This window comes from Lithobates pipiens, unplaced genomic scaffold (genome assembly GCF_037356315.1).
Source record: "Lithobates pipiens isolate NorthernLeopardFrog02 unplaced genomic scaffold, aLitPip1_a1.2 Scaffold_16, whole genome shotgun sequence".
Taxonomy (NCBI): Eukaryota; Metazoa; Chordata; class Amphibia; order Anura; family Ranidae; genus Lithobates; species Lithobates pipiens.
This window is the reverse complement of record NW_027507748.1, coordinates 123,592,679-123,664,767: the sequence shown is the minus strand read 5'-3', so window position 1 is coordinate 123,664,767 and position 72,089 is coordinate 123,592,679. Positions and strand designations below refer to the sequence as shown.

Below are 72,089 nucleotides of genomic sequence, written 5' to 3'. Positions count from 1 at the left end.
TATGCATTGCACACTTCTGTTCCCTGCATTCTGTACATTACATATTCCTGACCCCTGCATTCTGTGCATTATGTATTCCGGGACCCTGCTCTATGTGTGTCATGTACTCCTAAACCCAGCACTGAATACAACCCTCTGTGTGTTACATACTCCCGATTCTTGAACACTTTGCATTACACAACCTTGACCCCTGCACTCTGCGTTATCTATTCTAAACCCAACACTGACTGCAGCACTCATTGCTGTGGACATCTCTGACCCCCGTGCTCTGCTTTTCACACTCCTGTACTATATATAGTACACAATACTGTACATTATATACTTCTCATCAAAGTCTTCATTGTCTCAACAGTTGCTGGTTGCTATGCAGTCCCTGACTATTTTAATGAAGTTCTTCTTTAAGGGAAGCTCAGACAAAATAATTAAAGCATATTTTTTAGGTACAAGGAAACACAAGGGTTTTGTTTAACCACATCCCTTAAGCCCCTCCCACTGCTGGGGAGCCGCAGGTGGCACAGGTACACCATAATACAAAAGTGCATTGGTGTTTACACGACTACAAGTGCATATAGCCATTTACTTCTATGGACAGGGGTAGGCACCACCTGCAGCTTCCAAGGCATATAATACTGCCAGGAGTTTTATGCCGGAGACCTCATGCGCCTTTCACCATTCATATGCATGTACTCAAAAAGAATCTTTTCCTTCAATCATCTGTATCCAAAAGGGACTAGTACAACACTATGACATATAACTGGCCTAATGGTTTTACTAAAGGTTCTCTATCCTCTAGATCAGCCTTTCTCAACCTTTTCAACACAGAGGAACCCTTGAAATAGTTCTCTGGTCTCAAGGAACCCCTGCTAAAAATGAAAAATCTACAACTCATGATGTATTAATGTGATGGTCAGTGGGAAGAATGGTCCTGACGCTTGTGGTCATTGGGAAGAATTACCATCTTACAGATAGCTAAAAAGATCAATGATGCCAGTGGGAACTTATTTGAGTAGCAGAAATTGCCCAATGCTGAAGGAACCCCTAGAAAACTCTGGAGGAGCACTAGGGTTCCACGGAACCCTGGCTGAGAATCACTGGTCTAGATTCAAGCTTTGGGATGGATTTGTGGATGCAGCATATTTAGAGGTGTGTTTACGGAAAGGCCAGCCAAACGTTGGCAGCTGCATTTCTTGGGTGGCAGGCTGGCTTTTGTGTAAGCCATGTATACATGCACTACTATATGCTATATTCACAAAGCATGTACACAATGTATTTATAAAATAAATAAGTTCATGTACAAACAAGCCCTAAGTGTTACCAAATGTTCTCATGTTATATTCTGGAAGCGAGTAGAACAGAAACAAAATACGTCCTCAGGCAGCCTATCACATTTCATATGTATGAGACTGTGCGACGATGGGAAAACATTCTTTCCTGTAGAGGAAATGCGGCATTCGAGCTGTTATTTTGTTTTACTGATGGAAATACAAAGCTGGTATTAAAGAGAATCCCCCGTAAATCTATTAAAGGGACAGCCCACCCAAAAATGATATTTAAACTTTTGGTGGATGGTGACAATTTTCTAAATCTCTTGGTTTGCTAAAAAATATTTTTTTGAGTTTTCAATTATGGATTGTCCATGATCTAAAAAATAATAAAAATAATAATGGACTTTATAGGCACATTTGTGTACAATTATCAAATTTATTGATCTACATTAAAATAAATTTGTATACAATATAACAATTGAAAAAAGAGATTCTTTCTTCTAAAACTATATTTGTTCACGGACTAAATGTAAATCTCCTAGAGAATAATATAGCAGAAGCCTTGTGCATAGAAAATATACACCAAAATTCACATATTCTCCAGATATTAGGGTTTCACTTGTGCTCGATAGACCTCCTGAGTTCCGCTCTATATGTTTTGCGACCTGGTCACTTCTTCAGGAGCTTTAACAATATACAATGTATATACAAATACAGCACCCTTCTCTGGCATCTGGTCTTCTCCTTGCCTCATGGTCTCTCCCCTTGTGTAAGTAAAGGTTTCACCTGCTGGTGGTGCTGTCAGTTCTTTGGATCGCAGTACCGGTATCTGCCAGCGGGTGTCTCCTAGCAGTCTGAAGCTCTCAAAGGTTTCACCTGCTGGTGGAACTGTTAGATCTTTGGGCCGCAGTACTGGTGTCCACCAGCGGGTGTCTCCTGGCAGTGTGGAGCCGACATCATCTCCTGTGATCAGGCGTCTCCTGAGGCTAATTGCAGGAGATGTGTACTCATACCCGGCAAACACTCACACACTTGCCTTGGCATTATCCTTGAGCCCTGACCTGTACCTGTGATCCTCTGAACCTGAACTTGTTCCTGTCCCTGTCCTTCCTGTGATCATGTTATCCTGAACCCCTGCCCTGCAGCCTGATCCCATCCACCTTCTCCCTGTTCTGTCTTGCTCCTTGCCCCATCTGCTGGATCACCTGTGTATGACCCTGGCCTGGCTATGTTTACGATTTGGGTATTCATTATCTGCTGTAAATATATTTAGTCTATTCCGTTTGTGGGTCATTGTTTGTCATTGCAGTCCACACAGTTCTGGTCACACCCATTCATGGCACCTTGCTCCCAGGCAGCCTTGTGGTGATAGATTCCTTCTCTTCTGTGTGGGCATGCCGGGGTGTGTAGTCTGCCCCCAGGAGATTAAAATGGGACTGCTGGAGTTGGGAACTACATGTCATAAGATTCTTTGCCACTGTAATTCCTCCAGATGTTTGGCTCTCCTCCTGTCAATGAGGAAGGAGAGGCAGCAGAGTGGTCGGCTGCCTGTGCGAGCGACGCTCGCATGTTGTATAGTGAAGAGGAGAGGGAAGAATTCCCTCGCAGCTGCTGACAGTCTCTGCGTTCCTCAGAGCCTGTTAGTGTTAGTGTGTCTCTCTGTGGTGGCCGGTGGGAGATGCAGGGCCACAGGCAGGCTGAGTGGCATTTAGTACATTTATTATTTTTGATTTGATGCATGCTGTAACGAAACGTCCCACACTCCACTTGAATGTTTTTGTCATATACCGCTTCCTCCAGTCGGAATATAGATATCAGATGTTCCAAACCATTGACAACCAGTAACTAGACAGCACTAGTTTTGGCTGCTGAACATCAAAGATCTCTATTCTTGGCTGCAAGGAATAGTTGTCATCAGTAGGTGTGGGGCAGAGGTCGTTGACTATCTGTCTGGCTGCCAGCACTTCAGCTGGGTGGTTTCTAACATTCCAGTCTGCTGCTGGTAAGAGGGGCCATTTGCCCCAGCTCCCTGTAGCTGTAGAGACACTGTAGCGGCTGGGCAGAGGCCAGCTGCACTCTGTCCTGCTGTGAGCGGTTCAGCTGGGAGTGTAAGCTTCACTACATCAGCTTGTCGTTGGGCAGGAAGGCCGACAGCCCTGGCTCCCTGGAACTCCGCAGTTGTTGCCGGTGCTGGGCAGAGGTTGGTAGCACTCTGCCCTGCTAGCACTTCTGCTGGGTTGCTGTTAGTGGAGACCGCAGGCCCATCCACCAATACCAGCTCAAGCGGCAGTTGTGAGGTGCCGATTGCATTCGCCCCCTGGAAACCTGATATGCTGCTCGACAGTGATTGCCACCTCCTCACCCTGGGCCTTCAGAACTGCCGAAACGTGTGGGGCAGAGGTCTTGGACCCTCTTTTCGGTTGCCATCGCTTCAGCTGGAGAAGTTTCTTGTAACTCCACAGATGCTGCTGGCAGGAAATCCCATATCACTGTTGTGGGAGAAAAGCCAGCTGCCTCTTCTCCCAGGAAGCCTGAAGCTGCTGTTGGTGCTGGGCAGAGCTCAGTAATGTTCTGCCCTGATGCCAGCTATTTGACTGGGAAGTGAACTGAAAAGTTGGTGGCCTTGCACAACTTCTCCAGAGTCACCAAATGTTTGTAGGCAGAGGTCAGTAGTGCTATGCCTGGATGATTCATTGTGTTGTTCCTGCTCAGCAGACAAGTCTACTAAATCCCCAGTCTTTGGAATTGGTGTCTGAGGATAGAAGTTCACCATCTCCTGTCCCTGAAACCCAGGAGATGTTACTGGTGCTGGGCAGAAGTTAGCAGAGCTCAGCCCTGTTGTTAGCACTTCAGTTTTGGGGATGGCCATCTCCGGAGTTTCCCATGCCGATTCTCTGGCATGCTGCTGAATCTGTTTTAGCAGTTCCCCGTATACCCTTTCCAGATGTTGTTCCTTCCTTAGCAAATATTCCAGGTCGGGTTTAGGCTCTGAGATCCCTACAGGACTGAGCATAGCCTCTCTTTATTCTCGCAGGTCCTCAAGGGTAGGTCCCCCTTTATGACCAAACACAAAGACATTCATAAGGCTTTCCCACAGCAATCCAGGGCCACCAAAGTATTCTCCCTCTGGAGAGCATTCTGTTGTCTCCCCTAAATATCCCTGCTCTGCGTGCCTCTCCAGAAGCCCCTACCTTGGGTAGGTCTGTCACAAATGCAATTACCTGTCAAAACATTCACAATACCAAAAAAAAATCACCTGCAACCATCTAAAAATATTAGCTACAGGACAGCACCCTGTTAGAAAGCTATGTACTGCATGCGCTTTTAGGCGCATCAAGAAGTGGTGTATTTTGGTTTTGTGCTGCCCTAGGCAAGACTAAGATGGGACACCCCACCCTCCTTCCATCAGACGCCCCCCTCATCTAGTTTTGTCCCACCACTTCCTTTCACATGAGCAGTCCAATTGGATCTGCCTGTCTGTTTTTCACACGGACCCAATTGGACCCTCTGTTTTTCTGCCCTTCAGCTCTTCTCCTGAATGGACACATAGCCTGTAAAATCACCTCTATGTTATCCTGAGAAAAAAAACAAACGCAGTGTGCATGAGGCCTTACTGTGCCGGAAAGAATGTCTGTTGTAAATCTGCTCCTGTATGACCAGTAAATAACTTAACGATCAACTGTATATGAAATTGTACAAATGGCACTTAATGGTCATAACATTTATATTGCGATTGATTATTTGGATAGTTTAGCAATATTGAAACGCTCCTATCACATAATTAGACTGAAATGGGGGAGATAAACGCTCAGCTATAACTACATCTTTGCTTCAAGATACTCATCGTTCTCCACTTGCTATTCTTGTAAATATGATTTCTTGAAAGAATAATTCCGGTCATTTGTTTTCCCCTTTTGGTTGGGAATGGTGGGGGAAAAGTTAGGCAACATTTAGACTGTGGACATCAAAGTGGTATATCACTTTTCAGAGGGTGGCTAAAAGGTAGGCAACGTCTCCCAAATTCCTATTTTTTAAAATCTGTTTGCTGAATGGTGATTTAAAATGGAATTAATGAGCTGTCACTGAGGTTGCAGTAAGACTATTGACTTTCCTTTCGTTTCCATTCTTGGTGACCATTGCCACTGGGACCAGAAGTGAGAGATCTCCCCCAACAAGTTTACCAGGTAGAAATGAAAACCAAAACACACAAGAAAAGGGGAACCCCCTAAAACAATTATTTGCACCACAAGACTTTAGATGAAGAATGAAAACACAACTTGAATGGAAACGTGCCATTTGCCCAATTTTTATTTATTTTATTTTTTTGTGAGATTTTTCTGCTCAAATGAAAACATTTTTTAAATAAATTGCAATAATATACACAAAAAACTAAAAATCATCATAAATAATAAATAAATACATAAATAATAATTAACCCCTAACCCTAAGAAAATATATTAAATTATTTTTGTAATAATAGTAATAATAAACAAACACCCAAACAAAAAAGAATAGTATTAATAATAATTTGTTATTGTTGTTAGTTATAATAATAAATATTTTTTTTTAAAGTTATCTATTATTATTTTTTTTTTAGGGGTTAGGAGTTAATCATTTTTTATTATTACATACTATTCATTTATTGTATTTATTTTTTATGATTATTTATATTTGTGTATTTATTTTACATTTATTTATTCATTTTTTATTATTATTATTATTCTTACTAGAAGAAGTAGTACCCTGTTTCCCCGAAAATAAGACAGTGTCTTATATTAATTTTTGCTCCCGAATATGCGCTGGGTCTTATTTTCAGGGGATGTCTTATTTTTCCATGAAGAAGAATACGGTACACATTTATTGTTGAACAAAAAAAAAGGAAATGTATTACTTGTATACGGTACGGTAGTATTTGTCATCACAAACCAGCATAACCAGACAAACTGTGAATCTTACGGTATCAAGAATTTCTTGTTACTACGTTTACCAGACTTCCTCTCACCCCTTTATCAGACATTCCCCTCCCACAGTCACCCCGGTGTGTCTGTGCCCGGCCAGATTCCACACAATGTGCCCGACTCCTGCCCTGCGCGACTCACTCACTGTCTAATTGTGAGTCAGCCAAACTCCGTCAGGGCAGAGTGAGCAGCAGGTGGCAGAAGGCGGCAGTTTGTCCTGGCGGCAGTGTGGGCTCTCTGATTTAAAGAGACCTCGCACTTCCTGAACAGCTCTGGCTGCGCTGTGGCCAATCAGTAAACTGTGTGGCGGCGCCCGCCGCTACGGTCCAGAGGAGTCGGACACTTTACGGTAGCTTTGGGGGCCTTATATTCTGGGTGGCCTTATTATTGGGGAGGCCTTATATTACAGCAAGAGGCAAAACTGGAAGTAGGTCTTATTTTCGGGAGATGTCTTACTTTCGAGGAAAAACGGTAGTAGTATTAACACCCTATCCCTAACAATTTTTTTTAAATAAATAATAATTAACCCTAACCCCTAATCCTAATCCTAATCCTAACCCTAACCTAAATAATAATTAACCCTAACCCCTAATCCTAACCCCTTACCCTAACAAAAAATAAATAAATAAAATAATGAATAATAATAATAATAAAATAAATAAAAGCTGATGGAAAAGCTAAAAAAAAAAATAGCAACAAACAATGCAACAGATGATAGTTTTCTCTATTGGCTAATAAAAAAAGGGCAAATTTAAAAAAAACACTGCATAAAGATGCACCAAAGTAACACATAAAATATGCAAAAAACAAAAAAACGCCAGAAAAAAAACCTTCAAAGACACTATGCTTAGGCTCCTTTCACATGTAGCGGATTGGCTCAGTGGGAGATCTGTCCGTTGATCTCCGCTGAGCCAGCAGATGACAGGTCCGTCTCTGCTCACTGAGTGGGGAGGGACCTGTCAGAGCCCTGCTGATCTCTATGAGAACGGACGAAAACGGACAGCCTGTCCGTTTTCATCAGATCTCACCTGATCCACCAAGACGCCATACATCTGTCTTGAGCATATTGGATGGCAGAAGGGCGTCAGCGGCCACATCTCTGCTAACATCCGTCTGCCCATAGGAGTCAATGGATGACCCACTTGGATCTGCCTGAAAAACGGACAGGCAGATCTGAGCGGGCTCATCATGTAATGAGGGAACCGGTTGTAGCAAATCTTAGAAAAAAAATTCAGATTTTTTCAAAACAAGGGCTAGATTTAAAAATAATAAACTATATATTACTAATATTTATAAGAAATGACAGAAGAATTGTGATCGGCTTGCCTTTGGGGAATAAGGAATTACTTTTTTATTTTTTTATTTCAACGTTTATTTATTTTCAAATAACGGGTAAATATTATGATTAAAATATATCATAACAGATAAAGTTATACATAAAAAGATAACATAAATACCAGTCATCCCTCGTTCACACCAGTGCAATTTGTCATGCGATTTGACAGTTTCATTGCAACCTGCATAGACTTCTGTTAAATGAAGTCGCAAGCCGCAATGAAATCGGAGGTGCAAATCACAATGCTCTGTAGCTTTGAATCGCGCTGAAGTAGCTCTGTGAACCTGGGCTTACCGTAATTCCAATATGAGAGGCAGCACAACCTTGCTGTAATGTGTTTTTATGCAGAATACTCAACAGTTATAAAAATGCAGTATTCTTCTGCCCAAAGGAGGCCTGCACTGCAGGCATGACAAAACCACATAGCAGAAGCTATATATAACCCCTGTCTAATAGATGGCAATCCACTGGTGCCACATTTGGCATGCCCCTAAATAGAACAAAAGGAAACCCCTGCAAAATGATTCAAATTAACTGCTTGCCGACCGCCTGCTGTCGGTGGCAGAATGGCTTCCCTGCGCAAATCGCCGCATGGCTTCCGCGCGCGCTGCCGCGGTATTGAGGAACCGCTGCATGTGCCAGGCGAACCATCCTGACAGAGCAAGAAAGAGGATCCGTGTATGAAGACACACAAATCCGCATCCTGACAGAACCAGAAAGAGAATCCGTGTATGAAGACACACAAATCCGCATTCTGGCAGGGAAGAGACAGATCGTTTTTTCCTACTATATAGGAACACCGATCAGTCTCCTCCCCCAGACAGTCCCATCCCCCTTACAGTTAGAACACACTGAGGGAACACATTTAACCCCGTCATCGCCCCCTAGTGTTAACCCCATTCCCTGCCAGTGATATTTATACAGTAATCAGTGGCTACTTTTAGCTCTGATCACAGTATAAATGTCACTGGTCCCAAAAAAGCATCAAAAGTGCTCGATCTGTCTGCCGCAACGTTGCAGTTCCAATAAAAATAGCAGATCCCCACTATTACTAGTAAAAAAAAATAATAATAATAATAAAAATACCATAAATCTATCCCCAATTTTGTAGCCGCTATAACTTTTGCACAAACCAATCAATATATGCTTATTGCAATTTTTTTATTTTTTATTTTTACCAATATTATGTAGACTAATATATTTTTTCCTAAACTAAGGAAGAATTTTTTAAATTTGAGGATATTTATTATAGCAAAAAGTAAAAAATAGCGTGTTTTTTTTTCAAAATCGTCACTCTTTTTTGTTCATAGTGCAAAAAATAAAAACTGCAGAGGTGATCAAATACCACCAAAAGAAATCTCTATTTGTGGCAAAAAAAGGACGTCAATTTTGTTTGGGTACAGCGCCGCACGACTGCGTAATTGTCAGTTAAAGCGATGCAGTGCCTTATCGCAAAAAATGGCCAGGTCAGGAAGGGGGTAAATCCTTCCGTGGCTGAAGTGGTTAAGGAACTAAGGACAGTGGGGGCATCTAGTGGTGAACAGGGAGAACTAATGCCCTGTTATATACTCAGACTTCACTGCCTACAATGAGCATCTCACATACAGTTAGACAGAAACTGTATAAAGCGCTCCCAAAACACCCTGCCCATTGAAAAGCACTTCGGAAGCGCCCAATCTTACTTAACCCATTCTTGAAAGTGCCGCTAAAACAAGCAACACTTTTGCACTAACGCACAGCGGCCCCAGTGTGAAAGTATTACAATACAATTCAATACAGGAGAAATCAGAAGGCCCTGCTCATTAGAGCTTACAATCTAAGAGGGAGAGTCAGGTGTTACAAAAGGTAATAACTGTGGGAGATGAGCTGATGGAGAAAATCAAAGTACAGTTGTTAGGTGGGGGCAGAATAGACTTAACTGAAGAGGAGGATTTTCAGGGATTGTTTAAAGGGCTAGTTTACACCACATGCAGTCCCAGTTTTTGTGCATTAAAAACGCATGGAAAGCAGATTATATGGTTTCCAATGGAATCATTTACAGCAGTGCAGTCAGTTCCAGGGCGTTTCCATTCCAGAAAAAAAAAAAAAATAGACCATGCTTCATTTTTCCTGCACCAGACTGTACTGGAACACGGTAAAACGCATCAAAAACACACCGGAAAAATAAAATAAAAATAAAAATATTCTCCCTGCAAGGTAATGTCGTAATGTGCTAGCATGCACCGCATACTAATGCCTCATGCACATGATCGGACATTCCGACAACAAAATCCTTGGGACACACACAATGTTGTCGGAAATTCTGAATGTCAAGAACGTGGTGACGTACGACGAGCTGAGAAAATTGAAGTTCAGTAGCCAGTGCGGCTCTTCTGGTTGATTCCCGGGCATGCGTAGAACTTTGTGCGTCAGAATGGTGTACACACGATCGGAATTTCCGACAACGGTTTTTGTTATGGGAAAATTTTGTGTGTCGGAAATTCCGATGGAAAATGTCCGATGGAGCCTACACACGGTAAGAATTTCCGTCAAAAGGCTCCCATCGAACATTTTCCGTCAGAAAATCTGACCGCGTGTACGCGGCATAAGGCATTGTGAAAGACTTGCCTTGAAACTAAGCCCTCCAGCGGCGCTCTGTCACCACTGACAGGGCTTCCATCTTCACCTGGTCTTCCTTCCAGGTTCGCGAGCTCTGGCCGTTTGAATGGCCAAGCCATGATGACGTCACTCCTGTTAATGCGTGCGGGAGTGTCAGCCACAGCACATAGCTCAAAGATAACGGCATGGGTATGCCGTTCCTTCAGAGCGCATGCGCTGGGGATGTCACCGGCCGCAGAGACACTGAATATCTTCTGAACAGTGGACGTTTAGGAGATATTTCTTGTTCTCCTTTATATTCGTTGGGCAGAATCACGTACCTGCACTATTGGTTTCATATTTGTATTTGTTCGATGTCTGGACATTGTGCACAGCTGCTGTTACTGTCTATTATTTGTTTTCACTTTTGTGCAGATTTATATATGTTTTTAAGAATCCTGTACCTGTAAGTGATTCTGTATTTCCTGGGCAGGGACTGCGCATGTGAGCCACCAGCGACCCGCTCCCACTGTGGGACACAGCGGGAGCCAATCAGTGGGTTTGGTGGAAACAATGTTCACTGGGACCTGCCGGTAATTTTTGAGACAGGCAGAACGGCGATCTGCCTATGTAAACAAGGCAGATCGCTGTTCTGTGAGAAGGGGAGGTAGAGATCCTGTGTCTCTGCTAAGCAGAAACATCGATCTCTGCCTTCCCACAGTACAAACCCCTCCCACACAGTTAGTAATCACTAGCTAGGCACACAGTTAACCCTTTGATTGCCGCTGATGTTAACCTCTTCCCTGCCAGTGTCATTAGTACAGTGATGGTGCATATTTTTTAGCACTGATCGCTGTATTAGTGTCCCCAAAAAGTGTCAAAAGTGTCAGTTAGGTGTCAGATTTGTCCGCTGCTATAACTTTAGCTCAAACCAATCAATATACACTTATTGGGATTTTATTTACCAAAAATATGCACAGAATACAGAATGCAAAAAAACAAAAAACAAAAAAAAAAACACAGAGGTGATCATATATCACCAACAGAAAACTCTATTTGTGGGAAAAAAAGGACATCAATTATATTTGGGTACAGCGTCACATGGCTGTGCAATTGTCAGTTAAAGTAACACAGTGCCGTATCGCAAAAAATAGCCTGGTCAGGAAGGGGGGAGGGGGTAAGCCCCACAGCAATGATTTTTCTTACATTAGAGAGAAGTCAGCTGTGGGTTATACATTTTTTTTTATAAGGACATTTTTTTTCTTAATTCTAGGCAGCAGAGCTTGCACTCCCAGAATGGTGCAGATCTGCCTGTGATGATCCTATCGATCCGAGTGAAATTCTCCTCCTATGGATCCAGGTGACATTCTCCTCCTATGGATCCAGGTGACATTCTCCTCCTATGGATCCAGGTGACATTCTCCTGCTATAGATCCGGGTGACATTCTCCTCCTATACATCAGGGTGACATTCTCCTCCTATGGATCCAGGTGACACTCTCCTCCTATGGATCCAGGTGACATTCTCCTCCTATAGATCCAGGTGACATTCTCCTCCTATAGTGACATTCTCCTCCTATAGATCCGGGTGACATTCACCTCCTATAGTGACATTCTCCTCCTATAGATCCAGGTGACATTCTCCTCCTATAGTGACATTCTCCTCCTATAGATCCGGGTGACATTCTCCTCCTGTGGATCAGGGTGACATTCTCCTCCTATAGATCCGGGTGACATTCTCCTCCTATAGTGACATTCTCCTCCTATAGATCCAGGTGACATTCTCCTCCTATAGTGACATTCTCCTCCTATAGATCAGGGTGACATTCTCCTCCTATAGATCAGGGTGACATTCTCCTCCTATAGATCCAGGTGACATTCTCCTCCTATAGTGACATTCTCCTCCTATAGATCAGGGTGACATTCTCCTCCTATAGATCAGGGTGACATTCTCCTCCTATGGATCAGGGTGACATTCTCCTCCTATAGATCAGGATGACATTCTCCTCCTATAGTGACATTCTCCTCCTATAGATCAGGGTGACATTCTCCCCCTATAGTGACATTCTCCTATGGTGACATTCTCCTCCTATAGATCCGGGTGACATTCTCCTCCTATAGTGACATTCTCCTCCTGTAATGACATTCTCCTCCTGTAGTGACATTCTCCTTCTATGGTGACATTCTCCTCCTATAGTGACATTCTCCTCCTATAGATCCGGGTGACATTCTCCTCCTATAGATCCAGGTGACATTTTCCTCCTATAATGACATTCTCCTCCTGTAGTGACATTCTCCTTCTATGGTGATATTTTCCTCCTATAATGACATTCTCCTCCTGTAGTGACATTCTCCTTCTATGGTGACATTCTCCTCCTATAAATCCGGGTGAGATTCTCCTTCTGTAATGACATTCTCCTCCTGTAGTGACATTCTCCTCCTATAGATCCAGGTGACATTCTCCTCCTGTAATGACATTCTCCTCCTGTAGTGACATTCTCCTTCTATGGTGACATTCTCCTCCTATAGTGACATTCTCCTCCTATAGATCCAGGTGATATTCTCCTCCTATAATGACATTCTCCTCCTATAGATCCAGGTGATATTCTCCTCCTATAATGACATTCTCCTCGTATAGATCCGGGTGACAGTTTCCTCCTATAATGACATTCTCCTCCTGTAGTGACATTTTCCTCCTATAGTGACATTCTCCTCCTGTAGTGACATTCTCCTTCTAGAATGACATTCTCCTCCTATAGTGACATTCTCCTCCTATAATGACATTCTCCTCCTATAGATCCGGGTGACATTCTCCTCCTATAGTGACATTCTCCTCCTGTAATGACATTCTCCTCCTGTAGTGACATTCTCCTTCTATGGTGACATTCTCCTCCTATAGTGACATTCTCCTCCTATAGATCCGGGTGACATTCTCCTCCTATAGATCCAGGTGACATTTTCCTCCTATAATGACATTCTCCTCCTGTAGTGACATTCTCCTTCTATGGTGATATTTTCCTCCTATAATGACATTCTCCTCCTGTAGTGACATTCTCCTTCTATGGTGACATTCTCCTCCTATAGTGACATTCTCCTCCTATAGATCCGGGTGACATTCTCCTCCTATAGATCCAGGTGACATTTTCCTCCTATAATGACATTCTCCTCCTGTAGTGACATTCTCCTTCTATGGTGATATTTTCCTCCTATAATGACATTCTCCTCCTGTAGTGACATTCTCCTTCTATGGTGACATTCTCCTCCTATAAATCCGGGTGAGATTCTCCTCCTATAATGACATTCTCCTCCTGTAGTGACATTCTCCTTCTATGGTGATATTTTCCTCCTATAATGACATTCTCCTCCTGTAGTGACATTCTCCTTCTATGGTGACATTCTCCTCCTATAGTGACATTCTCCTCCTATAGATCCGGGTGACATTCTCCTCCTATAGATCCAGGTGACATTTTCCTCCTATAATGACATTCTCCTCCTGTAGTGACATTCTCCTTCTATGGTGATATTTTCCTCCTATAATGACATTCTCCTCCTGTAGTGACATTCTCCTTCTATGGTGACATTCTCCTCCTATAAATCCGGGTGAGATTCTCCTCCTATAATGACATTCTCCTCCTGTAGTGACATTCCCCTTCTATGGTGATATTCTCCTCCTATAATGACATTCTCCTCCTGTAGTGACATTCTCCTTCTATGGTGACATTCTCCTCCTATAAATCCGGGTGAGATTCTCCTCCTGTAATGACATTCTCCTCCTGTAGTGGCATTCTCCTCCTATAGATCCAGGTGACATTCTCCTCCTGTAGTGACATTCTCCTTCTATGGTGGCATTCTCCTCCTATATGTCCAGGTGAAATTCTCCTCCTTTAATGACATTCTCCTCCTGTAGTGACATTCTCCTTCTATGGTGACATTCTCCTCCTATAGATCCAGGTGGCATTCTCCTCCTATAATGACATTCTCCTCCTGTAGTGACATTCTCCTTCTATGGTGACATTCTCCTCCTATAGATCCAGGTGGCATTCTCCTCCTATAATGACATTCTCCTCCTGTAGTGACATTCTCCTTCTATGGTGACATTCTCCTCCTATAGGTCCAGGTGAAATTCTCCTCCTTTAATGACATTCTCCTCCTGTAGTGACATTCCTCCCCCGTGTCAGTCCCCTCCATTGTGCTGTCTCCTGTCTGTGTTGTAGGTACACATGTCGGAGGAGGGCGGCGCTGTTGCGGTTCTCTCCTCCCCGGCTGTACATAGGAGGGGCTCAGGCAGTCTCATCTACCTTGCTGGCGGAGCAGACAGATCCAGTGTCCGCACAGACAGGCGGCGGTGAGCGGAGTGAGTGCCGGGATCTGTCCCCGCTGTGTCCTGTGTATGATCCGGGGAGCCGGCCTCCTCCCCATACATGTCCCTGGATTGCGGTGACATAGGCGACCTTGGCCGTACCGTGCGATCCCCTCCCAGACACCATGCCGGGCTATGACTACAAGTTCCTGGAGAAGCTCCGCCGCAAGTTCCAGTGTCCGCTGTGCGGGAAGGCGATGAGGGAGCCGGTCCAGGTCTCCACCTGTGGCCACCGCTTCTGTGACACCTGTCTACAAGAGTTCCTCAGGTAAGAGCAGCCTAGGGGGGACAGGTCCTCCTCATTGGACCCCCTGGACACTGCCTGTACACTGCCATCTCACCAGCTTTTCTTAAAGAGGCACCCAACCACTTCCAAGCCACCATCTTTAAATATCACGCGTGTGCGCAGTTTTCGAGTCATGTCTGCACATATATGGGGGATATTCCGCTGGTTTGGGGCATGTAAGCTCCTATAGAGACCAGCATCATTTGCGCACATGCGTGAAATCGCATGGCCAGACTTGCCGCAGGTCCCTAATTCTTGGCCAGTGCCAGGTCCACTCAGGAGCCTATCACACTGGAGGTCTGATATGACTATCCCAGATAAGGCATTGGTCCTTTACATCATTCTCACCTAGGCAAGGAAGCATTGAGCTGCATGAACAGGTACAGGGAGGTCCGAAAACAAAGAACGGAGAGGGGAATGTTCTTCCAGTGGGTGGAGGTCCACTTTAAAATGATATCTCTAAGGGCCCAGGGGTCTCAAACTGGTGGCCCTCCAGCTGTTGCAAAACTACAAGTCCAATGAGGCATTGCAAGGCTGACAGCTACAAGTATGACTCCCACAGGCAAAGGCATGCTGGGACTTGTAGTTTTGCAACAGCTGAAGGGGCACCAGTTTGAGACCCCTGAAACCCAAGGGGAAAAAAAATGTAATCTATTGCAGCTTACCCGTCCACAGATGTGCTGGTTATATTCGTTTTATTTTTTTTTCCAGGCTGGGTTCACACATATGTGAATTAGATGTGGCTTTCCCAGCATCGGATTCACATGACAGGTGAATGTGACCGGCTCTCAATAGAGATGGTTCACACACAGCTTCGGGGCAGCCACGGTCTGCATTCAAAAAGGGTCCTGTGCGTCTTTGGGTCCAATTTCAGATGCAACTTCAGGCAAAAATTTGTATCTGAACCAGTGAACAGGGACACATCAGACCTCAGGCACATTTGTGTGAATCCAGTCTCAGACTTTGTTCCTCCTTTTTTATTTTTCACCTGCTGATCCTGCCAGTAACACACTTCCTGTCCTCAGGTGACAAAGCTAACTCCACCACACTGAACCCATGGAGCGTTGTCACCCTAGGCTGCTCCCTTGACCTCCAAACATCTCCCTGTCTACTTATTTCCAGGACTTGGAGGGGAGGTGTTCTGTCACCACCAATACAAAACCAGGGGGAGCATTGAGATTTGAGTTCAATGCATGGGAAGGCTGATGAGTTCTGGCAGGATCTAAATGTGCTTGCAGAAAATATTTTGGCCATGTAAAAAAAAAAAAAAAATATGCAACCGCCAATTCTAAGGACCTGTAAACTGCGTTTTTTTGGTATTGGATGTAGATATCGGTTAATCAGAATGTCTTTTGCAACTGATTTGTGGACTCAAAACAAACCTGGAGGGTTTCCTCAATGCTGCTACTGGCTTTAAATGTTGTGTATAGTGAATGTAAATATTGTGTACAGTGAATGCAAATGTAGCATCTATTGGATGTAAATAGTGTGTGTATAGAGAATGTAAATGTGGAAGCCTTTCTGTGCTCCCTCCTTCCTCCCCTGGAGCTCTCTCGGCTCCCGAAGCTGCTCTACTGGTTGTGGTTGAATGTCACCTCCAGTACAAGGAAGAGATGTGAATGGAGTGGACGCTCTCATTGTTTTGCATTGTTGTTGGTTGTCAACAAACAGAAGGCAGAAAAGTGAACGTGAAGCAGAGGAGACTGTGCATTAGGTGGGGGGGATAGGTGTGATGAAGCTGTTAGAGGAATCATGTCTACAACAAGGGGCTGTGTATGTCCTTCAACTTAATCCTTTGTTCAGATCCCTTCTGCCTCTTCCAGTCTGGAGGATTTGCAGTGTCCTCAGCTTGTAAAACTGCCAAAAACCTCATCTGGGTTGCTAGGACCGATTTCCCCAACGTATACCGGCTCTGTCTGACATCAACACGCAGCCTAGATGGCAGTCTGCGGGGATTTGCTCTGCTTGGCTGTGTGAAGCTCTTGTGCTTTCAGTGTATTCCATGGAAACGTTGTTCATGATCCTTTAATTTGGGAAACGGGAACAAATGTTTCTTTATGTGGAAGGTGCTACATGTAGCGATAATGAATATCTTGTGCAAAAAAGTGCTTTGCTGTCAGATTCCAGTATACCAAATGATGAAATGTTCATTGCTGTTGGTAACTTGCTGGTGCTCTGTGTCTTAAGTGAACCCAGTAAGGCCCCATACACACTGGCATTGACAAACCTGTGTTTACTAAATAAAAAAAAAAAATAATAATAATAATAATAATAATAATAAAATATATATATATATTATAATATATATTTTCTGTGCATGTCTAAACGCATGTTTGAGTACGTACATATAAACACAGGAGAACTTGATCTAGGAAACATTAGGGATCATGCACACAGCCATGAAAAAGCAGACCTTCTTAATATTGCGCTCTTCATTTATAAAAAAAATTTTTTTTGTGTGTGTTCTTTACAGATCTGAACGCAGTTCTGTTTTCTATATGTAAAGATGTATAAACTTGATTCAGATGTGGTCAGTAGTTTACACATGTAGGGCTCATTCACACGGGCAAATGCATATTTTCTGCATTCCAGATGAGTTTCTCCATTTGGGTTTTGTGATGTAATTTGGATGCAATCCAGTGCTTTTTTTTTATTTATTACTTTTTTTTTCTTTTTTTTTTTTTTTTCTTTTAAATTGAGGAAATACAATTCTTCTAGAGGCTTTATGCATGTATGCGGATACGTCTTTCCACGTGGAATATCTGCAGATATGTATGGCTCTAGGCACAGCTGTGTCCTACTTTTTTTTTTTTTTTTTTTTTTTTTTTTTTTTTTTTGTGCACTTTCTAAATGCTGTGCACATTTTAATTTTTAGACACAGCTTGTGTATGTGTGTGTCACCTTTTGATTCCTATAGTGCTGAGTTTAGAACTGTACAAAACTACACTGGGTTTTAGACACCTGTGTGAATAAGCCCTTAAACCCATGTACATGCATATGCACACTCTAAGGCCATTCACGCATCAATACACAAGCACTTTACATACTATTTAGTGTGTGTCTTTACTGTGGATCTTTCTGCCATGTGACCGGTACTTTCATTACGGACTAGTACGTGCAAAGTTTGTTCATACATCCCAGATAATTTCTCCCATGTTTTTAAATAACCTAAGTGCAGGGAGTACAGTGTGAATGTAGGTGCTACAGGTAGTGGTGACTGGCATTCAATTTTAGTTTGGCTGCTCTGGGTAACTTGCTACTGCTCTGTACCTTACATGAACCCAGTAACATGCTCTGAGATGGGAAATGCCATCTCCAGCATGAAGCGGTATGCAAAGACATGTGGTGTTCTCAACAACTGAAATGAAATTACAACGATGTATCCTGTGCATAATGCATGGTCTGTCTCATGGGGTTTGGTTATCTGAATAGCAATCAAGTGTCATATATTTAGTACATTTGGCAAAGGGTCCTTCTACAACAGCGGCCTCCAAACTGTGGCCTGGATCTAGCCATTGGCTTGCTTTTTATTACTTGGGGCAATATTTCATCGTCTGACACCGGCGATGGGGCACAGTTCCTGCCCGTGACACTGGTGATGGGGGCATAGTTGGTACATTTGGCAAAAGGTCCTTCTACAACAGTGGTCTCCAAACTGCAGCCCAGGGTCCGGATGTAGCCTTATGCTTGCTTTGATCCAGCCCTTGGGGCAATATTTCATCCTCTGACAACAGCACAGTTCCTCCCAGTGACACCAGCAACGGGGCACGGTTACTCCCCAGTGAAGGGGCATGGTTACTCCCAATGATGCCAGCAATGGGGCATTGTTTACTCCCACCGATGCAGGGACATTTTTTATTTCCAATGGCCACAGTCTGCCCCCCCCCCCCCCCCCTTCATTCTCAAAGACAGTAAACTGGCCCTTTGTTTACAAAGTTTGGAGACCCCTGTACTACAACACCAAACCCTTCATGGAAAAGTGAAGTAGCCAGTCAGATGTCCCTTTTTTATTGGCTGTATTTGGTTGTACGTTCAGTATCATGATTGCAGTTTGTCACTCTCGTTCAGTGTTTTCCACCGACTCTTTCTCTAAGACACACCTTGTTTTATTGAGATGTTATCGAAACGCCTTCCAGCGACGTATGATCTTTCTATTTTTAGAAGGCTATGTGCAGTCACATACCTGCGCAAGTTTGTGACTTATTATTTATTTATTTTAAAAGAAAAGAATAAAGCATACCTGTTTATTATCAGTAAAGGAGTCTGTCGTTTGCAGGTCAGAAAGTAGCAGAGCTCGTAGCTCCCCGTGAATGGATTTGCTAAGTAGCCGCTACATCCAGCGTGTACAGGTGAAGGGTCAATTTGATTTACAAGTTTATTTGCCACTGAAAGTAAACAGCTAAATACACACAATAGGCAATTAGTAGAATTGTTGCCTGAGCAGGAGGTAGTGCCTGGGGGATGGAAGGCCTCACTTTTCTTTGGAGTTTTATCTGAGGACTCATGGTTGGATTTAAAGGTTTGTTTGTGTGTGTGTGTGTGTATATACAGTAAGGGCTGATGATTCCTCACATCACAGAGCTTCTGAAGTTGATGCTGTGTTCTGGGTTGTTTTAATGTTATTCCAAATTTTTTTTTCTAGGCTGTCATATAGTGGAACCACCCTTGCACAATCTCCTCATGGAAATTAGGGAGGAGTGCACATGTTTCTGCTTGCATGGTTGCTGTTACAATCGCTGACAGGCTTAAATATGTGGTGGCTGGACTCTGATCCAAGTGGCCTAAGGCCATGTCCCAATTGCAGGAGTTCCAGGTTTAGAGCAAAAGTACCTGAATGCATATAGCTCTAAATACGAGTATCGCTCACAACAGCATACAAGTGAATAATTTCTCAGGAGTACCCCTGAGGAAGTCGCGTGACACTGTGACAACACGCATAGGTCGGAGCCAGGATGTAGGAACAGGAAACAGGAGGGTTTATATGTAGCAATTCTACTGTAGTGCACCAGACTCATGCACAAACAAATCTGAGTTTTATATCTTTGTTGTAATAAATAGTTATTAGATTTAAAGCGACATGTAGTTTTAGTTTTTTACGCTATGGTACCTTTTTTACATTCTATCTTTAATGGGTTACCATGGTGGAGAGGCGGTTGTATACCTAAAAAGATTTCCTGTCCCATCTCTATTTATATCCAAGCAAGTCCAAAGACCCACAAACCAACCTTGTCTGACCTTTTTAACTAAAGGGGTCCTATCCTTCTGGTGAGTAGGAAATCTTAATTGGACACTTTGGGTGTAATCTGCCTTATGTTGATGTTGTTATGATTTGGCAATAGATCACTGAAGAGTTTATGGACTTTTGAAGGACTGTTCTTATTCTATTGTATTCACAATTTACTGAGCACGGTGCACTTTGAAAATGTTTATTAAGTTGAACATTTTCTTCTTTTCACATTTGTTGATTGTTTACAGTTTGTTTTATAGCACTTTATCACTAGTGCCCCCTACCACTGTGTGCAATCACTCAAGATTGTGCTGTCTATACTTCAAGAGGAGCAGCTGTAATGTATTCTTTTGCACACTTAGTATATAGTGTGAGGTTTTCATACATTATTGTAAGTATATGCCAGTCCTTGGGCAAAAACCAGTATAGTGTATGGGCATTTTGTAAGATACAAAATTCTATCTTTTTGTTTACATTTGCACAATGCCACCGACCTACTGTATACCAGCCCCTTATGTCTATGGGGGGGCTGTATGCAGCACCTGGGCTCTCCGGGTGGGGGGAATGCACTGGAATTTATAATGTCCGGGTGCCTGTGTGCAAGAGGCCCTATTCACAATGTGCATTTACCTACATTTAGGCACACTCGGTGTAGCTATATTTAAAGGAAAGTGAAATCTGATCACAGGAGAACTTTGATCTGGGAAGTGTAAAGTGTGTTGTGCATTTATATAAAACCAAGCACAGGAGGTGTGTGTGTGAATGTAGCCTAAGTGTGTGGAAATATAATAAACATTTCTATTGAGGAAATGATCTGCAGTAGCTGGGAACAGTTCAGGTTCCTCCATGCGGTGTGCCAGTCTGTCCTATTATCGTTTTCTTTGCTGAACACTCATTGCAGCCACCAGAGGGAACTTGGGAAACTTGTCAGCGTTCAAGGTGATATCACACAGCGATAATTCTTACAGGCTGTCAATTGTGTGTTGTTTAGATTTGATGGAAAATACTTGTTTGATGCAAAGACTATTTCAACTAGAAGGGAGTCTTAGGAGCCGTGTACTCGAGAGGTTGGCGATAGGACTCTGCTGTGCAGTGCACTCGCTCTCATGTCAAGTGGTCAGCACAATCAGCTGTTGCTGACTTTTTAAATATCCCTCACAGGGATATATTTTTTTTTTTTTTTTTTTTGTAAGAACTGCATTAGGTAGTAACTTAAGGCTGAAACAGACCAGTCCTGCAGGTTCGGCCTATTCTTTAAAAACACCTGAATGTAAATGAAAGAGGAAGTTGCAGCTGCTTTTCTTTGTATCTTTTGTATTGCTTTCTGTGACCCTAATCCAGGACTGGACAAATGAACCAGGCGGTCGATCCACCTACAACATCATACTGATCTCTTTAGCATGACTTCCCATTCTGTATATGCTGTCCTGGAACATGTAGGCAGAAAAGAAGTCTGACTTGCCTGATCTGCATACTATTGTCAGAGACCCAAGAAGCAAATGGCTAGATTTATCCCCCGTGGAAGGTCAGCGATGACAGCTTCCATATATTTACTTACGCTGGCCATACATGATACAATTTGTTTTTTTTGGTAAAGATGAACTATGTAGATGAGGGATGTCTGTAGATATGATGCCCGTTGACCAAAGTTGAATAATGCTCTTGCTGGAGGTGTAGGCCATTTACAAACCTCATGAACAGCAACAACGCTATTCTCCTGTGCACTGGTGTGATGGTGCAGATCAGTAAAGAACTTTAGAATCACAGGTGGATATTACTGCAAAGTCGTGCTGCCCTCCTGGGAGTAGTAGGTTGCTGGTTGTCAGAATGCAATGGGGGGATTTACTAAAATTGGAGCACTCAGAATAATGGTAGCCAATTGGCTTCTCACTTCAGCTTGTTCAATAAAACTTGGAAGCTGATTGTTTTCGGTGCAGAGCTGCACCTGATTTTGCACACTTTAGTTTTAGTCCCCCCAACTCTATATCAAGCCAAGAATAATAGTACAGTCTTTGGCCAGATTTATAAAAAATAATGTCCCAAGTCTGTTTGTATTTTTTTTATTGCTTTCTGTGTCCTTTGTTGAGATTTCCCATCACTTCCTACCTCAACAATGGAGTTGACCTGGACAGGAAGCCATGGGAGCTTTCCCTAACAAACCGAAATGCAATTTTTAAAGCCGGACATAGATGGCTCGCAATCAATCTGTGGTTGGCCCTACAATTGCCACCTAGCTCAACAAGTCATTTTAAAACTTGACTGGCCTTGTGGAAAATTGACCAGACAGCGATTACATTTGATCATGCAGTCACTGTATTCAGGCAGCCATAGGTGCTGCAGCTGCTCAATACTACAGCCGGAAATGGATATTCCATGTTCCTTAAAGAGGGAGTCCACTGGAAAAAAAATTCTTAAAAGCCAGCAGCTATAAATACTACAGCTGCTGACTTTTAATAAATGGACACTTACCTGTCCCAGGGTCCAGCAATGTTGGCAGCCGAGGCCGAGCGATCGCTCGGCTGCTGCTGCCGCCGCCATTCTCGATGAGGGAATTGGGAAGTGAAGCTTTGCGGCTTCACTTCCCTGTTCCCTACTGCTCATGCGCGAGTCACGCAGTGCAATGGGAATGGTCCGCGCTGTCTCTGGGACCCGTGTGTGTCCCAGCAGACAGCGCGCCGGGACAGGAAGAAGCATAGACTCCCGTGGCAGTCTATGCCCGGAAGTGGGTGCAAATACCTGTCTTAGATGGGTATCTGCACCCCCCTCCCCCCTGAAAGGTGCCAAATGTGACAGCAGAGGGGGGGAGGGTTCTGATGAGCGGAAGTTCCACTTTAGGGTGGAGCCCCGCTTTAAGTTAAACTTCAAAGTTCCCTCTGAATAATTGGCTAGATCAGACAACAATCCTGTACCGTGTATAGATTCTTCTAATGGATCATCAAAATTAACATTAAGCCTTTACCAATGTAATGTGAAATGTTCAGTAGTTTGTGATGATATCATTTATTACAACACACGTGAGTGATTTAAAATCCCAGTTTTGCTGGAGGGGGAGCTTTACATTCTTGACTCTGCATGAGATTATTAATAAAGCTGAGCGGAGAGATTATGAATGTTTAATGCATTGTGCAGCTCATATGTGGTTTTCCGAGTTTGGCTCTTACTGTACTTGCAGAAGGTTCTTGTTATTACGGCTTGTTCTGCTCAAGTTATGCGAAACAGTTCAACCTGAGCAAATATTTACACATTTTAACAGCCTTTTTTTTTTCATCCCAGAGCGTCCTTCTCCGTGTGCTTCGTGTAAGCAGATCCCCTGTATCTAGGCAGCCTGGAAACTTTCGGATGACTTTTGATGCCTAATTAACACCATTTTGTCGCAAGCAAATTTTTGAAGGCAGACCTTCAAATGGAAGATGTGTAGTAGCTTGACCGCAGTAGCATGTTCTGGGGATCTTGCGTTGTCCCTTCTGATCAAATTCCACATCACCTTTCACAATTTTTAGATTAGACATGTTTCAATTTGATTATGCAATCTATGTCACTATGGAGAGTAAAGGCCCAAGGCCCAGGGCCCTGCTGGGTACCGAACCATGAAAGCTGTGCTGGCCAAGAACCGAAACAGGACTGAGCATGCATTGGTATAGACAAGTGGTCTCCAAACTGCAACCCTTTGCCTAGCTTTATCCGTTCAAAGTGAAGTTATACATTTATTTTATATGGGCCTGTGTACAGTGCAGCAGTATGCATTATGTGATTAACTACCGTTGCATTAAGACATCCCATTGAAATCAGTGGGCTTCCAGGACACCAACATGTTCCAAAAAATCAGACATGATTGCACTATAAAAACCGCTCATGTTGCTTCTGATATTACCACATCTACCTCAATGGAGTATTTGTGTAGGTCAGGGATCCTCAAACTACGGCCCTGCAGCTGTTTCGAAACTACACATCCCATGAGGCATTGTAAAACTCTGACATTCATAGACATGACTGGGCATGATGGGAATTGTAGTTCCTGAACAACTGGCGGGCCGTAGTTTGAAGACCCATGGTGTAGGTCCTTTGATGAGCACACTGGCCACATCTCTAAAATCTATAATTTACTGACTTCCAAGTCCAGAAAAACTGTTTTTATGTGACGAAGTTAGAAGAAGACATAGGCGAAACGTTTGAAATAGCTGGTCCAAAATGTCAGTGTGTGTCGAAATCGTACATGAATGTCTCATTGATCAAAGCTAACTATAAGGTATTGATGAGATGGTGAATGGTTTCTGCAAGAATAGCCACATATGTCACAAGGGCCTCTTCCTCTTGTTTTCGAGGGTGCGGGATGGAAGGCACAGTATAACATGGTGGTCCTGTCCCTAAGTGAAACACTTTTGAATCTGTATCTACTTCATTTATTCACATATATACACAGGTGAATCTACTCCAAATTACCACAGTAAGCTCTTTTGGGACAGCTAGTTGATGGAACACAAAGACGGGCAGGGAAACTCCTAGCCTTATAGCCTTTATTTTCACAAGCTAGGATAGCAATGGCTCGGTCCTGGGTGACACCTACGATCCCCTTTGACTTGGTGAAAAACAAGTTGTCATGGATCATGGTAAACTAACGCCTTAAGGCAATTCTATTACACAAACAAGCTAGGTTTGATAATATCTGGGAACCCTGGATTAAATACTTGTCTGACCCCTTGTGAGCTGTCAGGGACCAGACAAGCTCATACTATGGAGTGCACTTTTTTTTTATTTTTATTTTTTTATTTTTTTGGGTATTGTATCGTCCAGTCACTGTAGATCTGAGGGGAAGTTCTGCCGATTTTATCATCCAATTATGTGCAAGATAAAATGCTGTGTTTATTTTCCTTGCATGTCCCCCTCAGATCTACACTTTCAGTGCAAAGTGAATTTGCCTTTAGTAAATAACCCCCTCTGTTCAAATGCTGATCCCATGATGAATCGGACAGAGGATACTGGCCTCACGGTTATGTTACCATGGTTTTCTCCCCTACTTCCTCATGTGGTGTGTGGAGGAGCAACAGGAAAACCATAAGATACTTAGCAGTGCATCTAGGGAGCAGGAATTTTTTTTTTTTTTTTTTTTATCCCTATGTGCAGGTCATAAGATGTTAAAAATTCTTCCCGAAATGTTCACTGTACTGCGATACAGATTATGCATTGTTCAATCTCTTAAAGCGGAGGTCCACCCTAAAATGGACCTTCCGCTCATCGGAATCCTCCCCCCCTCCGGCGCCACAATTGGCACCTTTCAGGGGGGAGGGGGGTGCAGTTACCTGGATAATCCAGGTAAATGCACCCACTTCCGGGATAGCTCTCTGCGGAAAGGGGCGTAGATTACGCCCCTTTCCGCAAGTCCCCGCCCCTTTCCGCAAGTGCCCCACTGCCTGCTGGGAAAACACACAGATCCCAGAGGCAGCGGGGAGCGTCCTTATTGCGCAGCGCGGCTCGCGCATGCGCAGTAGGGAACCAGGAAATGAAGCCGAAGGGCTCCATTTCCTGATTCCCATACCCAAGATGGCGGCGGCAGCACCTGAGAAACGATCTACAGATCGGCTTCGGGTGCCGACATCGCGGGCGCGCTGGACAGGTAAGTGTCACTATTTTAAAAGTCAGCAGCTGCAGTATTTGTAGCTGCTGGCTTTTAGAAAAAAAAAAAAAAACGCGGAGTCCCGGCGGACTCCCGCTTTAACTTTCTAATTGTCTTGTAAATTTCAATAGAAATCATTGAAACAGAAAAACCACCCATGTACTTCTTGGATCGTAGGTCATCAACCTACAAGTAAAGGTGGCCCTTCATGGATTGAAATTTGGCTGGATCAGCAGGCACCGACTTAATTTTGATCTATACATGGGCAGACTGGTTGTACAAACGTCAACTTCTATACAACCAACCTGTCGGTTTTTCCTGAACGATTGGTGGCGCCGGCTATAGGCGTCAGCACCAATCAATGTATTTTGACGGTGGGGAAGTGTTCCTGCTGTCAGACCACAATAGGACGGCGGGAGTGAAAATTCCCCCCCAGGTACACTTTGTTCAGCCTCCTAGTTGAACAAAGAAAAAAAGATTTACATATGGCCAGTGTGGTGACATGTTACAGACAATGGTATTTTTCACGTTGAGCAAATACAGAAGGCTCAGGTGTGAAAGGTGACTTAGTCAAGTTGTCTACCCATCTTCTAATGTATGTGATCAGCTTTAGGGTCCTTTCACACGGGGCGGATCAGTGCTGATCCGTCCCGTGGATATCCGTTTGCTCAGCGGGGATCACTCCGTCAATCCCCGCTGAGCAGGGAGATGACAGGTCCGTCTCTGCACACTGCGCAGGGACAGACCTGTCACAGCGCCGCTCTCCCCTATGTCCGTCGTCACCCGATCAGATCCACAGATGGATGGAAAAATGGCTTTTTCCTCCGTCGCACTTTTTCGGATCGGACTGGGTCGGATGTCAGCGGACATGTCACCGCTGACATCCGACGCTCCATAGAGCTCTATGGAGCATCCGTTCAGGTCCGCCTGAAAAACTGACAGGCGGGCCTGAACGGATCGTCAGTGTGAAAGGGGCCTTACTCCTACTGTGCATCTTTTAGTTTTTTTTTTTTTTTTTTTTTTGCCTCTAAAGGCACCTCTGTTAGCCTAAGCATCCATATACCTATTTTACTAATTTACAGGCATGTTAGGGGCATTTACAGGCTGAAAAAAATGTGTGCGTTCAGGCGAGGAGATTTTGGGCAAAAAGAAAAACACTTGACATGCCTAAACACTACGTATGTTTAGTGCTTGAGTGTTCATTCCAGTGGCCAGAATAAATTTAAGAATTTGCTTCATGGGGGGGGGGGGGGGGAAGAAATGGGCAAACACTTCATGTGTCCAAATGCAAAAGAAAGCATTATTATTATTATTATTATTATTATTATTATTATTTTTAATTATTATTTTTTTATTTATTTTATTAAGCTGTGTGGGGTTTTTTTTTTTTTTTTTTTTTTTTTTTTTGTTTTTTTTTTTTTTCTACCATTTTAAATAAATTTTATCTGCAGACAGAGCAGGATCTTCTATGGAAATGTTATGTTCATGTCTTGCCATGTGTCTACTGTGTACATGAAACCTGTAGAGAGATAGTGTCTTGGCATTGCACAGTACTTATTACTACTGTGTGTATGTGAAGTTGATTGCATAATTCATTGGAAAAGCATGGGGTTGAAGATAAGAGCACCATTGCCATTTATTCAGCCCCTCCCCCCATCTTCATCTTGGGTCTGATGAACATCCCCTCTCAATCCCTGACTTCATTAAGTACCACTTGGCTGACACACAATGGTCGCTGCGCTGTGACTGACACGGGGAGGAGTTGGATAATCATAAGAGGAGGCAGGGGGGCTCATTCAGCAGCTGTTTTTTTCCTATGGCTCCCTGCACACGTGTACGATGGATACCCCCCACCCCCACCCCCTTTCCTGCTTGCCCAGGGCCACTTTATACACACTTGTCAGTCTGATTAATACATTTCTGTGCAGGATTCAGAGATTGTGCATCAGGGCAGCCAGCGATGGGGGATCACTTTCTGCACATTCAGCACAAATCTACCTCTACCGTTCATGTTTATATGTGTGAACAGCCGTACCTGCCAATAATCAAAATGGCCAACAAAGGACGCTTCCTGTGTGGAGAAAATTGTGAATTATGTGTGTATGGGCTAACAATGGATGAAAAATTCAGTTTGACACACAGAGAAATAAAATTGTACAAGAACGTTCATGTGCACTTCATAGTCTTTAGGCCTCATGTACGCTGGTTTATTGTAAATGTTGTTTCTCCTGACAGGAGAAAATTGGCTTCAAAAATGCACCTAGGCCACGTTTTTTTTATTTATTTATTTATTTTTTTAAACCTGTTTGGTGATTTTGGGCATTTTATTTTCAAAATTTTAATTAATTCTGCCCATTGAAATGAATAAACACCAAACATGGCTCACGCTTAGATGCGTTTTTAGCTACTTTTGTTTTTATTAATTTGTTCTGCCCAAAAGCTCCTCTCCTGAACATATTATTTTGTGTTCAGGAGACGTTGTTTAGATTTGTATCTAAACACCGCTGCTCCTAAACTCCTCTAAGGCCCCAGAAGCCTGAAGCTACAAAACACTTGAGGGGGGAAAAAATCCGTTATTCTCTATGGAGATGGTTCAGATTTCCACTCCAAGTCGCCTGAAGCTCAAACAACTTCTGGACCCTTTTTATTTTTATTTTTTTTATGCTTGACATGGGCAGATTTGGGCGTTTTTGTAGCATATTCACCCAGGAAGCAGATGAAAATAATCTAAAAACATAGCAAAAAATGATGAAAGAGACGATTATTTTTCCTATTGGCTAATAAAAAAAAAAACACCAAAGCTCAAACGCCAGAAAACGCTGCATGAAAGCGTGACAAAACACCTGAAAAATGCTACTCAGGTGTGAATGGGGCCTAAAAGCCTATGTGTGTGTGGTCAGACTTTTATTGAGGCGCATTCAGGGGTTCAAGCAAAAAAAAAAAATGGCAAAAGCCCCCCAAAAAATTCAGGAGCAGCAGTGTGCATGAGGCCTTACAAAACCAAATGGCCATACATGTGTGTTTCCTCAGCGTATGTTGTGTGTTTTTTGGTGAAAACATTTTTAGGCAGACTCACATCTATGTTGTGCAATATATGCACATATACTGTTGGGCCTTGCTCACATTGGTGGCAGAGGGGCAGTAAAGACAGGTGGTTGATTTGCGTTTTTTCCACCCGCCAACAAGTTAACATTGGCAGCAGACATGTCTGTATACATTGCTGCGGTCACATTGTGGCAAATTTGTTACAGGCTTTACCACTGCCAAATGTTCTCCCTCTTGACGTTAATCAGACTGCACTGCAACCACGTGTAATACATGTCACTGTGGCAAGGTACAGAGGAAAACAATGTGTTTTTGTTGTTTTTTAATTGAGGCATTCCTCATGTTTATATTGGTGCTGGCAGTTAATTTTGGAATTTTCAACCACTAGAGGATTTTTTTAGATAAAAGATCTGTTCTAAGAAAACGTTCTCCACAAGATCTGACAGGAGTTGAAATGGGAATTAAACTGTTTTGGAAAACATGACTACACCAGTTTGTTCATTAGCAGGAATATTCCACAAGGAAGTGTAAAGGGGAATTATCTTGTGCAAAACGCCAGTATCCCATAGCGCCCGGTAGACTGAGCATTACTGAAATGGCATTTATTTCTATTGGCTGCAATGGGTTACTGCCATCTACACCTGTCATCTTCACACTGTTGCTACTTTACTTGCAAAAAATACTTTCCTTGAGAATGCAGCTCATTGATGTCCTTGGTTGCTAGGACAGGTGCACTTTAAAATCTCATATTTGGCATGGGTCTTAGCTGAGGTCACAGCACTGTGTATAGCAGAATGCAATTACGAGGCTCATTGATGTCCCTGGTTGCTAGGACAGGTGCACTTTAAAATCTAATTTTTGACATGGGTCTTGGCTAAGGTCATCCTGCAATTCATAAGCACATTCTTGGCTTCCATAGGTGTTGGGAATTAACCCTTTGCACGCCACTATATAACAAGGCAAATTTTGCATAAAAAAGAGGATTAGTGGTTCCCACGTTTTGCAGTACGTGTTCAAACTTGACAACTGCATCAAAGTGATGCCTCCCTGGTCAGGTCTACCTTTTTGTTTATGGTCAGTGGAAGAATGCTCCTTTAAATTTGTGGTCAGTGGGAGGAATCCCTGTTACAGATGGATAAAAAGATAACTTTAGTCAGTAGTTACTTATCTGACAGGTGAAAATTGCTCATGGAATCCCATAGCAGCCTCTGGATGAACCCTGCTTGAGATAGGCTTCTTTAGTGGCTTTATGGTGCCGATATAAGACAAACGGACACAATTGGAGAGCTGCACGCAGGTCTGGTCATTGACATGCACTATGCAATATTTATTTATTACAGGTACTTATACAGCGATATATACATTGATATCAGCCCCTGCCCTCAAAGAGCTTACAAACTAATTCACATTTATTCAGACATATGCATACTAAGGAGCCAATTAACCTACCAGCATGTCTTTGGAGTGTGGGAAGAAACCGGAGTACCTGGAGGAAACCCAAATTGGCACAGGGAGAACATGCAAACTCTATGCAGGTGGTGCTATGGTTGGGATTCAGACCGATGATCCTAGGGCTGCCAGGCGGAAGCGCTAACCACTGTTGCCAATAACAAGCAGTCATATGTTATCTTTTCTATTTCTACCCTGCTTTAGAACTATACTGTGGAAATGGTTGTTTGTCCATTTTAGACATCCCTGTAGTGTTTGCCAGAAGCCCTAAAAGTGTTGGGATGGTTGCCTTATCTTGATTACCATTAATCATCACATCACACCTGAAGCTCTACTCTGTACTGCAAGTACAACAAGCGTGGGGAGCAGGCTGAGTCTTGTGTAAACCTCAAGTGATGAAAGCTTTAGGAGCAGGGAAGGGGCCTGCTCATACCTGTCCTACTATCATCGAAGAACTTGACAGTGATACACATGGACGCACGTATGATTATAAACAACTAACATGACTTCATGTTTAAGTTGTTTAAAGTCTCATCTTCTTACTACTTGCCCTACTTTTATTGACTTAGTCTGTATAATCTCTTCCATTTCTATACAATTTATTGAATATATGTGTCTTTGTGAGTGCATTCAGCACCCTAATACCATAGAGGGAGGCACAATGGCATTGACGTAAAGAGAGCAACAAACCTCTTTCCTAGAGTGGGTTTACTGAAGAATGAATCACTGGTTTTATTATGTTTCTATATAATTGTTATATAATGGATGTCTAGCCTAGAGGTGCTCAACTTGAGGCTCATGACTAGTCTATTAACCCAGAGTTTTTGTGGGGTTCCTAGAGTCTCAGACTCGCTGTACAATGTAATGGGCTTTATTCACAAAGATTTAACGCAAGGATAAGGAATTTTATTTTATCCATGTGACTATATTTTTCAAATATCTTTTGATTCTGAAAATATCTTTTTACATTTTTATTTTTACACTGTGTTGGTTTTGTGAATTTCAGGGCTAATGTATTAAGAAGTATCACTGCCACTGTGACGCACAACACTGAGACTTCTGCAACTGAGTTCATGTCTGTTGCTGTTTATTGGTCCCAGTTTGCAGTAGCTTTATCTTTTCAGCTAGCATGAGCACCTTTCCTGAAGCCTTTTTATTAAACTCTAGTTTGGGAGTGTTAAATACAGATGTCAATGACAGGTGGTACTATGGGCACTCAGGGCCTCTGGGTGGCTTGGACAAAATATCCACCACCTGCATCCAAGCTGCCCAGAGGCCCTGAGTGCCCGCAGTACAACCAGAGAGCTACTAGGACCCAGGACACAGGATTCCCTCCACTGGCCTGTGAGACCCACATCTCCTGGGAACATGCAGATAAACTCATCTTACTGTTTCATATGCTGGATTTTATATACACAAATGTGAGAGTTTTTTTTTTTTTTTTTTTATTCATTTGTAATAAATCGTTTGTAAAACACGCTGCATTTAGAGGGCGCTGTCCTTCCTCCTGTTTCATTCCAGAGCTCCTTCTAGCTTTTATGGACTGGCTGCCTTCTACAAAACAACAGCATTTTTTTATCATCCTAACATTAATTAATCTTGAACTTGCTGTGAAACATTAACACCAAGTTCCCCCTCAAATTCTTTAAACATATCCGATGTGGACTGAATTCACTGCAAAACACCTCCAATGAGCTAAACCAGTGGTCTCCAAACTGCAGCCTTGTGGCTAAATGCAACCCTTTGCCTGCCCTTATTCGACCCTTGAGATACTAATCCTCCCACTGATACAAGACCCTATTCTGCCAACTGACACCAACAATAAAGCACAATATCTCCCACTGAAACAATAATTGGGCACTAATCCTCCTAATGATACCAATGATGGGGCACTGCTTCTCCCCCTAATACCAATTGTGACGACGTTTACTCCCACTGATGCCAAGAAAATGTCCACTACCGCTGGCCATAGTCTGGCACCCCTAAAGTCTGACGGATGCTAAACTGGCCCTTTTTGTTTAGAAAGTTTGGAGATTCCTGAGCTAAACAATCCCTAAGTCTTCACACCCCTTATTTGTAAAGCTAAATTATCAGATATTTTACTGATAAATCTTCTTTCTTTTCAGGTCAGATCATTTTATATGTTGATTCTAAAACGTGTATCAGTTTTGTCATTCTTCTATGTATGTTCTGCAGCATCAAGTCCAATGGCGTTTAGATGTAGACACTAAAACCCTTGGTCCATGGTAGATTATCTCTTAATCAGAAGAGACTCGGCAGTCGGCACCCCTCCAAACGTTTCACTTGAGGACCCAATTGGAAGACCGGAACCAATGCCTTTGTTTCAGTCCCATACATTTTTTTTTTTTTTGTATTATTGTGGCAGAATGATCATGTGTGGGTTCTTAGGTGCAACACTATCTCCCACATTCTTTAAAGAGCTGTTGCCAAAATAACTAAGAAGTGTGTGTATATATGCCTGGATAACAAATTGACTGTAGATACAGGTACAAGATTAATGCTTTTACATTACTGGTCTCTCATATGGTGGATTCTCTTGCCCCCAGTAGATATCGCGCTTGTAGATGGTTTTGCCAAAATTGTAAGATTTGCCGAGGGTGGTTGGTTTGTGCTTCTACATCTTTACATTCAAAGGCCTATACGTAGTTGAAGATCAGAGATTGGCTTCTTAACCACTTGCCGACCGCCTCACGCCGATGTACGTCGGCAGAATGGCACGGGCAGGCATAAGCACGTACATGTACGTGATTTGCCTCCCGCGGGTCGGGGGCCCGATCGGGCCCCCGCCCGGTGCCTGCGGCGGTCGGTTTTCGTTCGGGAGCGATCCCGGACGAGGGGACGGCCATTCATTCATGGCCACCCCCTCGCGATCGCTCCCGACGAATGGAAATCCCCGGTGACATCACTTCCTCTCCTGTAATGTAAACACAGGAGAGGAAGTGATGTATTCTCTCCTCCGTGTCGGTATTTTTCGTTCCGACACGGAGGAGAGCGGATCAGTGAGTTGCACCAACACATCCCACACACAGTAGAACATGCCAGGCACACTCACACCCCCCCTTTACCCCCCGATCACCCCCCCAATTACCCCTGCCCCCCCAGTCACAGTGACACCAATGTCATTTTTTTTTTTTTTTTTTTTTTTTTGCATTGGTGTCATTTGTGACTGTAATAACTGTTAGGGCAGTTAGGGTTAGCCCCCTTTAGTTCTAATGTACCCCCCTAACCCCCCCAATAAAGGTTTAACCCCGTGATCACCCCCCGTCGCCAGTGTCACTAAGGCTGGGTTCACATTGCAGCGGTTTATGAGAACGAATGTGATTCGCACCGCACTGCAGTGCAAATCACATCCGATCTCTGTGCGATTCGAGTTCAGCCATTCGCCGCACCCGCCGCACCCGCCACACCCGCCGCACCCGCCGCACCCGCCGCAAATTCGCACGGGACCCTTTTTTTGGCCCGCAGCAGAATCGGATCGCATGGGTGTTCACACCATGGGATCCGAGTTTGCAGATCGCACTGCGATATGCGAACTGATCTGGGGGTGTCAGTAACATTTCACTGACACTCCCAGCAGTTCGCATAGGGCAGTGTGAACTGCCGCCGGGAGGCATGCGATGCGGGAACCCGCCGCGGATTCGCGGCGTTTCCGCATCGCTCCAGTGTGAACCCAGCCTAATAAGCGATCATTTTTCTGATCGCCGTATTAGTGTCACAGGTGACGCTAGTTAGGCAGGTAGGTATTTAGGTTCGCCGCAGCTTTTTATAGCGCTAGGGACCCCCATATACTACCGCATAAAGCCCCCTGATTGCCCCCTAGTTAACCCTTTCACCAGTGATCACCATATAACTGTTACAGGTGACGCTGGTTGGTTAGTTATTTTTTTATAGTTTCAGGGCACCCGCCATTTATTACCTAATAAAGGTTTAACCCCCTGATCACCCGGCAGGTGTCATTTGTGACTAATAACTGTTAGGGCAGTTAGGGTTAGCCCCCTTTAGTTCTAAGGTACCCCCCTAACCCCCCCAATAAAGGTTTAACCCCGTGATCACCCCCCGTCGCCAGTGTCACTAAGGCTGGGTTCACATTGCAGCGGTTTATGAGAACGGATGTGATTCGCACCGCACTGCAGTGCAAATCACATCCGATCTCTGTGCGATTCGAGTTCAGCTATACAGATAGTATGGCTGAATTCGTGTCGCACCCGCCGCACCCGCCGCAAACTCGCACGGGACCCTTTTTTTGGTCCGCAGCAGAATCGGATCGCATGGGTGTTCACACCATGCGATCCAAGTTTGCAGATCGCACTGCGATATGCGAACTGATCTGGGGGTGTCATTAACATTTCACTGACACTCCCAGCAGTTCGCATAGGGCAGTGTGAACTGCCGCCGGGAGGCATGCGATGCGGGAACCCGCCGCGCATTCGTGGCGTTCCCGCATCGCTCCAGTGTGAACCCAGCCTAATAAGCGATCGTTTTTCTGATCGCTGTATTAGTGTCACAGGTGACGCTAGTTAGGCAGGTAGGTATTTAGGTTCGCCGCAGCTTTTTATAGCGCCAGGGACCCCCATATACTACCGCATAAAGCCCCCTGATTGCCCCCTAGTTAACCCTTTCACCAGTGATCACCATATAACTGTTACAGGTGACGCTGGTTGGTTAGTTATTTTTTTATAGTTTCAGGGCACCCGCCATTTATTACCTAGTCTCACTAGTGTACCCCTAAATGTAGGGGTGTCTACTTTCTAAAATGGGGTCATTTGGGGGGGGGGGTTTGTGCCATCTTGGCATTTTATGGCCTTCAAAACTGTAACGCCCTTAGAAAGCCTGAAGGCGGTGCTTGGTTTTTGGGGCCCCGTACGCGGCTAGGCTCCCAAAAAGTCCCACATATGTGGTATCCCCGTACTCAGGAGAAGCAGCAGAATTTATTTTGGGGTGTCATTTCACATATGCCCATGGCATGCGTGAGCAATATATCATTTAGTGACAACTTTGTGAAAAAAAAAAAAAGTTTGTAATTTTCCCGCAACTTGTGGCAAAATATAAAATATTCCATGGACTCAACATGCCTCTCAGCAAATAGCTTGGGGTGTCTACTTTCTAAAATGGGGTCATTTGTGGGGGTTTTGTGCCATCTTGGCATTTTATGGCCTTCAAAACTGTAATAGGTAGTGAGAAGTGAACTCAAAAAATTACGCCCTTAGAAAGCCTGAAGGCGGTGCTTGGTTTTCGGGGCCCCGTACGCGGCTAGGCTCCCAAAAAGTCCCACATATGTGGTATCCCCGTACTCAGGAGAAGCAGCAGAATTTATTTTGGGGTGTCATTTCACATATGCCCATGGCATGCATGAGCAATATATCATTTAGTGACAACTTTGTGAAAAAAAAAAAAAAAAAAAAAAAAGTTTGTAATTTTCCCGCAACTTGTGGCAAAATATAAAATATTCCATGGACTCAACATGCCTCTCAGCAAATAGCTTGGGGTGTCTACTTTCTAAAATGGGGTCATTTGTGGGGGTTTTGTGCCATCTTGGCATTTTATGGCCTTCAAAACTGTAATAGGTAGTGAGGCGTGAAATCAAAAATTTACGCCCTTAGAAAGCCTGAAGGCGGTGCTTGGTTTTCGGGGCCCTGTACGCGGCTAGGCTCCCAAAAAGTCCCACATATGTGGTATCCCCGTACTCAGGAGAAGCAGCAGAATTTATTTTGGGGTGTCATTTCACATACGCCCATAGCATGTGTGAGCAATATATCATTTAGTGACAACTTTGTGTAAAAAAAAAAAAAAAAATTTTTTTTTGTCATTATTCAATCGCTTGAGGCAAAAAAATAAAATATTCAATGGGCTCAACATGCCTCTTATCAATTTCCTTAGGGGGTCTACTTTCCAAAATGGGGTCATTTGGGGGGGTTTTGTACTGCCCTGTCATTTTAGCACCTCAAGAAATGAGATAGGCAGTCGTAAACTAAAAGCTGCGTAAATTCCAGAAAACGTACCTTAGTTTGTAGATGTGACAACTTTTGCGCAAACCAATAAATATACAATTATTGACTTTTTTTTTACCAAAGACATGTGGCTGAATACATTTTGGCCTAAATGTATGACTAAAATTGAGTTTATTGGATTTTTCTAATAACAAAAAGTAGAAAATATCATTTTTTTTCAAAATTTGCGGTCTTTTTACGTTTATATCGCAAAAAATAAAAATCGCAGAGGCAATCAAATACCATCAAAAGAAAGCTCTATTTGTGGGAAGAAAAGGACGCAAATTTTGTTTGGGTACAACATTGCATGACCGCGCAATTACCAGTTAAAGCAGCGCAGTGCCAAAGTGTAAAAAGACCTCTGCTCATTTACCAGCAAAATGGTCCGGTCTGAAAGTGGTTAAAGGAACTGCAAGTTGCAACATTCCACAACAGCCAGCTGAGCGACCGCTGCTTGTTCAATATAGAAAAAAACTTGCATAGCAGACTGGGGTATATGTTGACAGAAATCAATTTGCTTGAGGCCCATTGTAATCCATAATGTTAGTGCTGCAAGTTAATTGCAGAGTAAAAAAAAAAAAAATCACAGGCAATGTAATGCCTCGGCTTGGATGTTTTGCATAGGTTGCACTTCCCCTCTTGTGATCACATTCTGCCTAGCAACAGATGGTGAAGCCATGTTGACATCTGCTTACTCAGAGTAGGTGTGAAGAGGCAGACCTAGGCTTTGTTCTAGGATCTGCCTTTCAAACAAAGGAAGGATAGCTATGGATTGTTCATTTCCAAAGAAAGCGGCTCTTCTACCATTTGCATTGTATTGTCAATGCTCTGGCTGCTGTCCCTTTTTATAATCACTAGCAAAATCTGCAAAGAAATGATAATTTCCTGGATGAAATTCTATTACAAATGAATGTGCAGCTTAAGATCAGCCTCCCCAGAGTAAAGACATCAGGGGGAAGGTGCAGGAAGTGTAAAGCGATCCTCAATATCATGTTAATTTCCTAGAGAGGTCTTGATGGTTGTCGGTGTGTCAATGGTTTCTGCAATATGTTTTCTTCTTTTTTGTTTGGGCAGAGGTCAAGGGCCAGTATCACTGAAACTAACACTGATGGCAGAGCTGGACCATTTGGCTTTGGCCAGGCATCATTGTTCTGTTGTGGTGGTGGTGGTGGTGGGTGTTTTTTTTAAATATATATTGTGCAGGGATTTAGACACATAGGCACCAGTAATATAGTTCAGTTGCTATTCTCATATAGCACACGTCAAATGGCCATATTGGTCAGATCCAGTAGCATAAATGGCATACACTGCGATTGAGTAGGTCTGCTGATCCAAACCCAAAACTAGCCCTGCATGGGAAATTTTTTATTTTTTTCTTCTTGTTGGTTAAAAACAAAAAAAATAAACAAAGTTGCTCTTTTGTAACAATTGTTGCATTTACGTAGGGAATAAAAATATTGTGGTGGGTTTTATTTTTTATTTTTGGCTAGTATTGACAGCGTGGCTTGGAATCGAGGCTGCTTTCACTCTTTAGTTGAGGGTTTTGTGTGATGTGCGACTCGAGGGGCGACTTTTTTTTTTTTCCTTCTTCATTGACGTCCATGGAGCTGAGATGAGCTCTTTCCCTGCCTGCACTCGCAGTGATTGTCGGCATATAAAGGCCTACTACAGCCTGAAGCGGCACCCTCAATTTCTTTGTATGAATTTATGGTGGGGTGAGCACATTGGGTGCTGAGATATTTGACATCATGCTGTGAAGTTTTGTTGTGTTTGTACTAGAATATGTTGTATTCGTTGAGGGAATTGATTGAGCATATACCAATGAAGCTTAGGCGGACACTCTCTATGTATTGGCAGTATTGAGAACTGGATGTGCTCTCTTTGGTGAATATGGTAAACTGAAAGCACAAGCCAACAGTCTTGGAGTTCCACAGTGAATGGGTCTTATTTGTTAAAGCCATTTCAACTAATGCAGAAAAATAATGGAGGTGTTGCCATCCCAGTAAGGTGTGTGCGTGTGTGTGTGTGTGTGTGGTGTGTGTGTTGTGTGTTTTTTTTTTTTTTTTTTTTTTTTTTTTTTTTATGGGTCCCCCTTATGTGGTTGCCAAGATTCTTCAAGGGCTACAAAAAAAAAAAAAACTGATTCCAAGTGTGTGTGTGTGTGTGTGTGTGTGTGTGTGTTTAAAAAAAAGAAAAAAAAAGTTACTTATCTTCTGTTTTGCACAGAGCAGCCTAGATCCTCTTCCTTTTTTGGGGGTTCCCCTGCTGATAGTCCTGACTTGTGCTCCCAATAGCAAGCCTCTTGCTATGGGGGCACTCGAGCAGCCTCTCTCCCAAGCCACACCCGTGAATGAACACTGATTCACAAAAAGAGAGGGTGAATTGGCCCCTTCCCCGCTCACTCCTCATTGGATCACTGGCTGTAATTGCCGGCAGCAAGAGCCAATTGCTGCTGCTGTTTGAGCCTATGAGAGAAAGACCTGGGAAAGCCACTGCTCTCATGCACATCACTGGATCAATTTGGTGCTCAAGTAGTATGGGGGGGGGGGGGAGTGGGTGTGGAGCTGCACCCAGAAGATTTTTACCTTGAAGCATAGAATGTATTCTGCCTATAGAACCAAATTAACAACAAATTTAATAAAAAAAGCACTTGCCTTTCAAGAGAACAAAGTCCAGTATTTGGTAACCAATCTCTGTTCTCTGATTTTTCTGGTCTAATGGATAAAAGGGGAAATGTGGATTGGTTGATAAGGGCTGCTGCACCCCATTGGTGTTTGAGAAGGAGCGTGTAGGTTATATGAACCTCCTTGGCTTCCATTCTAAATAAAGTCTGACTGGCTTATCGGCTAAATGAAAGCTCTTTTCACTTCTCCGGCTTTCTGTGAACAATAGTTTTTTTGCTTTAAGATAAAATGTCTTTTATCCAAATGCTGGCTAATTCGTTTTCAAAGCTAAGTGCTTCTGCTTTCCCTGACCACAAACAACCTAGCCAAATCTCCCTGATAGGAGCTGTCAGACGCTGGCAAGTATTGGCGATCTCAGCTGTAAGAGAACAGAATCTCCTTATTGTCATGCTGCCCCAGAATAACCCCAGCCTGGAAATGCCGCTTGCTGGAATCATCGAGGTGAATGGGAAGGAAATGTGAATGTTGTATCCGCCACACACTACAATGTAGCACCACTTTCTCCCTTGCTTATCTTGTGACTAAGGTTGTGCTATGAAGGCTACATTGCATTGATGAGACTATCCTGTGCAAGTTGTGATTGTGTACAAACCTTATCTGTCGAATGTCGTAGTTTTTATACAGGATAGGGGAATTAGACTAATAATGGTGCCCGGGTACGAAGGACGGACAGTTGTGAGTGGTTCAGACATCTGACTTCATATGTTCTTTGGATATTCAGGTCAATGTTCTATAATTGTTTAACCAGTTAATCAGAGGAGTTCAAAGTTTGTCTTTACAACTGTATTTGAATTTGTTTACCTACAACATCCAATCAGTGGACTGTGCAGAGTTTGAAAAACGCTTGTCTCTTAGTAATAGATCTAATATATTCAACACCGTATCTCTCGTTCCAATCTGTTTGATGTAACTTCCCCTCCAACCCTTTCCTCTCCTTTGGTTGGCATCTGCCTGCCACCTTTTTGTATGTGAGATTTTTGTCCAATCTGAACAAAAACAAGCTGGCTCCAGTGTCTATGGGCTATGTAAAGCAATCCTCTACTTTTAGAAAAATACAGTGAAAGTAAAGGCAGTCAAAGATGGAATGATTTTTCTTTTCCTGCAGCCATGGGTTGCAGGAAAGAAAATCGCTCAATTTCCCCCATCAACAGCTAGCCATTGTGTCCTCCCGGCAGGGATGGCTAGCCACTAGCAATAATTGCATGTAAAATCCATCAGTCTGGGTGTACTCAAGTTGATTGATCAACTTGGGTGCATTCAGCCTACCCATACATGGCTCCAATCTTGGCTGGTCCCTGCTGAACCGAACAAAATTGGAACCATCTATGGCCGGCTTAAGTTTTTATTATGAAGCCTATAATCACTAGCAGAGCCACCAAACAACCCACCTTTCTGGTTACGGAAGAAAAATCATGCTCCTCCATCATCCCATAATGCAGTGCTCTGTGCCTGAGCAACCTATCACCAGGCCTGAGCACTGTCACGTGAGGATGAGAACGTTCCCCCATCCTGTGCCAAGTTGGTATTTGCATGGGATCTTGCCAAAGACTAGTGGCCGAGGTTTACAGAAATAGTATGGTTGTCACTTTGGTACTTACTATGCAGCCTCATTTAGTATTCTTACTTAAAAATTTTTTAAGACCTAGAACCCAGGGTAGTATCCATCTCTGAGTGCAAAAATGGTTCTTTAGTCCAAGAAACTTTGAGGCAAGCTGTGTATGTGGCAGTGTGTATGTGAGTTTGGTGAATGCAGTTCACATGAGTGCAGGAATCTCATAATGATGATGTTGGTATAATAAATGGCTGGTATGGAGGACAACTGGGTCATAAGGGCAGCTCGAAGTTTCATACCTGTTAATTAAGGGTACTGTTTGAGTATGATTGTCAGTTCCACAGACTGGAAGTAGCTGTGTCATTCCTCCCATTAGATTCTAGTATAATCTTTTTATAGGTGTCTATCCTTCACACATTCCTTCAAGGCAAAGGTGTTGTCACCTTTAAATAAGGAAGAGACTTAACATCTGACAACTGTGCAGGCCCTTTTCTATAGAGTGTAGTAAAGAGTAGCATAGAGTCCAGTGATTACAAACTGAAGTGGATCAGAAGTGTAGTGTTCAACATTCAATTTTTTTTTTTTTTTTTTGTGCCACAGTCCACGTGGCATGTTCCTCTTTATTCAAGGAATACTTTCCAAGGTTTGTTTTTAATTTATACACATCTATAACATTCCAGGCCAACCTATTGCTTCTCACCAATAGTCACATTGTGGGAACTGTAGCTTCTGAGTCTGTAGATACACACAAGCAAAGTATTCTCTGTTCCACGTTCTGTATACACTGTACCAATGAATGACAGAATGGTACCTTTCATAGCACAGAAGCATGTAACAAGTGACCACTACGCTGCTGAAAAGCAAATGTGGGAGCTTAAAGAATATGACTGCAAAGATATTCCTAAAAGCTCAGGCAAAAATTTAAAGTGGTTGCAAACCCTTACATACAGTATACCCAGTAAAGTAGCCTCATGTGATACAGAGATGAAACCAATCCTCCTACATAAGTTGTATCTGTTTATCTGCAGTCTTCTCTTCTCTACATCTGTTCAGTGTCCTGAAAGCTTGTCTGAGCTGTCAGAAAAGAGGGTGGAGCACTGAAATTGCACACTGCAGTGCTTAGTGAGGAGAGCTCTGAGAGCTGATTGGATGGAAGGGACGCCCCCTTCACGCAACACCCAAGAACAAAGCTGAGACTTTCAATTAGCTGGAGCTCCCTCCCCTGCCATCCTTATTTATTTTATTTCCTCTTGGTGTCAGAAAAACTTGTCAGAAGTGATTCATGTTGATGGCAGATGAACAGGCAGCAGACGGCAATGACAGTTCATGCTTAGGATTGAAACAAGTACACACCATAGAAAGGATATGCTTTGTTCATATTTCATGTCTGAGGTTTACAACCACTTTAAGGTGCAGTCCTTCTTGGGTTGCATTAGGAGTTTACTGGGAAACTTAACTTGATATCTTGAGTTACTTTTTAATGCATAAACAATGCAGGTTATTTTGGGATTTGGGAACTGCTTGCCAGAATGCTGAATTAATCTACATGATTTCATTGTGATTCGCCACCACATAATCAAATGAAGTCATCATTTGGATTCGTTTTGCGTTTAAAAAAAAAAAATCTCTATTGTTTCCGGATGTGTTAAATGGTCTCTGTTTCTCTTTGGACTCTGGATGTACTTTGAGTCTGATACAAGTCATTGGTTTGGCGTTCTCTATGACACCAGGACCTGGCTTACCACTCAGGCGTTCTCTATGACACCAGGACCTGGCTTACCACTCAGGCGTTCTCTATGACACCAGGACCTGGCTTACCACTCAGGCGTTCTCTATGACACCAGGACCTGGCTTACCACTCAGGCGTTCTCTGACACCAGGATCTGGCTTCCATGACCTGTTGAAGTAGCTCTGTGTCACATATATACTTGCAGCTCATCAGATAACGCACCTATATTGGGTTACACAGGTGATGCACAGGGTTTGTTCAATTGTATATAGTTTCAGTTTTGTCTTACACCGCACCTAGCAGTATTGCAGTTGCTTCACTAGGTCTGGTCGACCATTTTTATGAAATGGGTGCAGTGAGTTTTAGCAAAGGTCATTCATCCTATATAAAATAGTGTGTGTGTGTGCGCGCGTGTGTGTGTGCTTCTGCATGCCATTGAATCCCACTAACTGGATTGATTACACTCCTAGAATGGAAAGGGTGTGGGATGCACATTTATAACACGCATAATGCACCTTATTTCTTAATATAGAAATAAATTGGTGTTCCTTTCAAAGACCAAAGCACACTGCTGGTGTTTGTTGATACAGTGATCTGTAAATGATTAATACAAATGTTGTTTGTCTGTAGGGCATCATTGCATTGAAAGCAAAGTAACTGCCTCACACGCACAAACATACAAGACATGCCCGTGTCTAATGTTTTTGTTAAAAGGAAGTATTGTCTTCATTTCAACTGACAAGAGATTTGATGAAGAGTAGTGGCAGTTTTCTGTTGAGGCCTGGAGGTATAAACCTGCCTAGAAAGTTTGCACTTGATTGAGTAGACTGTTACTGTTATTCGATTAAAATAACCGTTCTCTGCAGGAAAGCAAGGGCCGGATTAAGAGCATCATGTGCTTGGTGCTGAGGATTTTGGTGGCCATTTTTACTGGGCTTCTGTGTTTAAGAGCCTGTGTTAGCATGTGCTCAAACTCCAAAGGGCGCATGCCAACAAAGGAAGCCTGGCATTTATACATTTTTAAGCTTTTACTTGCATTTAGTTAGAGGGTCTCTTTTAAGCTGGCCACGGATTGCACATCTCTTGAGCCAACCATGGTTTGAAGCAGATGGGCAAGGCGTACAGTACATCAGTCAGTGGCAACAATGGCATCTACTCATTCTAATAGTTGTACTCTGCTGATAGCCACTGTGGTGGAGACAGAGGACTTGTTGAAATGTTGTATTTTGGTGCTAACGGATGGATTATTCAGATAAGAAATGTAAGGCTGCAGACAAAAACGAATAGACCAGCCTATGGTGTGATATAGTCAGAATGAAGCCTATACATGGTCTGACTTATTAATGCCTAACATAGTCCCATAATGAAGCTTACATCTGTAGTTTATTAAAACCTGTAGGTACATTGAACTTCATCTGACCTCTATACATCCACTAAGAGGGATGTGAATGAAAAAAATAAATTTTTCTGGCTGTCGGCCTGGTCCAGGAACTATGCATTGTATATGGCCTTGCAGTAGGACAGGTGTCCAAGCCTCGTACACACTTGATACTGTAATGCTTCCACTGAGGATTCCAATGTCAAATCGCACAGCAGGTGATTGGCAGGGAAAGGCTTTGGCCCGTTTCAGCAAAAGTGGAAATTCCAGAGAATTCCCACAGCATTCTTTGGGTGTGGAGAGGAGCAGCTGCCTGGCACAGGAGATGAGGTTCTGGGTTTTGTGGGATACACACTATTGTGTGTTACATCAGCTGTTTGTATTGCGGAGCCTCCTGTTGTTCACACTCGCTACTCTTGCCACGGATCAGCTCATTCCCCCATCTGACAGTAAAAGGATTCTTGGAAACGGGATGCAGCTCTCTGGTAGTGCGGATAAGAAGACTAATAAAGATGTATTATATGCTCCAGATGTGCACATGAATCTAAAGCTGGCTTCAATACGTATTCTTACTAGAAAGTCTTGTCTGTAATCATTACAATACATATGCACAGCAGTGAACCTGGCACAGATGTGTTAAGCTGTTTTATTTAAACTAGTAACGTTACTTACAATCCTTACAATAAATATTTGAATTAAAACACACTTATTAACTATAGTAAATGTATATTGTGTAGAAACACACTTTTCTATCTTTTTGTGTAATAAAAAAAAAAAAAAATATATATATATATATATATATATATATATATATATATATATATATATATATATATATATATATATATATATATATATATATATATATATATATATATATATATATATATATATATATATATATATATATATATATATTATAGCATTTAATAGGCAGTGCTATATTGCCTTTATACTGCCTGTGTGTCCCCTTAAACCCCGCACTACTGTGACACAAACACGTGCATTGCATGCAATTGCAGGGTGCCCCTATTCAGTTGAATGGGTGGGCAGTATTGCCTGCCAAATGTGACAGTGGGGATAATATTTTCTGTTTTATGATGCATACCCCACATCTTAAGAGGGAGGTTGGGGGGCAGTAAAATATGGCTCAACAATGCGGCTTGCTATGGGGGCACATAGTAGGGGGGATGAGTCATAAGTGCCAGCGGGGGAACTGAAAAGAGGAGGATCGAGGCTGTGAAAAACCATTACACAGCAGGAAGATATAACAATGTGTTGTGTTTTTTTTTTTTTTTTGTTTGGTTTTATTTAATTTTTTTTCCTTTAGTATCACGTTAAGTTTTAAGTGGCGAATGGGGTTTTAATAAAATGCTGCATTTTATCGCATTCCTTTTGTTCTGCTGTACTTATACGCGCTAATATTTGAGAGCTTGGCAGGCTTCACTTTATTAGTAGGCCATGTGTGCACTCCATGATTTCCTACACCAACTTTCCCTGGTTCTACTTCATTTAAAGCAGGGATGTCCAACCTTGTGAAGAGCGAGGGCCACTTTAGTGTAACCGGTCTCGGCCCACAATGTAGCGGGCGGATGACTGGTCCCTGTTCACTCTGGATATGCCCACTCTACTCTATGGGCCCTCCAGTCTTATCTATCTCCTAATTTTAAATGGGTTCAAATTCCACCACATCGCACCATAAAAGTGCAGACCATTTTTTGGAACCACACTGCATCACATGGTCATTTTTGTACCATGCAATCTGTTGTAGACAAACCGCACCGCATGTGTGTGCCTAGGCTAAATTGGTCTACAATAGGAGAGGTAGCTATATATAATGAATCTTGGTAATCTTATAATAATCTATATAATGAATCTTCTTGCGACCTATGGCTCAGTACACTGGTACATCCAGTGTTTATGCTTCTTGAACTGCTAACACTATGGAAATATGGTATATAGTACACTATACGCAGCTCACACAGAGCTCCAGGAAACTTTCTTGGAATCTTCCAAGTGGAAATAAACAGTATTTACCAACAGGGTTTGTTCTCATCTTGCCCTTTTGGACCTGGTAATATATGGCTACAGTCGTATGTGTCATAACTTGACACAATCGGGGATGGCCCTATTCCCAGGGCTGAATTTATATGCCAGTTGCAAAACTTCATCGTGGGAATCCAGACAGTTTAGTGTGCGTCCGTCTCGGCATGGTACTGTCCTGTGTTTCTGGTTTTGGTGGTTTTCTGCTGCGGGCTTCTGATCTCCGAGGTGGGTGGATGATGTGAACTTTGTTACAGATCTGGAGAAAGCTGAATGTTTGCTTTAAAGTTACAGTAACCTCTGTGTCCTTGTATTTCACCATTCAGATGGCTGTTGATTTTCTCTACAAGGGGTGAAGTTAAATATTAGCTCAGAGGGGGTATTCTTCTCAGCAGGGTAGAGACACTGGGCCTGGCTCGGATTATGCAACCCTCTTATTTCTCACAGGGTTTAAGGTTACTGATGGTGAAGGGCAGTGGCAAATTATGCTTTCCTTTTTTTCCATTTTTATTTTTTTCCTTTTCCTTTTTTTGGAGTAAAGCATGCTATATGAACTGTCAGATCCATGTTTTGGAAGCATATGAACTGTGGATACACAGATGGTCTGGAGCTCCTATTTATGAAGTTCTCTGGTTCAAGGTGTCCACAGGGGGAGCCACCCAACATTGGGGCAGAACTCCGCTGTAAAGATTTGAACTGTGTTTTGGTCTTTATTTATTTTTTCTAAATAAGTGGGGAACAGTTTATAAACTTGATGGCTTTATAGTTGGCACTCCTGCCTTGCAGCACTAAAAATCTTGGCCAGGACACCTCATGAAGGTTTTTCTCCGTTTTGAGTAAAATCAGTCTATATATGCAGTACAGCATGCTTGTTTATACTCATTGGGTTGCAGTTATCCTGCCAAAGTGATGGTTTGTATACTATTTTTTAATGTCACAACTGCAGGGATGTGTACTAACGTAGCCACAGGCCATAGTGACTTGTGGATCTGCAGTCGAGGAAGCGAGGTAGTTCATAAAACTGTGGCTCAACTGCCTGTTTTTAATGCCCTGCGGCCTCCTCTGTTAACAAGGCCTAAAGGTAGGTTCGCATCTATGCGATGCATCAGCATATGTGCCTTGCTGCAGAAAAGCCTATTCATTTGAGAATGAACTGCCTGCCACCCGTTTAATAGCACCAAAGTGCATAGGCCTTCTTCCTTTTTTTTTTTTTTTTTTATTTATTTTTTTTTATTTACACTGCACCAAAACACATGGTGCTTTGTTAACATGCATTTTTATTTTGTGATTTATTATTATCTTTTTATTTTTTTTTCATGCATGTTTACAATGTGCCATTTAAATAAATATATATAATATATAATTTTTTTTATTTTTTTTTTTTTTTTTTTTCCTTGCCTGCAAAAAAAGTGCACCCTTTGAGTGTGTTCTGTATTGCGCAAATGTGAACAGATCTTAAATACTTGTGTGCAGTAAAAATACAAATCTGCCATGAAAACCTTACAAGTAGGTTGCAAACGCATTAAGGGTCGGTTCACAGGAACGCGATCCCTGTTGTATGACTTGGCATCCTATACATTTGAATGGGCTGCAAATTGCATCAGAACACCCAAAAAGTAGTGCATTCACGCATTTAAAAAAAAAAAAACTGCTGCACCTAATCGCATGGTATTGCTGGACCATGCAATCTGGTGTCTCAAATGCACTGCATTTGGGTGCCATTAGCAATTTATTGCCACCTGCAGCAGATCACAAAGGCAGTGCATATTGAATATTGTATGGGAAAAGCGAACGGAATGTGCTTTTCCTGCACTGCGTTTTGGTGTGAACCGGCCCTAAGGGCTCATGCACACTGCTGCTCCAAAAATAAGCTGCTTTTACGGGCATTTGAGCTTTTATTTCAGCTTTAAAGAAGCGTGCGCTTTTTTTGTGCACGTTTTTGAGCATAAGCATGTGTTTTATTTATTTTTATTTTTTGGGGGGTACTAGCTCCTCTAAAAACACGTTTGGTTTTTTTTCTGCCTGTAGGCGCATATGCCTGAAAAAGCCCTAGTATGCATGGGCACATTGGCTAACATGGAGGGGAGTGTCCAGGCTAAAAAACAAAAACAAAAAAAAACCTCAAAGCCTGTAGGAGCTTTTTTTCTGTTTCAATATGTTTATTGAAAATTTTGAATAAACAGGATAAAACAAGAGACTCTAATCTGCTCCTTGTGCGCCCTCGCAGGGGCTACAAAGCATGAATATGAAACCGAAGGGCAAACCATCACATTCTACTTATAAAAACACAAGAAGGGAAGGAAAAAGTGTAGGGAATGGTATCGAGACTGGCTCCAGTACCAAGCAACTCGTTCCTTTATCGTTTCCGGAGGGCAAGCCCTTCTGTAGGAACTTTTTTTTTAGCTACTTTGTGCATGAGCCCTAATAATTTTTTTTTTTTTTTTATTTTTTTTTTTTTAAATGCTCAAAAATAAGCATTCCGTAAAACTCGCACACATTGAACTTGATGCACCTGTTTTTTTTTTTTTTTTTTTTCAACCTTCTCTACTATGTATTTATATAATTATGTATCCTGCAGAGGACATTGGATACTTTGGCAAACAAAAAGAACATGAAGAATTTGATTGTCCTAGTTCGGACCAGCAGAACAGACTGAATCATTTTGTTCAGAACTACTGCAGAGCATTTGGGGTCGGTTTCACACCTTGGAGTTTGAGGACGAAACACGCAGCATGTTGTGTGAAACACATGAGCCAGTGTGTCAAGTATTTTTTTCTTTTGTAGCAGTGCTGAGGTTATACAGAGGGAGGAAGTTACATGAGAGGGGAGAGAGTTGAGAATGAAAGCCTTTAGTTGCCAGCTGGCAGATTAGATTGTAGCAGCATCTGCATGTTAGTCCAGATGTGCTCAGTAATTGGGCTTATATTGAATCATTTGTAGCATAGGAGTGCCAGATATATTGAAACTAGTTTACTAAATCTCTCTCAACTGATCTCCGTACCTCCGGGAGATTGTACGTAGGGTTATGAAGAGTGCGTATTCATGTAATGAGACCTCCAGGCTCCCCTGGGTAAAGCTTGACGTGGTCCACAGGGCTTTGGCTTACTGGTTATAGTGCTTGTTGTTATGGTACTTATATGGATGATATCCTAAATAATTAACGCATGATGATGTAAAATATATTTTGGAAAATGTTTTATTTTATAGCAGAAAAATGACCAGCCCTGATATAAGGTCATTTACAATACAATAAGGTGTCCTCTTCTAAGGGGTGCCTTCTTATATCTCTGTATGTAAACTACAGATCTTGCACCCTCTGGAAGACTATTATAAATCAAAATTTTGTGTGAAGAAATAGATATTGGTGAAAAAAAATTTATTTGCCGTTTTTCTACTTTCTATCTGTAAAAGCAGTTCACCCAAATGTAGGGCCTGACAAAACGTCTTTTTGCACCTGTTACAACAGCTTGGAGAAAGAACGTCTTGATAGAACGGTTGTTGCGTCACAGAACCGTGCGTTTCATCCATGGACTGATGCTTTACATGTGCTGAGCATTGCCTATTGAAAATTAAAAGAACCAACTCTTTCCAACATGAAGGCCCATAATTGTTTTTAGAGGCATCTGTTCCGCATAAAGTGTAGATGTTAAAGTGGTTGTAAACCCCGATTGTCACTTTAACCTGTAGCTAAGCGTTATTCTAGGCTTGCCTATAGGTAGTGGAAATTATCTCCTAAACATGCGCCGCCTAGGAGATATTTCCACTACTGTGGAAGAAATGGACTTTCGTGCCTTTTCTTCACTCGCAAGTGCCGTGACTGACAGCTCCCACGCATGCATGACGTCATGCCACTCCAGCCAGTCACAGAGCCAGAGCCTGTGGCCCTGGAAGGAAGTGGGGCGAAGATGGATGCGGCCTCCAACAGGGACATTGTTGGCTTTGTTTGCAGGTAAGTGCCACATAATGGGCTAGTATGCAATGCACACTAGCTCATTATGCTTTTACTTTGCAGGGGGAAGAAAGAGAAAGTAAAACCCATAAGAATTTACTTCCTCTTTAACGCTTGTTATACATGAGCATACATGGGTCTTGTGCTCCTCATATATGTATGCTTATTTTGGCGAAACAGTCTGTTGGGCAGATAGTCTAACCAACTGATAAACCTCTTTAATTCCTCCAGAGATCAGTTGGCCAAAGGTGTTTGATTTTCTCTCTTATAGGTTAGTATCTTCAATAAACCCCAACTCCAGGTGGCTGTACATATTCTATTGGCCATGGATGGGTAGAATTTTGAATGAAAATTCTTGGCTAAAGAAGGTTCCAAGAAAGTTTGTTCATTTTTAGTGAGTCAAATGGATATTCTTTTTCAACCACAGTGACTTTTGAAGGAGCAGGATGGAAAAATTTTCTCGAACAAATTTCTAAGAGTATGTTTTCATTTGGTAAAGTCCAGTAATTCCAAAAGCAAATTTTAAATCTTTGGAAACGACATTTCAATATTCTGAGAGAATACATACAAACTTTCCTAAGGCTTTTCAATCTAAATTCTATCCACCTATGGTTGACTTAGAGGAGCTTCAGTCACCTGTGGGGAAATTAAAAGTTGGCAGCTACAAAAACGTAGCTGCTGTCTTTAAAAATCAGACGCTTACCTGTCCCAGGATTCAATGCTGTTCTCACCTGAACTGTTTTTATTTTTTTATTTATTTTTTTTTATTTTTTTTACTAGTCTTTGGTCTCTGGTGCTGCCATTTTAACTGTGGCCAGCATGCTGCCTTCTGCGCATGCGCTAGCTGAACAGTCCTACAGCCTTCCTGGGACTGGTGATGTGTCCCAGAAGACAGCGGGGGGGGGGGGAGACTTCCACTCGGATCGCCTAGGCAATCCAAGTGGACGTGGGAATGGGTACCCATCAAAACTATGCTACGCTCAAGGTTTTTATCTTCACGTGTTCTAGGTAAAAAAAAAAAACTTCAGTGCACAGCAGTGCCCCCCCCCCCCACCCCCAAATACTTACCTGAGCCCCACCCCGTTAGAGCCTCGACTCTCCCAGGTCTTTCCCTCATTGGTTGAGATAGCGGTGGTAGCCATTGGTGCCCACTACTGTCAATCACAGCCAGCCAGTCAGCCAAATGTATGTTAGTAAAGGTGTGTGTTACTTAAAAAATCACTTTTGATGCATCTGGCTGTTTTTCCTCCATTCTGCTCTACAGGCTAAAACATGGATGCCAGGGTGACCATCCTCTAAAATTTGTGGCAGCTATTGGTAAACTCAGATCACTGAAGATGCATTTGAATTGGTTGCTATGGGTTGCTGAGTAAGCCTGAAGATGACCACAATTTAATATGCGTAGATATATTTGATCAGATGTCCTAAACTTGAGTACACATTTATATTGTAAGTGCCTTTTTAGTTACAGTGCAGGGTTACTTTGTGCCAAAGTGCTTTTCATGCACTATTTAATTTGCAAACTTGGAATAATATAATTTCCTCCTAATTATCTTGAAGTAAAGACTTTTAATACTGTTGTGGTTGATATACATAATTATATTTATATTACATTATAGAACGTGGCCTGGGGCCAGCCATCTCGTGTTCGGTTTGGTTACTACTGTACTTTACGCTCATTAAATATAGCAAATGCTAACCCTGGTGACAAGCTAAAGTCTTTGATATAAAAGATGAAAAACGTACCGGCTTGCTGAATGGAGTCAGAATTTACATTTCTCTTATATTATTAAGGTTAGGACTGTGGGCCATTTCAAAGTTATTTGGACGCTAAATATTTTGTGCCCTATAAATAAGTACTGGTCTTTCTTGTTCGTTTTTTGGAAGTAGTTGAAAGTGGAAGAGTTAGCCTAGATTCAGATCAGTACATGAAAGGGAAAATTAACCACATGGCAGGCTCTAACAGATGTATAGTTTTTTTTTTTCTGTTAAACACATGGAGGACCAACTGAATATTTTTTTTTTTTTGTAAAAAGTTTAGATATGCTCATGTTACCTAATCTAAAGTAGTATCACAAAATCTTTCTATAGGGTCTAGAAAATTAAAAGGATATGACACTTGAGATTACTCTTCTTGCATAGATGACTGTTGAAGGACATGGTTTCCCTATACATTAGGATGTTTGGTAACTGAATCTTCTCATTTAAACAGGATTAAGCATGTTTACAACTGCCCATTCATCTAAAGGTCTTCAAATTGATCTTGGTCTGCCCAATTAAAAAAAAATGGCCTATAATTGTATAGCAAAATCTTTATTTGACCTTTTTCAATAACCTATTGATCTTCAAAAGCATGTGAATGATAAAGCTAATGTGTTATGATGACCATATACACGGGTATATGTGGTCATTGCGTAACTGATAGCGTATAGTAATGTGAAAAAGTATGTATAAGCTGTGGAAATTCGTTTTTTATTTTCCCCAACATATGGGGCAAGCAAACAGATCTTCACTCAAAGTGCTTACTGATTAAATTTTCTTTGTGTTCATACTTTTTAACTTATTCAACAAAAATATCAACAGATGCTGTTGTGTGGAAAAATAAGTATGCCTGTGGCCTTGGAAGCTGACATTGCACCATTTAGGAGAAATTTACTACTTGTAGGCATTTTGCGGAATTGTCCACCAGTCTTTCATTATTCACTTTTCAACCATTTCTCCGTTCCTTTACTTACAAAATGTTTTTGGGTTTCCTTGCATGCATTGCCTTTTCAAAGGAATTTTAATGAGATTCAAATCAGGGCTTTGACTAGGCAGTCCATAACCCTTTGTCTTCTTTTTTGAGGCATTTCTTTGTGGATTTGCTAGTAGTGTTCTTTTGTATCCTTCTATCTTGTTTTAAATAATTTCCTATATATCAACTTTTGAATAGACCCTGCATGCTCAGCAAGCATAGTTTGATATAATACAGAATTCTTAGCTGACCTGATGACTGCAAGTTGCCTGGGCCCTAAAGCGGCAAAGCAACTCCAAGCCAAAATATTTCTACCACCACGCTTCACGGTTGGTATAACCTTTTGTCTTTCGTTTGTACCAAACTTGTCTACTGTCACTCTGGCCAAGCAACTCTCATCTTTGTGGAGTCCGCAGCACATTGGAGCCAGACTTACATTTGCCACTAAAAGGTCTAGAACAATGTATTTGTGGACAGCAAAGGCTTTTTCCACATTTACACGTTCTATGCAGGTTTGTTTGGTGCAGTCCCATTCTGATTGTAGATGCATGCATATTTACGGTTTTTCAGATGTTAACATGCAGATATGGCAATGATATTTTGGGGTTCTTGAGGACTTCTTTGAGGCTGCATTCACACCTGGTATTTTTCAGCTCATCAAATCCAACAAGCAAAATCTCATTCATTTCAGTGGCACCTGTGCACTTCTGAGCATTTTTGTGACCTGGAGCAAAAGATGCCCTAAGCTCAAAAAAGAACACAAGCTTCTTTGGGGAAGATTATCAGTGTTTGTCTGCCTTTTACATTGGTGACCTAAACAAATTTGCAGCAAAAACGTGCGACTTTGAAATGCTCAGGTGTGAATGCAGCCTTAAGCACCAAGCGGTCAGCTCTTGGGCTGGATTTTCTAAGTTGGCCAGTCCAACTTTCATGTGAAATCTAGGACACTTGTAAGTTATTGTCCTTTTTGCTGTCCTTGTAGTGGAATGATTGATATAAAAAATTGTGTCAGTCTTTTTGAATCCCTTGCCAGACTTGTAGGCCACCTTTTTTTTTTTTTTTTTTTTTTTTTTTTTTTTTTTTTTTCTGAGGGCTTTAAGGGCCATACACACAGGCCCAATATTTGGCAGCATCGGCCGTTTCAATAGAAATTGGGTGACTTTCAGCCGGTGTGTACAACACCTGGTCTGACAAAAGCCAGCAGTTCAGCTGGCTTCTGTTAGTCATGACAAAAAAGATCTGTTGATTGGGACCTGATCAGCGCTCTCAGCCAATGGCTGTGTGTTCTGACTGGGGGCCATCCCAATGTCAGAACAAAATTGGCTCAGCGGGGGGAGATCATTGTGCTAACATTGAATTGTTAGTACAGCAGCTCCTCCTAAGCTCTTAAGTTTTTTTTTTTTTTTTTTTTTCGTTCAGCCCACTGGTTTGAACGAAAAGTGTGTACCAGGCATTAAAGAGTCCTTTTGAGATTTGCATGATGACGCCACACAAATCAATAGCAAAGTGAAGGCCAGACCTTAGAGATCTGAAGTTTAACTAATACAAGTAATGCCTGTGTAATTTAAGTATATCACCTTTATCTGTAGGTATTGCTTGGATGGCTATCTAATATTTGCCTGTTCAAATATGTTGAAATGTAAATTTCCATATGGTGTACTTATTTTTAACATGAACACACGTGGCTTTGCTTTCAGATAGTATGGCAATGTAGTTTCTTAAAGAGAAAACTTGAATGATCTTTCAGCTACATCCAGTTGCTCTGTATTGTGAGTGATCTTATGCAAAGTGCCTTACCGTTAATAACTTCTCTATGATTCTGATAAAGAGTACGGTTTATTCCCCTTTTTTATCAGAGTAATCTTTATTGCTAATACATTTTATGATATTTTGCCTATAAATGATGATGGTAACATTGGTTACATAACTCAATCTGTGATTTGGTTATGCAGTTTTTATCTCATGCATGGCTAGTAAACCTAGCAGAGTTTCTCTTTCCCCTGATCATTTGTTTTTCTCGGTTTTTCCTGGAAGTTCCACCAAGTGCGACGTGACGTTTTCATATTCTAAGCGATACTAATTAAGCTGACACACTGCATCACAGGAGGTTTGTGCTAGACACGGACCTGAATGAATTAATATCGGCTTAGAAGATCTTCCACTCTGTGTTACATATGTTTAGAGCACATGGCAATTACTGTATTTTGTTGTCTTCTTGATAGTAATGGTATCTAATAGGTTTCAGTATATTGAAACATTGTGTTTTTCTTTTTGTTTTGCAGTGAAGGTGTTTTTAAATGTCCAGAAGATCAGCTTCCACTAGACTACGCAAAGGTAGGACCCCATTTGTTTTCCTTCTAACCCAAAAACTGTTGGACAGCTCTTGATGTGGATAACCCAAGATCATTTGAACATATAGAAACTTTGGCTATAAAGGAGCACATATTTCTATATCACTTAAACGATGGGAGAGAAGATACTCTGTCTGCCCTCACACAAATCTGACTGCGGTGCATATGTGGTACTTAGTCTTCGGCCCTCTACAGAAGAGTATGTGGTCAGGCCTGCTCATAAGTTGCGATATCTCCCTATGTGGTAACAACAAGATTCTCCCACTGCCTGAAGTGCTCACCAGTTACCCTCCTAATGGATTGTTTATTCATTATTGCACAATTATCTTATTAAATATGTCTGATAATACCACACTATTCATGACCTACCAAATGACTAAGAAATCTACAGCCATTGCTACAGATTGTGTTCTCTCTAGTCCAATGTATCTACGGTAGTAAGGCAGTGCCGAGAGCTATGAAGTGGCAACAATTTAAATATGTCTTAACTGATCTGACTGCATTAACTGTAATATGATTTTGCATTCCTCTAAGCACTGGCTTATTAAAGAAGGCCATTAGACCTCACTCCTAATTAATCTCTACTTATACATATTGTAGATATATTCACATAAGTGAGACTTTATGCTGAATCACGTATGGTTAGTAGAGATAAGTAAATCACAGTTATCTGAATATATTCTGAATAGTTATCTGAAAATAATTTAAGCCGAATTGGCACTACATAGAACTGAGCCATTCACAAATACAGATTGCTGGTGTTCTTGAATTTGTTGATTCTCCCTGGATTGAATAAATGGCACATGCACATTCAGGAGAATTGGCATTTAACAGAAAAATATGAAGAGGAGCACAATTTATCTGCTACAAAACTAGGACTTCTTATAGTGTCTCTTAACCCAAGAACATACACTCAGAATTTTTTATATATATATATATATATATATATATATATATATATATAATTTAGTGTGTGTACAGATGCACTTCAAATTTGAATATCATCAAAAAGTTAATTTTATTTCAGCAAATCAATTCAAAGAGTGAAACTTATATTTTCTGTAGATGTATTATATACATACACACTTCAAGCTTTTTCTTTTTATTATGACTTACAGCTGAAAACCCCAAATTCAGTATCACATTAAATTAGAATATTACAGAAGACCAATAGAAAAAAAAAAAAGTATTTTTAATACAGAAATCTCTCTATCTCTCTATCTTCATTTTTAGGACTACAGAACAGCTTCTTGTCTCCTCATATCAATAACGTTGGGGGTTCTGTAGCAATCAGACTGAACTGAGTAGGGCTGATTTATATTATTTAGGAATTCAATGCAGCCCAGACAGTGTACAGGAAGCCACGAACACACTGGATTTCTGGCAGATGCACTTAAAGCGGAGCTTCAGGCTCCTTCAGAAAAAATTAAGTCGGCAACTACAAATACTATAGTTGCAGACTTTTTTTTTTTTTTTTACATATTAGGACACTTACCTGTCCTGGAATCCAGTGGTGTCTTCACCCCAGCCATTTTTTTTTTTTTCAGTCGGCTATCAGGTGCAGCAGTGAGGCCTTGCGGCTTTACAGCCGGCTCCCTTCTGAGCATGCGCAAAGCACGCTGCGCTTTTTGAATGGCCTGGGATGGGGGGGGGGGTCAAACTTCTGGGGGACTTCAAGGCAAAGTCACTCGGAAGTGGGGGCAGGTACCTGTCAAAAACGGGTACCCACTCCCCCCATCCCTCTGAAAGGTGCCAAATGCAGCAGAGGGGGCAGGAAGAAAACAAGCTTCCCCTTTTGGGTGGAGCTTGGTTTTAAGAAACCGATGTATAGCAAAACGCTTTCATTCCTACACATCCTAGTCTCCAGTCTTTTTCAAATGTCATCAACCATGACTGGAAGCTGTAATCCCATCTCTGGTTTCTAAAAGTATAAAGTGTGGTGTTTTTCAAGAAAGATTTCCAATGATGACTCAAAGAAAGGTGCTTTTATATTTCCCCCGTTCTTTACAGAGCTTTGGTAAACATGGTCTTGTGCGTGAATGTCATACCTGAACAAAAGGATTGTTTCATCTTGGAAGAAGTGTTCCAAGTCGTTGGAAGGATTAGTTTGTTAGTATGCAGTAGATTAGTTTTCTGCTGTTCGGTGACAGATATTTTTTGTTCTACTGTCTTCTAAAATAGCCCCTAAGCAGACCCAGCCCTTTGCCAAAGAAAACTTCTCCAGAACCACCATAAGCTGAGCCCAGGCGACACCCTGACCCACAACAATGCCCTTCTGTTCCAGGCGCCTTTTTAAATGCAGCTCCTAGAGGAGTATAAACCATGCTTTTGTGCCTTGTGTCCGAGCCAAACCCAGCGCTGACTGGAGATAAAGCAACGTCAGTACAGTATTGAGATGCACCAGAGAAAGAGGCTTTGTGGTCGCAGCCGTACAGGAGAGGCAGTGCTGGTGTGTAATGGGCTGTACTATGAATGGCTAGTCTGAATATGGTCTACTATTATCCGTGGTTACAAATCTCTACCCTTCCTCCTTCTATATCTGCACCCCTTTCCTGCTGCACGTGTTCTATAACATCGATGGAATGTTCTGACATAATATTACAAAGACCTTTTTTTCCCCCTTGTGCCAGTCTATGACAAATGCTCTGTTGAATGATTGAGACACAGCTGAACTGGCAGCTGTTGCATGCGTTTTTACTACACACTTCTCAGGAAAATGACCGTTGGCATGGATTTATTTGTGGACACACTAGGTACATGGCAGGTGGCACCCCAATGAAAATGCTGTCTTTGTTTTTGGCAGAGTACTCTGTCTCTATCATTGGTGAGAAAAGATTTCTGAAAATTGAATGCATTTTTTTTTTTTTCTTCTGAATGTTTTGCAGATCTATCCAGATCGGGAGCTGGAAACTCAAGTCCTTAGTCTGTCTATACGATGTATACATAGTGAAGAGGGTTGTCGCTGGAGTGGGCAGCTGAAGCAGCTCCAGGTGAGGCAATTGGCAGCTATATGTAGAGCCCCAGAGGTATTTACTGTGGGGTCTATGCAACAAAACAAAGAGGGTCCCATTGTCATGTACTGCCTGATTGGATAAGCCTGTAGGACTTATTAAAGAAGCACACATTTCTGTGTTAATGTCATTCTTTGAGACATGGTGCATGCAGAGGAACCAGCTACCTCATTGCAAAGATGCTGGCTGCAGCGTGGTAGTTTGCCAATTTGTATGATGTACTTACAGTGATACTAAAGTCTTGTGTTTTTTTTTTTTTTTTTTTAGTTAAAAATAACAAACATGTTAAACTTACCTGCCCTGTTAGTGGTTTTGTACAGAGCAGCCCAGATCCTCCTCTTCTGGGGTCCCTCATCGCTGGTCCTGGCCCTTCCCTCCCGTTGAGTGCCCCCACAGCAAGCAGCTTGCTATGGGGACACCTGAGCCGAGCCGCAGCTCCCTGTGTCCAGACACAGAGCTGTGGCCCGCCCTGCCCCCTTTCACTCCTCATTGGCTCACTGACTTTGACAGTAGCGGGAGCCCATGGTGCAGCACTGCTGTCTCAGCCAATGAGGGAGAGTCCCGGGTAGCCGAGTCTCTCTCTTGTTACATCGCTGGATAGAGATGGGGCTCAGGTAAGTATTAGGGGGTGCTGCTACACACAAGGTTTTTTTATCTTAATGCATAGAATGCATTAAGAAAAAAAGAATGGAATGCATTAAGATAAAAAAAACCTTCTGCCTTTACAACCCATTTAGGGCCAGTTATGATGTAAACATTTAAGCAGCTTATAGATTATGCAATTTTCTTTCCTTCCACCATGGGTTGAAGGAAAGAAATTTGCTTGTTTTTTTTTTTTTTCCCCCAATCAACACAGTCAGTGTTGATGGGCGAATCCCTCCTGCAAGTGCTATTGTGTTCTACCAGAGGGGGAGCCTTCCATGTTAGCAGAACACAATGATCAAAGCTGGCTGCTATAGCTGCCGGCAGGAATCGCATGGAAAAAATCCAACAGGCTGGTTGTACTGAAGTTGATGGATTGACTTCAGTGCAACCAGCCTGCCCATAAATGTATTGAATCTCAGAAGATCCCTTTCTCTAGGGGCACTGCTTGAGGGGGGTGGAGCTCTGGCAGGGGAACTGAAAAGAAGAGAACCAGGGCTGCTCTGTGCAAAAACACTGCACGAAGCAGGTACAGTGCTATGAAAGTATTCATACCCCTTGAAATTTTCTACATGTTGTCATGTTACAACCAAAAACTTAAATGTACCGTATTTATCGGCGTATAACGCACATTTTTCCCCTTTAAAATCGGGGGAAAATCATGGGTGCGTTTTTTATACGTCGATCCCCGCCGATCTCCCACTGATTGTAAGGAAACTAGCGAGCAGAGCCGAGATACACAAAGCCAAAGTACACTCAGCTTTACTCGGCTCCTCACGCAGTCCTGCCCACCTCCACTGATTGCGAGATAAGCGAGCGCTGCTGACATACAGAAAGCTGAATGTACTTCGGCTAGTCTCGGCTCCTCTTGCAGTCCCTCCCTTGACTGTGAGCAGAGCCAAGTCTAGCCGAAGTACACTCGGCTTTCTGTATGTCAGCGACGCTCGCTCCTCTCGCAATCAGTGGAGTTGGGCGGGACTGCGAGAGGAGCGGAGTAAAGCCGAAGTACGCTCGGCTTTCTGTATCCTGGCTCCGATCGTGGCACATAATTGTGAAGTGGAAGGAAAAGGATAAATGGCTATCCAATTTTTTTTTTTTTTTTTTTTTTTTTTTTTTACAAATTTAGATCTGAAAAGTGCGACATGCATTTGTACAACAACCTTTCTCTGAAATTACCACTACAAGTTTTTTTGGGGAGTGTCTCTACCAGCTTTGCACATCTAGAGTCACACTTTTGCTTATGCTTCTTTGCAAAATAGCTCAAGGTCTGTCTCATTGGATGGAGAGCATCTGTGAACAGTTATTTTCAAGCCTTGCCTCTTTTCTCAATTGGATTTAAGTCTGGACTTTGACTGGGCATAACATACTAACTCATTATGAATAACTTGCCTGAGATCGAAGCCCCCGAATCGGTCCTTGTTCTTCATCTCCTCCGCTGCCATGTATCCCGGAGTGACTTCTGGGTCTTGCGGCTCCGGCACTGAGAGTGGCCAGAGCCAGGATGGCGTCACGACGGCGCGTTCACCTTCACTTGCAGCGCGCCCAGTGAGCCTGCGCCATTATCTACAGCGTGCATGCGCCATAGACGGCGGTGCCCTTTTTTTTTTTTTTTTTTTGTAAAATATCTCTTTAACCGTGTAGGTTAAGGAGATATTTTTTGGACCTACAGGTATGTTTTTATCACTTTAAGAACTCTTGATTACAGGAACCTTTCCCGTTTTGGGAAACCTCTTGATTCTGTTTTTAAAATGAATCCCATGCCATTAAATCTTAATTTTTGTCTCCTCAGACTCATCTCAGTGTTTGTGCCTTTAATGTGATCCCTTGCCCTAATCGCTGTAGCACCAAACTCATCCGCAGAGACCTGCCCGAGCACATGCAGCACGACTGTCCTAAGCGCAAAGTCCGATGTGAATTCTGTGGCAGCGATTTCACAGGCGAGGCCTTCGAGGTGAGAACACATCTTCAACATCCCCTGTACGAATTTGTTTGTGTCCGGTATATAAGACCATATGATATGGCTGGCATGGTACAATGTACCTCTTTTTATCTGCCTAGTTATAATAGTTTACACAGCTGACTGAACAGCCAGGATGGTGACCTTCATTTACTGTACAGCAGTTAAGCAATACTGCAAGGTCACCTCCCTCCCTATAAAAGAGCAGCAAACTGAACTTGTTCTTCTCACACTGCTCTCTCCTCCTGTCAGCTTGCCCTGTGCATGTTTGCATGCAGTATATCTGATTAGCTCCCAGTGCTGCCCCTCCCTCTTCCATGCTGAAGTTTTCTGTCCAGGGAACTGTAAGAGACTCAAAGTTGCATAATTAAGTACTTAATGCTAGTTGGATATAAAAATACAATTAATGTTTAACCGCTTTCCGACCGTATCGCTTGTATATATGGCAGCACTTCTGGGTTTAGGGTGTGCAGGCAGGCTATGTAAGCAAGGCAGATTGCCGCTCTGTCAGCGGGGGAAGGCATTAATCCTGCAAAACAGGAGCATGGATCTATGCTTTCCACTAATACAAGCCCCTCCCACAGTTTAGTAAAACATCAGCCAGGCACACAGTTAACCCTTTGATTGCCCCTGATGTTTAACCCCTTCCCAGCCAGTGTCATTAGCACAGAGACGGTGCATATTTTTAGCACTGATCACTGTATTAATGCCACTGGTCCCCAAAAAGTGAATGTCTGCCGCAATATCGCAGTCCCCATCTAGAAGTCGCTGATCGCCGTCATTAGTAGTAAAAAAAATAGAAATCTCCCACAATTTGTAGACGCTATAACGTTTGTGCAAAACCAATCAAAATACGTTTTTACCAAAAATATATAGCAGGATACATATTTGCCTAAATTGATGAAGAAATTATATATTTTTTTTTTTTATGTTGGCTATGTTTTTAATTGCCAAAAAAAGTTTTTTTTTCTTATAGCACAAAAAATAAAAACTGCATAGGTTGTCAAATACCACCAAAAGAAAGCTCTATTTGTGGGAAGGAAAGAGCACCATTTTTATTGGGGTACGGCCTGGTCATGAAGGGGGGGTACATTTTCTGGGGATAAGGTGGTGAATGCACAATTGTTGCTGGATCAGTTGCTGTATATGATTCAAGCAAGTACAGGAGGGCTCTTATGCTCTGTCATGTTTGCCTATTCTTTGTTCAGTCTTTAAAGTGCTACTAAACCCACAAAAGTAAAATCAGTCTGTATATGCAGTAAAGCGTGCATGTTATACTTACTGTGGAACTTGAGGAGTTGATCCTCTGCATTTTGTAAAAGGCTGTTTGATCCTGTCTTTTCTGATTCTCCCCTTCTTCCGTAGTCCCCAAACCATCTCCCGATAGAACACAGCCTTGGGGACAAGCTACACATGCTCAATTTGGTGTGTATTGCTAGAGAGTTTTTTTTTTTTTTTTTTTTTTCTTGGGAGAGTGCATGTAATCGGCTCAGGACCAATCTGCACTGCCCAGACAGAGGGTCGGGGTCCTACAGCCTCATAGGACAATCGGGGGAGAATGAAAACTCCTCCTACAAGCTTTAACCAGACACTGATAGAAGTCACAAGACTGCTCTAACTGCTGATGAGAAAAGGTATTTAGCAGTTTATATTTACTAGAACTATTGTATTACCATGTTCTGCGCACTGTGGGAGACCAGATATAGTAAATGCAGTGTCCTGGGTTTAGCAACACTTTACATTTTTAGAATATTATTTAATAAGAAAAAAAAAAAATATATATATATATTTATTTAATTTAGCACCCACCCTCCCATTGAGATGTTATTGTTTGTTGTCAATTAAAAACAGATGTCGGTAAATTTCTTGGTGAGAATCGGATTATATCCATATGTTTCACTAAACATTTACACTTGAATGATTTTATTTAATCTTTAATTTCCTATGTTTGAGACCATATAAGGCAGTTTACTTTACCCCAGAAAATCCTTGTAATACAGGCCACTATTCCCGAGCTCCTTCCCTGGCCTAATATTTCACATTTCCAGCTAATGACTTACACATTTACAATTTGAAGCGATAATCTTTGATGTATTAGCACTGTCAAACCTTTAAATGGCTCTCATCTTTCTCACGCTGAGTACATCGCGTCCCGTTTTGTCTCAGAGAATCTTCGAATGGTTCTGTGCTTTTTAACCCGTTCCAACCCTCTTGTCCTGTAGGAACACCAAGGCTGCTGTCCTCAAGAGAGCGTTTATTGCGAGAACAAGTGTGGCGCTCGTATGATGAGGCGTGTTTTGTCCCAGCATTCCTTGTCGGAGTGCCCGAAGCGCACTCAGCCATGTCCGTACTGCAGCAAGGAGTTTGTTTTTGACACTATTCAGGTAATAAATAGTATGGTGGCCTATGATGGGGAGGTGAATATGATGAAGAGTGAAGGGTGTCAGAAGGCTGAAAATGACAGTGAAGGCAGCCATATTGTGGGAGAACCACAACTACCCTACCAGTTCTTTATCAGCTAGTAACATGACTTGGGTATTGGGCACAATGCTTCCTGTGGTGGTGATATTGCCGATCATAATGACTTCATAGATATTGAATTATCCACTTCTTCTGTTTTGGGAAATCCACATGAACAGGAAAATGTTAGAATATGTACATGCATGATTGGAATGTTAAACTCTTCAATGATGTAGGAAGGATAAATTGGTGCTTCCTCTTTGTATATGCATAAGGAATGCTTAAAATGTCTGTTTTTTTTTTTTTTTAGGTTTTGTAATATTTTTGAACTTTTGATGTGTTTGTAGTGTGAGTCATAATGTATGTGGCTTTCAGACACCGACTCCCTGACTAGGCCTCAAGCTATCTGTCATCTAAACCTTTAACAATGCTGGTGGGTGGGTGTGTGGTTTTTTTATTTTATTTTTTTTAAGTTTTAATTTTGTTAAAATTAAATGTTTGATGTGGCCCTATTTCTAAATGGCACCTAAATATATATATATATATATATATATATATATATATATATATATATATATATATATATATATATATATATATATATATATATATATATATATATATATATATATATATTAAAAAAATTTCAGGCATACACTTCTTCCATTCTGTAAATCATGAGATACATGGTTGCATCTATTTGCTAACGCTAATTATGACAGGAAGACACTGACAGCTTGTCATTACAGGCAGCTGTAGACAATGTCTTTATGGATGTTACCTAGTAATTACATCAATGAAGTAATGCAAAAAAAGGTGTTCAGCTTTGTACTGTGTAAGCAAATGACTTCTTTCAGAGATGGCCAGGCCCCAAATGGCACGTAAAAGTATGTGAACTCCTATTTTATTTTTTTGCAGTAATTTGCCATAAAATGTGATCCTCATCTAAGTCACAACAATAGCAGAACAATGAACCTAACTAAGCATTGAAGTAAATCCACCACAGACTGGCTTTAGAGAATGTGCCTTTTGGAGTTGCCCAGTCTACGCCTTAGCCCCATAGAGATGTTATAAAATGAGAGTTGTTCACGCCAGACATCCTACAAACGCGTGGAGCTGGAAAGAGGAATGGTCAAAAATTCCTCCTGAATTCCGCCAAATGAGGTTTGACCAGCTATTGCATCCAAGGGTTCCATTACCTTTTCCTCCAGCACTGTGAATGTTTTAATGGCTGTGTTCATTGAAGACATAAGAAATTAGAATTGCGTGTGTGTTATCAGCTTAAGCACTTTGTGTTTGTCTTATTGTTACTTAGCAGAGGATCAGATCATAATTACTGCAGAAAACGCAGTTAATCCCAGGTGGTTCACATACTTTTTCTTGTCAGTGTAGAATGACCTGTTCCTTCACAGCCTTACAGTTGACTAACCCCCCCCTTACTCTTAGGCCTTAGTGCAGGCACACTGGTAGCTGTTCTTTCTCTTTGATTTCTTAATTGCTCCCCCCCCCCCCAACCACTATGATCATAATAAATGTAGATATAGTTCTGTCGTATACATGCTTCTTCATACTCCTCAAAATGATGGACCACGTTGCAATTGCATCTTGTAAAAGGATGACTACAAAAGATGGCAATGCATAATAGGACTTTGTGTATGACTGATGTTTATTTTTGCAGAGTCATCAGTACCAGTGTCCTCGTTACCCTGTTTCCTGTCCTAACCAGTGTGGCATCGCCAACGTTGCCAGAGAAGACCTGAGTGGGCACCTAAAGGACAGTTGTAGTTCTGCATTAGTGCTCTGCCCTTTCAAAGATTCTGGATGTAAACACAGGGTAAGATGTCAATTCAACATACACATTTTAAGAATGAGATGAAGTTGCAGAATGTCTGCCCTTTTAGCTCCTGTTTTTGAAAAAAGTTTAAACCTATTAATAATCAAAGGTATCGTGAAAAGTAGTGGTAAAACCAAGACATGGCAAAGCACATTACTATATATTTCGTAACATGTTATCAGTCACAGATACAGAATAGCAAGTTGATATTTTTATAAAAGATTAATTTTTGGCTTCTAATGGCTTCGGAGCAATCAGTCATTTTTCTGATTTTATGGTTGCTGTGGTTTGACGCTCACTGTCACTCTTTGTACTGTTATCAAATCGATTTCTGACAATTGCTTGAAGTCTCTAATGTTGAAGATTTTGCCTAGATGCCTGATGCTTGAATTACCAACTGCTGGTTCTGTCTCAGTGTGAATCCAGCCCTAGGAATCTTTAAATATTTGTTTCCATGTCTACCCACTTGCCACAGAAATTATCACTCCTTCATTCATTTTACAATATGGAACATGTATATGTGGAGTGAGCTGACTTTTCTGCTACAAGAGGAAGAGTGAGATTATGTGGAAGGGTTGGACAGGGCCTTGAACTCTGCAGGAAGACTTTATTGCCAGAGTTGCTGATACTGTAATATCTTAAAACCTGTTCAGTTTTGAACTGACCCCTTATATGGGGGAAACTTTCCCATTTTATAATGCATATATGTTATTTACTGAGCTGGACTGCTAGTAGAATTGTATAAAAGACATTGTCTTATTTTATTAAGTTAATTTTGTTGTGTCTCAACTTGCATTTTAGTGCCCCAAGCTTGGCATGAGCAGGCACCTGGAAGAGAATATGAGGGCCCACCTCAGCATGATGTCTTCTCTGGTAAGCCGTCAGAGACAGGAGATCCAAGAGCTGAGGAAGCAGGTGGAAGAGTTGTCTGTGAGCAGTGAAGGGATTCTTATCTGGAAGATCAGCGACTATTCCCGCAAACTGCAGGAAGCCAAAGTTCGAGGCAACTTTGAGTCATTTAGTCCACCATTCTACACACACAGATATGGCTACAAGCTCCAGGTTTCTGCCTTTTTGAACGGGAATGGTAGTGGCGAAGGAAGCTACCTTTCAGTCTATATTAGGGTGCTTCCTGGAGAGTATGACAACCTACTGGAATGGCCTTTCTCCTATCGTGTTACGTTTTCCCTTCTTGACCAGAGTGATCCTTCGCTGTCCAAACCCCAGCACATTACCGAAACTTTCAACCCTGACCCTAACTGGAAGAACTTCCAAAAACCAGGTGGCTCCCGAAATTCCTTGGATGAAAGTACACTTGGTTTCGGGTACCCCAAATTTATCTCTCATGAGGATATACGGAAACGTAACTATGTACGTGACAATGCTGTATTCCTTCGAGCATCTGTAGATATCCCTCAGAAAATAATTGCATAATTACAGAACTTGAACATGTAAAGAGGAAACACAGACTCCTATTAGAAATTTTAGTAGTGTTTTGGTAAATTATTTACTGTTCTTGATCACTACTCATGATGCTCTAGCTCCACAAAGGAGAATGGTTACAGAAGAGCTGCAAATATCTTGTCCTCTAGCCAGTGAACAGATAATTTTGAGTTGTTATGACCAAGTCAACTGTGATGCCTTGTGAAAAACGGTGGTTCACTGCACCAATAATGCTTTTTTTGGGGATGATGTCCCTGATTAAACAGCAAAATGTGTATATGACCAAAATGTTCATCTTTGTTCTTCTAATATGGGAACAGTGTAACAACTGCTGCAATAGTTTGAAACTGCCACGTGGCATTTAACAATAACATATCGGGTGCCTATACTGAATAACATTCCTTTGCACCACACAACAGTGGATTTTTACATATGGTTGGTGCAATATATCTAAAAATCTGGCACCAAGGGATAACTGGTTTAACTGTGAGATGTGGAAGGCTCTGCTAGGCATTTTTGTTGTTGTTGAGGTCAACAGCACTTTTTACCTGAGAGCTCATCACTCAGAACTAAAAACCAGGTGTTAAGATGAAGCCAAAGTATCCAATCAGAATGAGAACCATGAGGTGTGCCCCATGCAACAGAGCAGAGGTGGGCCTACCTCAGGAATATTTTGTGGTGCTGGAGTCCTGTTCAAGGATGAATATTTAACTGGTAACTTGAATGAGTCTTTTGGCTACAAAAGGGTCAATGTTAAGAGAGAAACAAGTAAAAGCCAAGAAGTTCTCGACAGAATGCAAAATGCCGTGTGACAAAGTGGGACCATATCTTGTGGTCCTTTTATCCTCAAGATGGCTGCCAGGGTTGTTTGTATTTTACGTGGCCTCTAGTGGCAGCAAGATTTTCTACTCAAAATTTTATAGCCTTTTTACTCCTTTTGTAATTGACCGTTTGATAAATAAATGTGCGGGACAGCTTTGGGATTTGATTCCGATGATTTCTTAGCCGGGGTGTTCTGTTACTGATCATTCGTATGACAGGAATTCATTGTCTGATGTGATTCGTCTAATGGGAGTGCTGTGGCACTATTTGATCTATACATTTCAGTGTAAAATCTTCTGGCATATCAATCCATGAAAGACCTACATGGCTCTGTTAGTGGCCTGTTCTCAATATGGCATTGTATCACATATAAAACCTAAATTAAATAACGTATACCCAAAGATCACCTGTTGTGGTATATTGTCATGGTTCAGCAGCCATCTGAAGCCAATTTATGTTCAACTGGAAGGTGTTGCAACTGTTTTAAACAAGATAAGTCAACTACCCTTCAAATGTAAATTTTATTAAGTTTAAGTAAATCTTAAACTGTAGAAAAATGGATGCTGCTATCGCTTATCACTTTTGAAAATTGATAAATCCTGGGAGAACTATCTTGGTTAATTAATGCTTTCTATCACTGATCTAGAACAAGTATACATATATAGAATTTTGATTTTCCTGGGTTCTTGGTTAAATGAATAACAATTAAAATGAAGCAGTCTCCGGCCAGGTAGGTAGCCTTTTCAGAAGAAGGCCTGCAATGGCATCCTCCATTTTTCTCTTATGACAAGTTTACTGTTGCGAAGTCAGCCAGTGAACTACCTGTGCTCTACCATTGTGCTTAAATCAGAAAGTCTACCCTGCTTTCCCTTGTCTGAGTTTCATAAAAGCCCAGTCAACTAGATTAAAGGATAAGTTCACCTTTTGGGAACAAAGATTTTTTAAGCTGAAACATGTTACATGTACCCACTCTTGCAGCCGCTCCCCGATCCCCCTTCTAATTGCGACAGCGGGCTGGTCATCTTCTCCCCCACACCTGCTGTCACTATTTGAAAAAAAGCGTAACTCGCACCGCCAGGTTATTCATTAAGCAAGTTCTGTATGTGAATAATCTACAAGTACCGACAGGCTTTTTTGGCTGACGGCTTGTAGTTTTTAATGAATTACCAGGACACTGTTGAGTGCTCTAGGTAGGTAATTTTTATTTATTTTACCTGCAAAGGTGAACTTCTCCTCTTAAGACAGCTTCTTGCAGGGCTTTTGTAGGACTGCAACCTTTTGTCACATGATAGGGGTATAATGCTTCAGTGTATGTGGACAAGGGAGACAGCAATTTCTGAACCTGAGAACACACAGGCTTGCCTTCTCGTAATCCTCATTTTAAGGCTATTCAGAGTATTGCATCTACTATATGATTTTAGTTAGCATGGTGGCCAATGTGAAATTAAGGTGGGCTGCAAGTGGGGCTAATTGTAAAATTATATTTGATTAGAATATGCCTGTAACTGCATGTTAGGGCAAAAAGGATGAGAGGCAGCATTGGGCTTGTGGGCTGCCTTGCTAAGGATTACAAAGTACCTACCGGTCTCTGCAAGGACACTATTGGACTGCATGCATTGTTTATTGGCTCCAGTGCCACTGATCCCATAACTAGCACCATGCTTTGTCCACTGGGATCTGTCTCTTGACATCACTGGCCACTTTAAAGACAGGCTTCCCATCGCTTGTCCAATGCTACTTTACTTGAAACAACCTGTTTCAAGTAAAGAGATGAGCAGGGCTGAAGACTGCAAATCACAGATCAGGAGGTACTTTGTTATTACCAGAGAGGCAGTTTAGAGCAGTCTAATTTTATAGCAAGCATACAATTCATTTCCAGAATAACTTGTACTATCCCAGAATAATATGATAAAATGTGTTTAAATTCTGATGTCCTACAAATAATTTTACTGTTGGAGTGCCAATAATAACTGCTGTGCACAGTTTATTGTGGTGGGTTTTACAACAGCGTGACTAACGAGCCATATCCAGCACTGTACAGTACAGTGATGGTGCTATGATGAAATGATCTGACTTACTTGTGTAGAAAATCTGGAACCTATTGACATTTCTAGATCTAGAAACCTAGTGCGATGGATCTGGCAACTGTGATTTTGATGTTCTATAGTATGTCTGAATTTTTATTTTGTTTGTTTTTTCTTATTTATTGTCTAAAAATATCTGTTGAATGAAGAATTAATGTATTGGATGGGAGGGGTGGCTGATTGCCTTTATACTTTTTGTATAATAAATCCTCTCCATTTTAAAGTTCATTTGTCTGTGTATTTCATAGTTACTAGAGGTGTACAACTCAGAACCTCACCAGTAAACTCGAAGAGCAAAGTACTGTACATACAGGAGAGCTCCACTTCATCTCCCTTAATCTTTTGCTAATCCGCTGAATGTCCTAGACCAGGTCTACATTTATCTCCTGCAAATGTTCCAAGTGCTGCTACTTTATGATGTAATTTCTTTCTTGGACAGTATGTAATGTGGTATAGGGTGTGGCTTCTCCTCAGTATGTGCCTGATCACCAGGTTTCTCAGTCAGATGTTGGGGGCTACTACTTGCTCTACAGGAGTGCAAAACAAATTACAAATCCATAAACTCTTCACAAAGTAAAAAAAAAACCTTTTACAAACACCCCCCTTCTGGACTAAAATACACAACCGTGGTTGTAAAGCCTAAAAGTTTTATTAACTTAATGCATTCCTTGCATTAAGTTTTAAAGAAAAAACGTACAACAGCAGTGCCCTCCTCTCTAAAACTTGAGTCCTGTATTGATCCATGGCTGAGCCTGGCTTCAGTTCTTTTCTCCCTCTCCCTGTTGTCACCAGCTTGGCTGAGAGCAGTTGGAGCCATTGGTTCCTGCTGCTGTCCGTCAAATCATGAGAGGAGGGAGAAGGACAGTAGAACTAAAGTCAGGCACAGCGCTGGAGGATGCAGCCCTGCTCAGGATCGAGCCCACAGGTATGCCACCATAGGAAATAATTTTCAAAACTTCAAAAGGCTGGTATATACAGTATGGTACTTTCGTACCTGTGTGTGGCAATTTACTAATCACAAAATATGCATTCCCACACACCATTTTTGTTGCTTTTTGGCCATGTGGTGAGCAAGCTGACACACTCCTTTTTTCATTACTTTTTGCACCACTGACAGCTCTCCATTTTGAGAGTGGAACATGTTTGTTTGTTTTTTAAACTTTTTTTTTTTCTTTTGGGAACTGGTGTAGGGCATGGCTAATGAGGAGGGTCTTTGGGACTCCATATTGCTCTCAGTAAGTGACATCTTGCTTGGTCTGGAAGGCAAGTAAGCAAAAGTACAAATTGGGAAGTAGCTGGAGCAGTTGACATTCTGGGCTTCAGGTAGCTTAGTTAAGCCCTTCAGTAGTCACTGCATTCATGAGAGTAGAGCCAAAGCCTTATTTAGAAACTGGGGGTACAATTTTGTAGTCCCTCTTATGTTTCTGCGCGGGCGGTTTCCAGCCCGTTGGGCATGTTTGCAGACCTATAATTGCACTTGAACCTGAGTATATGAACCATCAAACTTCTGGTAGTTTCCTTGTTGGTGTTTGAAAGCCTTCTGGAGTACCGGCCACCGTCTTTGTAAGTGAAATATACATATAAATTTGACACCTAGGTCAGGTTCGCCCTAATGCTATTTGATGTGTAGGAATGCACATATCCCATTTAGTTTTGTGCACCATAGGAAGTGGCTTCCTGTGGTGGCATACTAAGAAGTGCAAGATGAGGAGGTTTGGAGCCGTTCTATGCAAAACCATTGAGACAGAGCAGGTAAGTAGAACGTGTGTTTGTTATTAAAAAAATAAAATAAAAATCAATTTAACTATGGCTGCATTGGATGATCTATATTGTAATAAAATGGTGTGGGAAAAAAAACAAGGACAAGGACTAATGTAAAGCCACCTATTTTCAAATAAGAGGTTCCTGGAATCTATTAATCATGTTGGGGTCTAATAGCCCTATAACTATGGTAGAGATTAAGTCAACTTCTCCACTGCATAGAAAAAAAGGCGGTATAACGCAAACTATTTCTGCCAAATATCCAGCATAGCTATTCTCATCCCCGCATGACGGGTGCTTTGACCCCCTTCTGACATGTATGGAAGTGCAAAACCTGTCTTATATGACCAAAAGCTCATTAGCATAGGCCACTAAAATCAAGCCAGCAATGGCAGATTCCATATTCTGTCCACACATAGCCACTTTAATTTAGAGGCATCTGAGGATTGAAGGCAAGATATCTAAAACCTTATGCTGCCTCTTCTGTGGTATATCTAGTTCCCATAAATGCAGTTTTACAATTATGTGCATTGCTTCTGGATCGGTGGAATTCCTTGTGAGCTCCTAAGGTAAATCCACATATAGACCTTGACTTTTGATCTTTCTTATGCCACCCGAGATCTTTAACTCAGTTTTGGGGTTCAGTATTGCTGTTATGTGGCGCATTTTGTGAGTCCCATTTTTTTTTTTCTTCCTCAAATCAAGACTGCCACTTCTGACTCCTGTCAAAAATGTTTGTTGCCTGATTGTTGTGCTGAGCCATCAGCTTCAATGCATTGGGGTTGATTTACTAATGGATGGCAAATACTGTGCACTCTGCACTAAGCTCTGGAGCAACTGCACTTGCAGAGTACAACTGCATTATGCAAAGTGCACAGTCTATTTGCCTTTAGTAAATCCACTCCAGAGTGTGTTACCCAAAACAAGTACCGTATATACTCGAGTATAGGCCGACCCGAATATAAGCCGAGGCCCCCAATTTACCCCCAAAAAACTGGAAAACTTATTGACTCGTGTACAAGCCGAGGGTGAGACATGGCTGTCCATCCCTGTGTGTCCGTCCATCCCTGTGTGTGTGTCCGTCCATCCATCCCTGTGTGTGTGTCCATCCATCCATCCATCCATCCATCCATCCCTGTGTGTCCGTCCATCCATCCCTGTGTGTATCCATCCATCCCTGTGTGTGTGTGTGTGTGTGTGTGTGTGTGTGTGTGTATTCATCCATCCATCCATCCCTGTGTGTGTGTGTGTATCCATCCATCCATCCATCCCTGTGTGTGTGTGTGTGTGTGTGTGTGTGTGTGTGTGTGTGTGTGTGTGTGTGTGTGTGTCCGTGCAGCCTTGTGTGTGTGTCCAGCCTACCTGTGTCCCAAGCCTCCGTCCCGAGCCGCCGTCGTCCCGAGCCTCCTCTGTCCCGTGCCTTCCGGTGTCCCGTGCCTCCTCTGTCCCGTGCCTCCTCTGTCCCGTGCCTCCTCTGTCCCGTGCCTCCTCCGTCCCGTGCCTCCTCCGTCCCGTGTCGTGCCGATGGATCGCC

At 42.1% G+C, this 72,089-nt stretch overlaps 1 protein-coding gene across 1 annotated transcript; it reads left to right on the top strand.

Annotated features, from left to right (window-relative positions):
- Window positions 1–14,389: 14,389 nt before the first annotated feature.
- On the top strand, window positions 14,390–69,017 carry TRAF4 (TNF receptor associated factor 4). The gene is made up of 7 exons (XM_077480405.1): window positions 14,390–14,763; window positions 54,473–54,524; window positions 57,427–57,531; window positions 59,984–60,145; window positions 62,374–62,535; window positions 64,290–64,445; window positions 65,247–69,017. Exons 1-7 carry the CDS (start codon window positions 14,621–14,623, stop codon window positions 65,877–65,879), a joined length of 1,413 nt encoding a protein of 470 aa, XP_077336531.1. The 5' UTR covers window positions 14,390–14,620; the 3' UTR covers window positions 65,880–69,017.
- Window positions 69,018–72,089: the final 3,072 nt, after the last annotated feature.

Coding starts and splice junctions, on each gene's coding strand:
- TRAF4 (XM_077480405.1), top strand. CDS start 14,621: ATGCCGGGCTATGACTACAAGTTCCTGGAGAAGCTCCGCCGCAAGTTC. Junction 54,525..57,426: donor TTCCACTAGACTACGCAAAG/GTAGGACCCCAT, acceptor AATGTTTTGCAG/ATCTATCCAGATCGGGAGCT. Junction 57,532..59,983: donor GGCAGCTGAAGCAGCTCCAG/GTGAGGCAATTG, acceptor TTGTCTCCTCAG/ACTCATCTCAGTGTTTGTGC.